A 72,089-nucleotide genomic window follows, 5' to 3' on the forward strand; every position below is an offset into this window, starting at 1 on the left:
TTCTATTTTTGACTCGATTGTCAAGTCTGATGTGAGTAAAAATCAAAAAACTCTAATTCAGACAGAAAAAATCACTCAAGTCTGTGTGTGTAGGGTTTCTTAGCATCAGACACCTCAAAGGTTACAATTGACTCAAGAAAGGGAAAAAGTATATTACAAACTGACTCAGACCTAGTCTACGCAATCTTGAGGTGGTTCTGATTGTCGTTTGATCTTGTGGTCCTAAAATGTCAGTAGGCAAGGCAATTGTAGATAAACATGAATGTTTACTATCATCAAAATCACAATTCATGAAAATAAATTTGCAACACCACATTCTCTCACAAGGCCTTCTGTGGGAGCACCCCTACAAAATCATTAGATGTTAGATTTAGGAACCTAAATAGGTTTGGGTCCCATCTAATAGAATGAATAATGAAATCCATGCTTGTTATGCTATGAATTTTTAACTTTAGGTATCTACACTAAATGTGTTTTATGGTGAATAGTGCATGTATGGGAGATATGTCCTAGCATGTCATAAGAGAAACATCTAACACTAGGAAAAGGGTTAACTACTTGAATTATAGTGTCTCTTCCTAGGTTTGAATGATGCATGTTGATATGCTGAATTATAAAACTCAAGCATTGTGGGTGATTTTTTATTTTCTTTGAAAGCAGTTAATTTAGCTTCTAAGAACTTATTTGCATTTTCAAGAATTAAATTTTCTATTTTTAAAGTATGCTCCTTACTATTTAAATCAGTTGCAAGAGTATCTAAGCCCTTATATGCATTTTATAGCTCAACATATAAACATTCAAGGAATCATGCTCATTTATTAAATCAAGATGCTTTACATTATACAACTCAAATTTATCCAATAAAGTCATATGATTGCTATCCATAGTAGAATGGTCTTTCCTTAGAATTTTATGCTCTTTTTGCAGATTTAAAAATTCAATTTTGAGACTAGCATGTAATTTCTTAAGCTTCCTATATAAACAATGAATTTTTTTTAGAAACTCCAAGTAATTGATTATAAGTAAGCTCACATACCTCTTCTTATTTAGAGTGATCAAAATGTTCATCAACCATTTAAAAAAGTTTTGTTACCACCTCTTTAGCTTTCATTTCAGAGGAGTATGATGCTGAGTCTGCCCAAAAAACCTTTTAGATCCATTTCTTATCCTTCCTAAACATAGGCTTTTCTTCAGCCTTCTCCTTGCTTGGGTGAGCTTTCAGAGTTGGGAAGTTAGACTTTTGATGCACTGGCTTCCTGCATTCAAAACAAATAACATCGTAAGACACTTTAGAATTTTTATTATTCTTACCTTTGTTCAAATTTGGATAATACTTTTGCTTTTTCCTTAAGAATCTCTTGAATTGCCTTGTCATTAAAGCAATATCAGCTTTTTAATAATAAAAAGAGCTAGTCAATCTCAAAATCATTAGATTTCAAGACTATAGTTTTCTCCTTTTTCTTCTTACCTGCATTAAGCTGCCTTTGGTTCACTCCTTGCTCGTAAGCAATAAGTGATCCAAGTAAGTTATCAATTGAATAAACATTCAGATCTTTCAATTCAGTAATGGCAATAATTTTTGCATCATAGGAAGAAGGTAAATATCTCATAATTTTGTTAAATTTTTCATAATTTGTTAGTTCTCTTCCTAAGATATGTAGTGATGTAACAATCTATATAAACCTAGTATACATTTTAGAAATCAATTCAGTAGATTTCATCAAAGAAATTCATAACAATGCAAAAGAATGTATAGCCTAGATTGTTTAACTTCATTTATACCTTCATAAGTTATGCATAAGCAGTCCCAAAATTGTTTTCCAGTAGAACAAGTGGAAACACATAAATAATCTTCAGATTTTAAGGCACAAAAAAATAGTTCAATCATTTAGCATTCAATTGTGCTAGATCTATATCATCAAAAGTCCATTTAGTAAAATGAAGTTCGATTTTTATTCCATCAACATGTTTAAATGGTTTAGAATATCCATCCTTAACAAGCATTCACATGTGATAATCAATTTTTTTTAAAAAGGTGGACATATGAGTTTTCCCAAAATCAAATGGTATATTAACAAAATGAGGTGGTCTAGTGATTAAATAACCTTCTATGGGTGTTTTTATTTCCAATGTTAGCCATGTATAAAAATTCAAAAGTTTTTTAAAGCTTGATTTTATGAATCTCGCTCTGATACCACTTAAAAGTTTGTTAGAGTTGTTAAGCCCTTATGAACTAGTCTAAGGCTAACTAAGAAGGGGTGAATTGGTGGTTTTAAAGAAAATCTTAAACAAAAGAAAAATATTTTTGAAACCTTTTTGAATATTTAAAAATAAGAAAGATCAACCCTTGTTGCAAATGTGATAAATAATGCAAATCAGAGATTTTAACCAAATAATCAACCACAGAAAATTAAAGTGCAGCAATTAAAATTAGAAAAAGTAATAAAAAAGAGCACAAGAGTTATAGTGGTTCAGTTAACTTAACCTATATTTACTCCTAGAAGACACCCTCTCTAGGTATTGCACTAAACCTTTGGTGACTCTCCTTTTGTTTCCACAGCAAGGAGGTGAAGCCCATACAAACTCTTTCCACCATCCCAGTGTGGCAGAGAATAATGAAACCTTTTTCACGACCCTAGCGAAGGTAGATAACTTGGAATCCTTTTACTCCCTCCTATAGTCGGAAGAGAACCTGATCTAATGCTGATGATCGTCTCCCTAGAGCCACCAAGGAACTAAAGATGAAGCTTAAAGAAGATGAACAAATTCTTGCTTGGAGAAACCTTTGTTATTCCCCTCACAAACTTCCCCTCACAAGATTCTCTCTCTCTCTCTCCCAAACTCACCTTCTCCTTCTCTAAGCTACCTTAAGTTAGGATTTTAGTAAAAGATATTATAATAAGCAATTAAGAGAGCTTGAATAGGCATCCTAAAAAAATCCCTAATTTCTTACTTGTCATTAAAGATCATCCTTTATTATTAGTTTAAATCAGCCCTTCTAGCCAGGATGATATGGGTTTCTTATATGATTAGAACACAAATTTTGTTTTGATTATCCAGGACAATGTGTACATGGTCCTGTATGATTAGCACAAACATACAATTTCATCCAGGAAATAGTTCGGAACGTTTAGGAGATAAATAAGGATGATATGTGGAAATATAACATCGTCCAAGATGATGTTGCGATCATCCTATACGATTAAGTCAAAATCAAATATTATCGTCCAGTAAATCATTCGAGACATCTAGGAACCTAAAAGAAAACTAAGTTTTTAGTTATAAATCGTCCAGTATGATTCTACGATTGTCCCAAATGATATGATTGATTAATGTAACCTTAATTATTCTCCTAATCACTTGATCAATTTAGGCATGATTATTACAAATTATGTAGAACGATCAATATCATCTTGTATGATTAGTGCAAATTTAAGTGTTATAAAATCTTACCTAAATGAGTTTGGCAGTTGGTTTTTGTTATTTAAGAATATCATCCAAGAGGATGGGAGTATCATCCAGGAATTTTGGCTTAATCAGGTTAACTTGACCTAGATGCCCTAATTAGGTGTATGAGCAAACAAATCGTCCAGGATAATTAAAAATTGTCCTGTATGATTTGGTCAGAAAAATTAATTTTATCTATCTCCCTTTACCCATTCCCTTGAGTGTGTGTGCAAGGTTACTTAGCTTCAGGATCCATTATATTACAATTGACTCAAGAAAAGGTAAAAAATTTATTTAAATTAAAATTACATACTTGCCTCAGTCCTACTCTATCTGATCTTGAGCTGGCTTGAGAGTGAGCTTGTGAACCTGAAATGTTAATATTCAACAGTGAAAATAAATATAAAATGAACTTTAATTATTAGGAGATAACATAATAAATGAAAATAATAATGTTTGTTATAAAAAAAAAATCATAAAATTTGGGCCTAGATCTGCAACATATTAAACCAACCAGCCTTTAATTTTGAGGTTATGAATCTTTTTGCCTCCACCACTCTCTAGTTTCTTCTTACCTTGGCCTTCTCCTTTAACTCTGAACTTCTACATGAATTATTAGCAAACCTTACAATAAATTTAGTATGCACCACCTTGACTTCATTTGTCTGCAAATGAAATATAGAAATCACTAAAGAAGATCTAGTAGAACACATAAGACTCTCTACCAAAGGACCTTGTCCCAAATCTATGATTTCAGATAAGTTTGAATGGACTTCCATTAATATGCTACTTAGGAATGTGCCCTCAAACCAACACAAATCCCTTGTCCAAACTCTAACTCAAAATGCCCATATTATCCAGCACGTCCTTTGAACATCCATTATATCCAAAGATGGGGATTAAATGAACATAACCCCACTTATGTCTGTGGTCACTTACTTAATCATGTCAGATACCAAATTTGATGAAGCTCAAATGATTCTATACTACATCCATAACATGACCACTATTTGCTATCCAAGTGTCTGACGTAAATATATATATATATGACCTTAGGAAATATTATGCATCCTCCACACAAAATACCAACTCACATTTCCTATTCCACCTGATAATCTTCCTATCTTTTATATTGATACCTCCTTCCATATTCTTTTTCCATCTGGGGCAAGAGCACAATGAGCCAAATTTTGATGAAGAAGGGGATGTTACTCCTGCAGGAGGACCACCGCCACCAATACCACCACCTAAACCTGCATACCCTGCCTACCCTTAAGATGATATTGTTCAGTAGCTCGAGCAACTCAAAACTCGACTGGACTACCACATTGACCACCAACAACGATAGCATTGTTGACCTCTACATATGTGACATGGTGAATGCAAGCAACGAAGACGATGATCGATTATTGTTGGTAAACAAGACATTTTTTAGAATGAATATAGGATTATCTCGATCATAATTAAATGGTTAAAACTTTGTCCAATTACAAAATGGATCATATCGATGCATTCAGGACATCAAATATATTAAATAAAAGTTGTTCGTATGCAACTCGATTGAGCAACACTTTGTTAGTAAGCACGACATTAGCAAAAATTACCCAAAATATTCTCTAACCATTAAATGGGTTGCATCAATCTATTCAGAATATTAATATTAATCAAAAAGGGACACATCAATGTTGCTCGATAGACAACAAGCGAAATGTTGCTCGACGTTGTCGAAATGTTATCCATTGTGAAACAGTCTTCACCAATGCATCCAGAACGTCGAAATATATATATAACATTTTTTAAAATTTTAATGATCTGTCACTTTTAAATTTAAACCATTATAGATTAAAATATAAATATAGCTTTAGATATGGTAGCCTTCCACATGCATTATATAATTTAATTAATCACCAATTTGTACTTTTCTATTTTTTGTATTCTATCAAATTGCCACCTACACACTTATCTAGTTATTCCACTAATGTACGTGCCTTCATGTAATGACTTTTCTGAAATATCTTTGTTATGTTTCCTTACATGCTTGTCCACCGCCTTACCCTGCTAAAAGAAGGAAATATAATATAATAAAACTCATACTCTCTATCTCATTCTCATAATATAACTTTTATTCATGTCTCTCCAGCCAACCGAACACATCCCAGCTTCATCTCTTTTACCCGAATAGGTCACCTCGCGCCTCACTTCATAGTTCCCCATCTCACTGCTTCTTACATCAAACAACTTATAATATCAAGTTTCTCTATCATAGCCAACCTCCTTCTTCCCAAAACTTCACCCAAAACCAGTCTTCTCACCATGCACCTCGCCAAACAGTAGCTTTCTCTCTAGCTTAATCTGTCTATTTCTATTGTTATTATCTTTACTATTATTATTATTAGTGTTAAAAAAACAAGGTATTCTGTGTGTCTGATCTCTCGTGTCTTCTACCTTGTCATCGTCATCTTGCTCGCTCGTCAAGGTATACCATTCGTCAAACTCTAAAATCTGAAATCCCATTCTCGACGCTTGTGGCAAGCCGGCGAACCTCCCTACAAGCTCACGTAGCACGGTGAGAGGAAATCGGGTGGGACGCTCACGACGAGGTGGGTAAACCTCAAATCGCTCATGCAGCATGACGAAGATTGAAGAATTATGGCCGTGGTATCATCCGACACCTACCTTAAGCGCTCATGTAGTATGGAAGGGAAGGTCCAGACTTCTGAAATTTTCCCCTGTGTTGGGGAGACGCCAAAAGTTTAAATAAAATAATTTGATAATTCTTAAGCTCAAATAAAATATTTTGGGAGATTTCTTGGACTTAAATTAAATAATTTATGAAGACACTTGAGCCCAAATTGAATTATTAATATAAAAAAATCAATCAATTGAATATTAAATTATTTTGTATGGCAACATTTATATGCTATGTGTCTCTTCAGAGACATCCGATAAAATTGGAACGATACAGAGAATATTAGCATGGCCCCTGCGCAAGGATGACACGCATAAATCGAGAAATGGTCCAAATAAAATAAATAAATAAATAAATAAATAACATTTATATGCTATGCCTATTGAATCATGGTGGTATGTGGAAAATCTTTGGCAACATTTTTATAAAGATGAAGGGACAGAAGAATTTGATCATAATATGTGGATTTGTGTTTCCAGCAACTTTGATCTATAAAAAATAAAAAATAAATTTGATTGTTGGTTTATTGAAGTCAATATTAAATTGAATTCAATCATAAAAAGGGGTCATTTATTAAAAGGATAAGTTTGATTGGATCCCAATTACACAAATCATTTCTAACGCTTCGAAGCACATGATTTTTAAGGCCCTTGCTTTATCTGTACTCAACATTAGGGAGGATTTTGGATTTGAGTGACATGTCTCTCATGCGAAGTTAGTGTTCTTCAAAGTTGAGGGCATGTAATCACCTTCATTTAAAAGTTTCAAGAGTTGGGAAAAATATTTGGCTTAAAATGAGAAGTCTTATGCCATGGTTTGAGCAATAATTCATTAAAATATTACTATAGAATTCAAAATAAAAGTTTTGCTTAAAGTTGGAGACACTTAATACTTGACATTCTCCTAATGAAAGTGATGGGATTCAAGTGATAAAGAAAGAGAATGGACTTTTACTTTGCTGAATTCTTCCTTAAACAGCCATGGTTGCTATGATAACAATGAAATCAATAGATGACAATAATAAAATTAATTTGAAGTTTATGGCTTAGTCACATAATTAGTAAAATGTTGTTAAGCTCGGCTTTAAATTCAAAATGCACCTTTCTTAATATAGTGCACTATCACTCTGAAACAACATGTCACTAATTGAAAACTTATGATCATACTAAAAATGAGGCATTACTTTGATTAACATGTTATTTCAAAGTTTGATGCTACCTTGATAAGTTGATAAGCATGCAGCGACCTTGAGATTTATGTTATTGATTGCAATAAACATTTTATTTCTAGCTGTGTATCATTCATCAATAAGTGTGTAATCACATTGATACGTGTGAAATCATATCGATAAGCTCATAATCACCTCGATAAGTGAGCAGTCACTTTGATAAATGCACTAATGCTAAAAAAAAGTATAATCTTTGTAAAAGGTTACAAATGCTTAAAGAAATATGAAGCTTCTCAAAAATATAATTATAAAAATTAAAGGAGGCATTTTGCTGCTTCATTAAGCACATTATTGAAAAATCTTTGAAATAAACGCCACCGGATCCGCACCACTTTTACAAGTGGACAAAAGGCATTTAATGCCGCCTCCTGCATTCAATAATAATTTTCTAAATTCCAATATGATGCACCAAGCAAGGTATCGACACCTCAAAAATATGTGTAGTAGCCTTGGGAAGCAAGCGACTGCCCTAAGAAGAGTGCTACCGTCTTGAGATGAAAGTCACCATATATATTAATTTTTAAAATCCTAATATACATGCTACAATAAATCCCTGATGATGGCCGTGTTGATTGTCTATATCAACCAGAGAGGACTCTTCACCTTCAAATTCCTCCAAATGCTTATAAAATACAACTATTTCCAAAGGGTTACAATAACTCCCTGATGATGGCCGTGTTTAATATCTATATCAACTAGAGGAGACTCTTCACCTTTAAATGACTCCAAATGATTATAAAATGAAACTATTTCCAAAGGGTTACAATAACTCTCCGATGATGGCCATGGTGATTGTCTACATCAACTAGAGGGGACTCTACACCTTTAAATGCCGCCAAATGTTTAAGAAATGCAAATGTTTCTTAATGGCTAAGATAAATCCCCGATGATGGTCGTGTTGAATGTTTCTATCAATCGGAGGGAATCAAATATTCAAAGTGCCCTCAAATTTTTATAAAATACAAATATTTTCAATTGACCCTAAAGTCACCCCGATGATGGCCATGTTGAAAGCTAATCTCAACCAGAGGGGATCTCAAACATTTAAAATACCCCCAAATTTCAAAGTTAAATCATGTTTGAAATAATATCTCAATAAATTTATAATATTCAAATGAAATTTACTATTTAAAACTTAAAGAAAAAATCCATCCATCATCCGCAAAACATTTGTCATGGATGATAAATTTTAGAATAACTTCAGCTCACAAAGGAAAAAATATCTAATTAAATGTATCACTATGATTCATTCTCAAATGATTTCTCTCCAGCAGGGATGTGGCATGTGCACTCTAACCGAGTGGTTTTGCTGCAAAAAAATACCACTATATCACAGTTACGGTCAAAGCTCATATGTTCTCAAATGGTTAAAAGCCAATTGAGTAATGAATCATTGGGTGCACTCAATAAGGCATAAAGCTTTATGTTAGCTAAGGTTGACTAAAATTTGTCTCCTTAAACAAGAATCCACCCTAAGTATACAAGGTACCCTTGAACGAAGCAACCCATGGTTTGCGATAAGGATCCTTCTCTCAGGTTCGATCGACTACTTCCTCTAACTAAGTAGACTAGGAACTATGATGGTCCGGGATGATGGAACCATGGAATCTAGATCAGGTCTATCATCCATTCCCCCACCATCAACTTTAAGTGCAAGATGGTGAAATTTTCAATTTTAAATATCAAACTCCCAAATTCTCCAATCAATCCAAATTTTTATTACTGCTACTATATGCTAGATAACAAATATCTCTATGTATTTGATTGACGACTAGCCTTAATCAAAAGTTCTCTCACATTATCGGGAGGAGTAATTAACTATAGGGGCTTGGGCTTATAGGAAACCAGTACGCAGATCATAAAGCCCTCGCAAAATGAGGGAGAAATCTCTAGGTAGTGTCTTATTTGCAAACCCATCTGCCTTCCAAAATTTACCTGAAACTTAATTTTGTTAAAACTCCCTCGCCCCCCGAAAAGAAAAGCAACAACGCGCGGAGGCTGGGGACAAATTATCGAAACCCACAAGCATGAGGAAAGTATACGATGGTTTGGTGAAAATTTTACCTAGATAGATCATCAACTTGCTTTCATCCATTCGTTCTTTCAGCAACCACCACCACCACCTATTAAGGATCCACCTTTCTAGTAGTCATTATTTATTATCTCTTTTTTTCTTGTATTGCTTTATTTCTTTGGTTGTGTGATACTCCTCTTTTTGGTAATGTCAAAAGGGGGAAATGATATATATTTTTGTTGATTGTATGTTATGTTATTTTAAAAATAATCTTGTGGTTATTTTTTTGTATTCTTTTTTTTTCTTCTTAAGCAAAATTAAATTAAAGATTCAGTTTGTAAACTCCCGAATTTTTAAAATTTATCATCTAGTGAAGAAATAACACTTATCTTATCTAACAACTAACATTATTTAACATCATCAAAAAGAAGGATATTGTTGGAATCCAAGATCCCTAGTCTGAAATTTTGATGATGACAAATAATATTGACTGAATTATTACATTCTTCCTAGAATATTTTAGATATTATTGTTTTCTGTGAGTACAAAAATTTCAGGTAAAGTACACACAGCTTAAGACTGTTGAAGGCTCAAGACTAGGTAGAATAAGTTATGAAAGAGTATGTAATTTATGTTTTTTCATTTTTCATTTCTTGAGTCTAGCCATAAAAGAGTCTATGCAAATTGGCTGATCATGCACACATATAGGGGGAGATTTTTTAAAGACAAATTGTACTGTATGATTTTAATTTGTATTGTATGATCTATTATCTGTAAATAGGCTTAACTATTAATTGGAAAATTAGCTTTTATGACCTAATCATACTATATGATTTGTTTTAATCCCCTAGCCACTAGATTAATATAAGTAAGATTTGGAAATTTGATTTTTGAACTATTTATGTTGTACCATGTTAATCGTACTATACGATCATTTAAAATATTGCTAAAATTAACTCCCATTATTATACAATTAAATTATGGTTAATTAATGATTGTTATTCAAATGGTATGATCATTATCATAATATATGAAGAACATATATGAGATTTGATCGTCTTATAAATCATACCATATGAAAGCACAATTTTGTGCTAATCATATAGTATGATATTAATTTTGCACTAAACTAACTAACCATACTAAATGAAGTATACAATTCTGGAGATGATTTTCGGTCATCCCAGGATACATCCCGTATGAACAGAGAAATATAATAAGTCATACTAGATGATCCCTAGATCGTATAGTACGTTGTGTTAAAAAATTTTGAACTATTCATTCTCATTCATACTAGATGGGACTAGTTTTGAACTTATTGTACTGTATAAACTTGGATCATATTGTACGAACAATGAAAACTAACTTGAATTTTTAGGGTTTATTGAAGCCTAGTATAAAAGAAGTTCTTTAACCTTTTTCTATGTAATGTGAATTAAGGAACGTGGCTGAAGAAGGAACTCTAAGAGGGAGCTTTTAAAGAAAATAAAAGTTTATTAGAGGAAAGATAAGGTGAGCTTAAGCATGAGAGAGAAGGAGTGCGACGGGAATCAGGGCTAGTTGCACACTTGCTATTGTTGTGGCCTTGGTGAATCTTGTGGGAGCTCCTTAAGGAGAGAGGCGTCATAGTTGATCCTCAAGGTTCTATGCCGTCTCTAGGAGAGAGAAAAAGGAGTCATGGTTCTCTACCTTTGAAAGGAGTTTTGGTCCTCTATCTCAACAGGTTGGTGAAAAAGAGTTTTGTAAGGGCTTCTCCGCCTTGCTAAGGGAGCAAAAGGAGAGTCACTTTGTGTTAGTGCAATACTCTAAGTGGAGGACTTCAGGGAGGGGACATAGGCCAAGGTTTGATTGACTCACTATAAAATCTGGTGTGTTAGTTCTGATTTTACTTTTTACATTTTACTTTTTGCACTTCATCTTCATTATAACTTCTTGATAAATTTCTAGGATCTATGTTCTATTGTGATAATTAGAATTTCATCATCACTATTTTTCAATAAATATTTATTTAATTAGCTTCAGCATACAAAAATTAAAAATTGCTTGTTTCTAAATGTTTTGAAAATTCTACAAAACTTAGTACACTTGCTTAGGATTATTTTAACACTTAGTAAACTTGCTTGTTTCTAACTTAGTACTCTTACAAAAATTAACCATACTATATGAAGTATACAATTCTGGATGATTAACATAGATGACTTTTGGTTGTCCCTGGATACATCCCGTATGAACAGAGAAATATAATAAGTTATACTAGATGATCCCTAGATTGTATTGTATGATGTGTTAAAAACTTTTGAACTATTTGTTCTCATTCATAATAGATGGGACTAGTTTTGAACTGATTGTACTGTATAAACTTGGATCATATTGTATGAACAATGACAACTAACTTGAATTTTTAGGGTTTATTGAAGCCTAGTATAAAAGAAATTCTTTAACCTTTTTCTATGTAATGTGAATTAAGGAACGTGGCTGAAGAAGAAACTCTAAGAGGGAGCTTTTAAAGAAAATAAAAGTTTATTAGAGGAAAGATAAGGTGAGCTTAAGCATGAGAGAGGAGTGTTAGGGGAATTAGGGCTAGTTGAACACTTGCTATTGTTGTTGCCTTGGTGAATCGTTTGGGATATCCTTAGGGAGTGAGGCTTCATAGTTGGTCCTCAAGGTTCTATGCCTTCTCTAGGAGGGAGAAAAAGGAGCCACGTTCTCTACCTGTGAAAGGAGTTTTGGTCCTCTATCTCACCAAGTTGTTGAAAAAGAGTTTTGTATGGGCTTCTCCGCCTTGCTAAGGGAGAAAAAGGAGTAAATCATTTTGAATAGGCTTGAGAGAGAAAGCTAGAGAGAGAACATCTGGGGAATTTTGAATTCCTTCTTCGCGGGTTTTTTGCTGATCATTGATGGCCATGGAGGATCGCCGGACTGCGAAATCTGGTGCTCCAGTCATCCTCCGACCACCTCCTCCTCCATCATATCGAAAGGTTTTACGTCAAATTGATTCATCTCCTCCGACTTTTTGAGACAATGGTTATGAGAAAGAAGGTAAACTCTGGTTCAATAAGGAACGCCCTCTGGTTATCAAGGAAGGAGGATTATTGGTTAAAAAGAAGAGTCTTGATTGTATTGGTAAGGTTAAGCAAATCTTGATGGAAGAAAATTGTAATTCACAGGCTTTGGATATAAATTTTTCTAACAAGATCATTAATCCAAGAAATTCACTCAATTTTGATAACTGCACGCCAACTTCTTGTAAAATTGGGTCAACTACAAAGGAGACAGATGGAAATGGTGTATTGCAGGAAATCCATATTACTGAAGATCTTGGTAGAACTGGAACAAACGTTTGTGCTAAGGTTCAAGATAGCTTAGATGTTAATCTTCTTAATTCAGACCTCCTAAAGGTTCGTGATTATGAAGCGGGGGAGCTTGGGAACTGCAATATTCAAAAGGAAATTATTGATCGTCCCAAAAATTTAATTGGTAATTTTGATTTGAATTTATGGAAGAAGAAGGCTAATATTAAAGTATCAGATTTAAATTTTCGTGAAAATTTCACAAAGGAAGATGATGTGGTTAAGCTTCATGTTGAGAAGGAAATAGAAAATTCTAATAGACTTCAGAAGGCTCTGGTTATTAAGGTCTTCGGTAATAATGTTCCTTTCAATGTCATTAGCATTGAGCTAAGGAAGCAATGGTCAAGAATTTGAAAGTTTCATTTAACCCGATTGGGGTTAGGCTGGGTGCTTTGTGCTTTTGAAGAATAGGAATCTTTGGAGGAAATCATTGCTTCCGGTCCATGGTATGTCAATGGCAACATAGTAGGCATAGATAGATGGACAGCCTCTTTCTCTCCTACTTCTTTCAAAGGACTCATAGCTCCAATCTAGATACGTATGCCCAATCTTCCTCTTCAATGTTGGGACGAAGTTAATGTGTGCATAATTTCTTCCATGGTGGGTTCTCCTTATTTGATAGATGGAAATATGTTCCAATGGAGTCGAAGAGAATTTGCAAGAGTTTTTGTAAGAGTCAAGCTAGATGAGTAACTTTCTTTGGGAGTATGGGTGGAAGGAGAATTAGGGAAATTCTATCAAAATATAGAATATTAAAGGTTACCTACTTTTTGCTCTAAATGTGGTAAGCTAGGTCATCTAAGGGAAGACTATTTGAAAAAATCGATTCCTATCATTATTAAGCCAGGTGGAGAAGTTTTGGTCAGCAAAGTTGATAAAGTTTCATAACCTACTTCCAAATCTCAAGTGGTTGCTTTAAACATTGAGGTTAATAAAGAGATGTATGGGCCTTGGATTCATGTGGATTACAAAAAAAAAAGAAAGATCTGAGTACAACTTCTAATAAAGGAGAAGACAGATTCTATAAATCAAATTTTGAGGAAGTGTCAAATGCTGTTAACAATAACAGTATTGAAGAAGTTGCTGGAAATAATATGCTGGAGCAAGTCATTACTGAGGGAACAATTCATATTCCTATTGCTAAAGCTGGGAAGAAAGAAGTGCATTCTTAAGAAGGTTGGAGCTGTGCTGAATTGATCAGCCAGAGAAAGACAGAAGAGGTGGCTGCTACTGGAAGGGCTGAAGGAATTCCTTCTTTCAAAAACAAATTTGATGCTTTGGGAACTTTGGCTGAAGAAGGGGATATATTGGTACAAAATATCACTCCAGTAATTCAATTTCAAGAGGGAATTACAACCCATAAGAGTTTGTCGGAAGCTACAGATCCTAATAAGGATGGAACCAGATTAATTGAAGATAGCTCTTCAACTTTTAAAGATCAAAATGTTTTGTTTATCAGGCTGTTAGAAACCAAAATGGTTTCTATTGAGCTTAAAGATGTGGAGTCTCTGATTGGCATTGACTGGGATTTAAGTTATATTCCTTCAGCAGATTGTTCTGGAGGTATTCTAGTGCTTTGGAGGAGGAAGTTGGCTAAATTCAGCAAAATTGACTCTTCTTCTCAATTCATAATTGGTGATTTACATATTCTCAATAAAGAGAAATGGAGGATTGCCACTATCTATGGAAGCAAAGATGTTTACAATAGGAGATCTCTTTGGAATGGGTTGGAACCATATATCACCAATGATTGGCCTATGGTGATTGGAGGAGACTTTAATTGTCTTTTATCCAAAGAAGACAAGAAGGGAGGAAGGAGATTTTCATTTTCTTTGGGTCCTAAAGAGATGAAATCTTTTATGACCTCTAATGATCTTCATGAGCTAGGATTTATTGGTCCTAGGCTAACTTGGAGTAACAACAAAAAGGGAGTTGATCGGATTATGGAAAGGCTAGACAGGAAGTTGGTCAATTCTGTTTCTGTGAATCACAATCAGCATTTAGTAGTTAAGCATCTCCCCAGGATTGCTTCGGATCATTGTCCAATTCTTCTCAAAATTTTAGACTTCTCTTCTAAAGGTATGAAATCTTTCAAATTTGAGGATGTTTGGGCTTCTTACCCGGCATCTTATGCAGTGGTGGAAAAAGCTTTGAAGCGAAGGGACAGTGGAACTGCAACTAAAATTCTCAATTACAAATTGAAAAGATCTCTTAAATCCTTATTCTTTTGGAGTAAGGAAAAACTTAAAGACTTGGACCTTCTCAAAGACTTGCTCGAAGATGAAATTTTAAAGCTTCAAACTAAGGAAGCTGAATTCAGTGGGCTATCTCAAGATGAGTATTTTTTGCTTAAAATTAAAATTAATGAGCTTAATTCTACTTTGGGTCGATTAAACACATGGTGGAGGCAAATATCTAAAGTAAAATGGATAGGAAATGGTGATCAAAACTCTAAGTTTTTTCACTTTATGGCTAGTGCTAGAAAGAATACAAATTTCATCAATTGTATTAAAGATAGTAATGGAATCATAGTGGAGGAGCAAAAGCAAATTGAAGAAGTGTTAATTCAGTTTTTTAAAGATAAATGGCGTGATAGGGGATGCTTGCTTGAAGGTTGGCCGGAGAATCATCACTTTCTGGAAGAATAAGATAGGAGTTATTTAAATAGTAACTTCATGTTAGAAGAAGTTGAAAAAGCTATGAGTGAAACTACGGGCTTCACTTCTCCTGGTGAGGATGGGATATCTTACTCCTTTATTAAATGTTACTGGTCTCTTATTAAAACTGAATTCTGGGAAGCATTGAATTCATTTTTTCAAACAGCTGAGATGGATGTTAATTGGAAAAGAACTTTTATAGTTCTCATTCCAAAAATTAGTAACCCAAATTATGCTCATAATTATAGGCCTATTAGCCTTTGTAACACGGTTTACAAGATTGCTTCGAAGGTTATTCTTAATAGAATGAAAGGTATCATTCCGAAACTCATCACTATAGACCAAGCTGCTTTTGTTAAGGGGAGATCTCTTCAAGACCATGTGTTGATTGCTCAAAAACTTTTCCGTAAATTCAGACTCTCTAAAGCTTCTAAAGGTCTGGTGTCTATTAAATTAGACATGGAACAAGCTTATGATTCTATGGGATGGCCAACTCTTCAAAAGGTTCTTTCTTATTTTGTATTTCATGAATTCTTCTCAAAATTAATAATGGAATGTGTTCAAAACCCCTCTTTCTCTATACTGATCAATGGGAATCCATACAGTTGGATCAAAGCAAGGAGTGGGTTCAGACAAGGTTGTCCCTTGTCACCTTATCTTTTTATACTTTGTTCACAGCTTCTTACTAATGCCATTATGGAGAAGGATGAAATTGGTGTTCGGGTTAGCAAGAATGGTCCAAGAATTTTGCATCTACTTTATGCGAATGATATCGTATTCTTTGCTGAAGCAAAACTTAAGAATGTGAAAGCTATTAAAAGTATTGTTAGCAGGTATTGTGATTGGACTGGCCAAAATGTTAATTCAAATAAATCAAGAATCTTATTTGGTAAAGCAGTCAACAACCGGAAGAAGAGGAAAATTAAAAGGATCATGGGATATAATGAAGTTAAAGAGTTTAATTATCTAGGATCCAAACTGGCATTAAGGAGGCTTTCAAGGATGGATTTCCAATTCTTATTAGATAAGGTCCTAAAGAAGCTGAACAGTTGGGGTTTAAAATTCATTTCACTTGAAGGTAAAATAACTTTGGTTAAGGCTGTCATTCTTGCTCTTCCTTCTTTTCATTCCACGATCTCTTTGGTTCCAAAAGCTGTGCTAGGTGAAATTAAAAAACTCTGCATAAATTTTATTTGGAATAAGTCCAATGAGGGACATGGCTTACATTATATAAGCTAGAATAAACTATGTGATCCTATTGATTCAGGAGGCAGAGGTCTGCACTCTTGTTCCAATAAAATGGGTCCTTTAAGGGACAAACTTTCCTGGAAATACATCAAAGATGAAGAATCATTATTGGGTAAAACTCTGTTTCCTAGATATGGATCTTGTTGGAAGGCTGTGAATAGGAATAATTCCAATTCTTCAGCTTGGAAGATAATTAAAGATGGAAGCAAATTCTTGAAGAAAATTGTGAGATGGAATGTTGCAAATGGTCATTCTATAGATGTATTTGAAGATACATGGATTTTAGATAAATGCCTTAACAGATGGACGACTTTTGTCAATTCCATAGAAGATGTTAATGGAGTTTTAACGGTGGAAAAGTTTATATCTGGAAGTCATTGGAACTTGCAAGAACTTCAAAAGTTTTTCGGTAATGACCTGGTTGAACTCATCTGTCAAATTGAAATTAAAACAGAGCATTCTGAAGATCATTTTGATCTTATTCACATGGAATCTGGTAGAACTATCACTTCTATGGTAGCTGGTGTAAATTCCTCTCCTTATTCTGATAATACATTATGGAAATGGCTCAAAAAATATAAATTGAATGCTAGAGTGGAGAATTTATGCTGGAGACTTTTTAATAATGCATTACCAACCAATTCATTTTTATCATATAGAAGACTTCAAACCAATACTTACTATCCTAGAGGCTGTCATGAAGAAGAGAATATTTGTCATCTAACTTGTAGATGTCAAAAAGTGGCTGAAGTCATTCAAATACTGAACATGTGGGGTTTTCATATCCCGTTATTTAATTATAAGGAGGAGTTGTTTGGTTGGTTGGTTAGACAAAATGCTTTTCTTTCTAGCTTATTTTGTAATGCGGTCTATCTTACTTGGAAGGAGAGAAATGAACTTGTTCATGGAAAGAAAGAAAGGAGTTCTATTTATATAGCTGCTGAGGCAGTCAGCTTTGTAGGAGTTTTTAATACTCCTAATTTCATCAACTCTGGCCGGTTGGGTACTAATCATCTTTTGCTGTTTGAAGATTGTTGGTACCCTCCTCCACCCGATTGGATCAAGGTGAATGTAGATGCAACTTTATTTCCTTCTTATAAAGGTGGAGTTGGAGGTGTAATAAGAGAACACAAAGGAAGACTCATAGCAGCTTATGGAAGACCCGAAATGCATTAGGATATCACTTACTTGGAATTTCTTGCTATTGCTTCTGTTAAAGAAGTTTTCAAAAATCGGATGCATGGATACAAAGGTATAATCCTTAAAAGTGATAATGTCAATATTATCAAATTCATCCACAATAATATAAAAAAGGTGTCAAAGGTATGGATAAATTTTCTTTGGTTGATAGTTTTAATTTTGTTATTTTCAACTGTGTGAAAAGAGATTGTAACAAGTTAGTTGACCTTTGTGCTAACTTTGGTGTTTTTTCTAGCTTTTTTTGTGAAGATATTTTAATTGATAAGATTCCTCCTTTGTTTGTAAACATTTAGAAGGAGGAGTGTTTAGCTTGTACTTAGTTGGGGCTCTTTTTCCCGTTTTTCTTTTTCTAGTAATGCTTATTGCTTTCTTCAAAAAAAAAGGAGAAAAAGGAGAGTCACTTTGTGTTAGTGCAATACTCTAAGTGGAGGACTCAGGGGAGGGGACATAGGCCAAGGTTTGTTTGACTCACTATAAAATTTGGTGTGTTAGTTCTGATATTGCTTTCTACATTTTACCTTTTCCACTTCATCTTCATTATAACTGCTTGATAAATTTCTGATATCTATGTTCTGTTGTGATAATTAGAATTTCATCATCACTATTTTTCAACAAATATTTAATTTGTTAGCTTCCGCAAACAAAAATTAAAATTGCTTGTTTCTAAATGTTTTGAAAAATCTACAAAACTTAGTACTCTTGCTTAGGATTATCTTAAAAGTTTACCACGCCCCCCCCCCCCCCCCCCCTCTCTCAGTAATTCCCGCACTTTCAATAAGAAATAAAATTGAACCCAAAAACTAGATGCAAAATAAAAATTTTGAATCAAAAGTTCCCAACCAGAATCCAACTAGAACTAAAAATTGATAATCCTAAAGGACTTAGGGAGAAAAACAAAACTAATGAAGCAAAGAGTAACCCAAAATAAAAAACAAATTAGAGCCTAACATACGGAAAGCCTGATTTATACAATCTAGTAAAACCAACAAAATGTTTTGGGAGGTTAATACCCATAAAATTCTTGAAACCATTAAGGAAACAATTCATATTATCTAACCAGACAGCATAATTGTTGGCTTCCCTCCACACATGTGATAATTTATAATTACATTTTGTAAGAGCATTGTAATTTTGCTAATAAGATAAAATAGTTTATGATTACATGTAATGGAAACCTTAACTTATAATATTTGAATGTGAAGTAAAGCTTCAACTTCAATCTAGGTACAAACAATATTTAAGGTTAATTAAAGATTAAAAACAAAGTAGCACTGAGCTCAACAACTATAACAACATAATTGAAGAAGCCCATCATAAGCAATAATAACATTCCCCAAATAATTTTTAATGAAGCCACCAAAACCACAAGAGGCCAGTTTAGTAGAACCATCAGAATTAATCTTCACAAATTATTTATTATCTTTGAGCCAATAATTAAGCCTAGAGTTATAAGAAACATCCATTAAAGCAAAAAATTAAACCAAAAATCAAAGCTACTATAGAGAAGCTAATAAAATTTTACTAGTTAGAGGATTGCCATTGAATAAATGGTAGACTTTTTTCTTAATTCTAGAAATCACTCTCCTATGATCCACGCTATGATAATTGTGACTAGAATTATTATGCTCCAGCCATAAAAACCAAAGAATATGAACAGGAATAACATTTTTAATATGCACCTTAGAGTTACAAAACCTGGATCTTAATAAAGAAGAAATATTAGCATCCCCTTTGAAATAGTTAGTGTTAAACAAATCATCATTGTGCATCCATACATTAGCCTCAATAGGAACCGCTACAAAAACATGATTCGTAGTTTCCAAATGAAAATGACATTGTCATTTAGAAGGAAGAGCAAAGCCTTTAGTTTTAAGATTATCATAAGTAGGGATGATCTTTTTCAAGACTCTCTAAATGAAAAAAGTAATAGTGGAACATATAATCTTATGCCAAATCTTAGAAAAAAAATAACATAAATGAATTTCTTATTTCTAAAATGATTCCAATTATCATTCAAGGAAATTTTACTAACAAAAAATATTTTAAATAAAATGCAATCCTCATCCTCTAATTTACAAGAATTTTATAGATTTGATTAACTAAATGGCTAGGCATAGTATCCAAGAGGGCTTAGTAATATTCTAATAATTATGAAAAATAAAATTCTTCACTTTAATCATAGAAGTAGAATGAGAATGTAACAGTGCATCAAAAGAAGAAGAACCCATCTAATGATCTTGTAAAAAGAAAATAATGCCCTAATGGATGAAATTCTTAGCTTCCCACTTAATAATACAAAGCCTTTTACAAACCATGGGGTCACCCTTCTTTAAAAAGTAAGAAGTAGGATGTTTACCCAAGCAGTACTTCTAATTCATGAATTTGGCCCAAAGACTTAGCTTCTATTAAAAACCATACCAATTTTTAATAGAGAAGGCATGAGCTAAGTACAACATTATTTTACAACCCAAACCACATTTACCCAGCATACCATAGCACTTGCTCCAAGATTTCCAGTGAATTTTAGAATTGTTAAGGAATAACCCCAAAAAACTTATTGGAAATTCTTTCAATACGAGTACACACAACATTAGTTTGATAAATGGTTTGAATCTCATAAATGATAAGGAACATAAAACACTTTTAATAAGGACAAGTACACCATCAAAATAAAGAAAATTAAATTTCCAAGGCAAAAGCTTCTTGTGGATACCAGTGATAGTATCAAAAAAAATAAACAAGCTTTTCTTACCTTTATAAGAGGTATGCCAAGATATTTAATATGAAGATTACTATGCAAAAACCAAGTTCTATTCTTAATGTCATTAATAAGATTGGAACTAATATTCTTAGCAGTAATGAATCCATTTTTATTGATGTTAATGAATAAACCACTATTCTCCTCAAAACTACGAAAAAAATTCATAAGAAGGGTGTCCATCTCAATGGAACCATTAGTAAATATAATAAAGTCACCAGCTAAGCATAAATGAGAAATAGTTAAGCCCCTATTATAATGGAAATACATAAATTAATGGTTCATAAACATGTCATCAATGCCATTAGATTAATATTCCACAATAATAATGGAAAGAGAAGGGAAAAGAGGATACCCTTATCTAAGGCCTGTGAAGCTTTGAAAAAAATCTTTACTCTTACCATTAATAATAATGAAAAAATTTATATTCTCATTGGAGTTTCTTATAATTTTAAAAATTTTGAAAATCAAATTCAAAAGAGATCATGTTATTATAAGGAAATTCACAACAAATATAATCATAAGCTTTGGCAATATCATGCTTAAAAATGATGTTCCCACCATTCACTTTAGCATTAATCTCATGGATTATTTCTTGAGTAAGAAGAATAATTTCAGATATAGCCAAACCCTTAATAAAAACTATTTGAGATAAAAACCTTAGGAATGAACAAAGAAAGTCTACCCATCACAATCTTTGAAATAAGCTTATTGAAAAAAGTACAGAGGCTAATATGCCTAAATGAAATTTCAAGTGAGATGGTTAAACCTTATTGAACTGCCCTAGGAATACCAAGAGCATGGTGAATTATTTATTTAAAATTTTCTCAAAGTAACCTTTTTAAATATTTAAACCTATTATAAACGCGGGTGGAAGAACTTAATAAAGATAATGCATGTAATTATTTGCACCTTCAGTTTTCATAACCAAAATAATCAAAACAACTAAAGCTTGATAATCAAAACATAGATTTATAGGAATAATAAATGTGTAAGAACTTAAAATGCTAGAAAATAAGTATGAAAAATAAAGTAGAAAGATCACACTAGATTTTATAGTGGTTTGGTCTAAATATGACCTACGTCCACTACCTAGATTCCACTCTACGTATTGCTCCAAAAATTTAGTGTCTCTTCTTTAGCCCTCACAGTAAGGTGAAGAAGGCCTTACACAATTTCTTTCACTAAACAAGTGTGAAAGATTACTAGAAGCACATTTACGCTCCTAGTGAAGGCAGAGTACTTGAATTTTTTTCACCCTCCTGGGGAAGGCAACAAACCTGGAATCTTTTTTCACCCTCTTCGTGGAAATAGAGAACCTAAATCTTCAACCTTGAAGCATTTCTTCCAAGAGCTTCCCAAGAGATCAACAAATACACCAAGACGATTCAAGGTAGAAGCTTTCCTGGAGTAATCGTGTGAACCCCCTCACACTACTTCTCCCTCTCACATAAATTTTCCTTCTCCCTCTCCAAGCTAGTAGACTTCACAAATCTCTTTCATAAAATTCCTTCAACAGCCAAAAACTCCTTAAGAGTCTAATAAAAAAGTTTTTATATAAGGTTTCAAAAAACCCTAAAATTTCAATTCAGTTGAAATTATTCTTACACTGCGATCGAGGATTGTCCAGTATAATTAGTTCATAAATCAATTTTTTCTAGTACATTTTGAATGGCTTTAGTATAATCTATTTAAATTCTTCATAACAATCATACAGTATGATCCAAAGAATGTATGATATTATTAATTTAAAGTTCTTCAAATCGTATAGGATGAACTCTGGGATGATTGAAAATCATCTCAACCATTCATCCAGTATAATTTATATCATACTATATGATTAGTTCAAAAATCAAGTTTTATACAAGATGATCATTGGGATGATTGAAAATTATCTCTGCCAATCATCCAGTATGATTGATATTGTACAGTATAATTTATAAAATAAATTAAAACTTGATTTGATTTATTAATTATAGTGATTTTTTTTTTTTGAAAGATGCATTAAAGAAAAAATAAACCAATATACAAACTAATGTGAAACAGCTATACTATCACATTCTTCTTTTACTAAATCAATAAAAGAAGATGGAAGATTGCTCTCACCAAAAAAGTCCCAAATAAAATCATAAGAACAAGCTAAGTTAGCACAATAATCGGCTAACTTATTACAATTACGATTAACCCAATGAAAGAAAACATTATTGAACTCACCAAGGAAAGATAAGTCTTTAATCAATGGAAAAATTGAAAGGACGTGAGAAGTAGAGAGAGAAGCTCCACAAATTAAGGAAGGATTTGGAAGAAGATTTTGAAGATTTCGTGTGGCTTTGTTGGAGATGGAAGATGGTGGTCGGTCATCCAAGGATGACCGGAACACCAAAAATTCGCTATCTACCGCGAGTCCAATCATGTTGGATTCAAAAGGTAGATTCTCCTTTAAACGAATCTCTTCTTTTAAGATTTTGAAATCCCGTCTAGTCATAAAAGAGGGAGGCTTAAATGCTAAGGAAAAACCTTTGCCGATTTCAGACAAAGGTAAGGAAATAATTTCTTTTTTAAATGATAAGCCTAATCCTTTGGAGGCTATCATTGATGGAGCAAATGATAAGGAAACATCTTCTTCAAGAGGAAGTTTTGCTGAAATTTTGAAGAAGGACATGGGTATTCCAATTACTTCTCCAAAATTGGATATTCCAAATGTGTGGACTAAAAAACCTCACATTAAAATAAAATTAAGTGAAATACATGATGATATGGGAGATGAAAATATTGTCATTCTTGACAAGGAAAAGGAATTATCTAATGTTCAAATCTTGAATAATTCCTTGGTTGTTAAAATTTTTAGAAAAAATTATCCTTTTTCTAAGTGTTCATTTGAATTAAGAAAGCAATGGTCGAAATTTGGAGGATTTCATATTACATTGCTTGGTCTAGATTGGCTCCTTTGTTCATTTCAATCTCATGAAGCCAAGTAAGAAGTTCTTAATGGAGGTCCTTGGTTTGTAGGGAGTTTTTTGGTAGGCTTAGACAATTGGTCTCCTACCTTGTCTCCTTATTCTTTGAATGGAATTTCTTCTCCAATTTGGGTTCGTCTTCCTCATTTTCCACTTCACTGTTGGGATGAATCCAATATCACTAGAATTATTTCTAGAATTGGTACTCCAATTTTATTGGATGGTAACATGTTTAGATGGGGGAGAAGGGAATTTGCTAAAGCTTGCATTCGAGTAAATTTAAATTCCAAACTCCCCTCTGGAATTTGGGTGGAAGGGGTTCATGGTAAATTTTTTCAAAAATTTTAGTATGAAAATTTATCAGCTTTTTGCTTCAAGTGTGGAATAATCGGCCATAATGATTCTGTGTGTCCTAATTCTACACATAATCAAAATCCTTTTGTTAAAGAGGTTCCTTCCAGTTCTTTGCAATCTGAGAATTATAATTTTGGGCCTTGGATGCATGTGAAGTTCAAGAACAAAAAAAGGTTTAATCATGAGAAAAAGTTGTTTAAAGTTGTCTCAACCATGGATAAATCAAAGGATGTTTGTGTTAATATCAAAAATGCTGCCTTAGAAGATGTTGAAGGAGACGGAATTGCTGGTGCAGATGTTGCTGAAGATCATTTGACAGCTATGGAGGTTGCTAAATTAAGGAAGAAGAAGATAAGATTGTTAGACGAGAAGCTGAAATCCCCAACGTTCTTCCTATAATTGCTGAATCTGTTGAACCAATGCAGCGAATTCAAAAATTAAATTCAGCAATTCGTTTGACAGATCCCGTGGATGTGGTAGGCAATATGTTGTATCTCAACAGCAATTTGAATTCAAATTCTGAATTTAGAATTCCTGAAATTAAGGAAGATACTAAGGAAGGTGTTAATGCTGCCGATTCAACTCATGGTGCTGAAATTCAGGGAGCTAACAAACCTTTGTTTGAATTCAAAATTGCAGATTTTCAAGAGGTAAGTGCAACTCCTTTAACAGAATTGGCGGCTAAGTCTATCATTAATGCTGATCCAATTATTAAATCAGCTAATGATCCTGAATTCAAAAACGGTCTTTGCTTATCATGAGATACCTCTCCTCCTCCGGATATCTCTTTAAATTTTAAAAAAACTGCTCTTAAAAAAGACAATAGTCTTTTTAAGAAGAGTAATTCCCCAGGTTCTAAACACTCTTTGTTCAAAGAACTTCAAGCATTAGGGCCGATGAAAGATCTTCCTAGAAGAAGGATGGCTGAAATCAAAGTGAAGAACGGCATGAGAGGTTCTTTTTCTCTTTTATCTCAATAAAATGCAAGATGGTATTCCCATTGACATCAACATAGAGAGAAGATACTTGAAGATGGAGCTTATTATCAAAGATATTGGATTAATGATATCATTTAATGCCGACTTTGGAGATTGGTTAAAGCTTATGGAATATCTTTCAATGATATTCTTAAGTGATTTTTGGGATTTTTTGTTAAATTGTACTTTCCTTTTTAGCTTCGTTTTTTATCTTATTTGTTATTTTAAACTTTTTTTAAGTGATTATGGAATCTTTACTAAGTCATATTCTCTAACTGGATGGGAACTCTGGGATACTAATCAACCTTCGGGTTGTTTATTACTTTGATATCCTCTGCATCTCAATAGTTTCAAAATACGATATAGTGGGTTTCATATCATTTATGATAAGTTTAAACTAACAAATTTTTTTCCAATAAGGTCCCTTTTTCTTGTTGAAAGAGGAATCATTAGTTTCATTTTCCTAGTTTGTAAAAGGTTGTCTTTTCTTTTATAATTAATGCATTTCTGCATTTCTTCAAAAAAAAAAGGAAAGATAAGTCTTCTTCTTCCAAGCTCCAATCCTTCATTCTTCGGTTTGCTATACAGTTTATGAAGAAAAATGATGACATTCTTATTATCACCTTCCACAATAATTCCTTTGACATCTAGCAGCCTACCGTGCAATACTTCTTTGATAGCTGAGAAAGCCAAGAGCTCAAGTTGAGCAATTCCCAATGAACCTTTCCTTTACCAAAAGCTAAGATAAATCTTCCTTTACAATCTCTTACAATACCACCAATGCCTGCTATATAATTATCTTTTAAGGAAGCATCAAAGTTTATTTTCATCCACTCGGGAGGAGGAGGTTGCCATTTGTCTGTACACAGTCCAATGGACTGTGGGCTCCGAAAATTTGGCCCCGGCCTCCGCTCGCTTTTCTTTTTATTCGGATAGGGAGTTTTAACTGAATAAGTACCGGGGTAAATTTTGGAAGGCAGATGGGTTTGTAGATAAGACACTACCCAGAGATTTCGCCCTCATTTTGTGAGGACTTTATGATCTGAGTTCTGGTTTCCTATAGGCGCAACCCCCTATAGTTAATTACCCCTCCCGATCACGAGAGAGAGCTTTCGATTAAGGCTAGTTGTCAATCAGATACATAGTAAATACGTGTTATCTGGCATATAGTAGCAGCATCAGGTTTGAAAATTGGAAATTTGGAATATTTGATATTTAAAATAGAAATTGCACAATCTTGCACTTAAAGCGGATGGTGGGGGAATGGATGATAGACCCGATCAAGATCCCATGGTTCCGTCATCCCGAGCCATCGTGGTCCCTGGTCTACTTAGTCAGAGGAGGTAGTCGACCCAACCTGACAGAAGGATCCTTGTCGGCAGCCATGGGTTGCTTCGTCCAAGGGGACCTTATAAACCTGGGTTGGATATTTGCCTAAGGAGACAAATTTGAATTCATCTTAGCTAACAGAGGGCTTTGTGCCCTATCAATCATATCCTATTGATTCATATCTCAAGGATTTGATGCCAATAAGGAACGTAACGGCGATGGTCATAACCGGTATTTTGTGGTGCCATTTGGCGGCAAAACCACTCGGTTTAGAGGGCCCCAGGTCATAACCGTTTATCCTGCGGTGCCATTTGGTGGCAGACCGCCGGTCAGAGGACACGTACCACGTCCTTATCGGCAGGAGACTGTTTGAGAATGGATCCTAGTGATATTTTCGACCAGGCATTAGCTCTTTGTGAGAGTAAGTAAACTTTAATTTATCCACCTCGACAAACTGTTGCAGAGGGTGGATGGATTTTGCTTTAAGCGTTGAGATAGATAGTTTCATTTTTAAATATTTTGGGTTTTGGGGATTTTGTGGAGTTTTTGGATATTTTGAGAGGCATTTGAAAATATTTGGAAACCCCTCCGGTTGAGATCTGCATTCAACACAGCCATCATCGGGGTGTTCGGGGTCATTTCTCTTTTGTTGATTGAATCTTATCGACTCTATCGAATTATCGATAGAGGATCGGATTTCGTATGTTTTATGCCCTTATTAGTGAATTCGTATTGTTATAGGCTTTGAAGGCCTAATATGAATGTATTAAGACAAATATAACAATCGTCACAACGGTATATTTGTTTGTTGGTTCGAACCCTGTCGACTTCTATTGACCAGTATAGAAGGATTGGTTTCGAACTTGAATTCACTTGTCAACCCACGCAGCATCACTAGACGTTACGAGTGTACCAATAACACGCTCGCCGGGGCCCATGCGGGTTTGGGGGCATTTTATAATTAAACCCTGTCAACTCCTTTTTACCTGCTAAGGAGGATCGGGTTTAAAATTTGATAACCTGCATAGCATCCCTAGACGTCACGTATGTACCAATAACACGCTCGCTGGAGCCTATGCTGGTTTTGATTACAATTACCCCTTTTAGTGTACCTATGTGTATATAAGCTACAGTGCACGTGCAGGGGTATTTTGAAAGTATTTGTAGACGCCTTCTATCCGCTTGTATGAATGTTGCGAATCCGGTGGCGTGGAGTAGCAGCTTCTGGATCAGTTGTTTGCTACTTTGTATAGGTAGACTGTCATGCACTATTTGTTGATTTTTGTAGGCGGATCATAGTGCACTAACTAATCTCCTGCCTTTGTTCGTAGGAGCTTGCACTTTTTTTGAATCTCTTCTGTATTTTTCTTGTGGATAGTTTGTTGTGTATGACGGGTCTCCTATGAAGGCCCATACGTATTTGCATTTTGCTATGTGTCATCTGTTTTTGTTTGTAGATGGCATCTGGTGATATGACGGTTCTTTTACAAGGACCCGTAAGTATCTCCCTTTGCTATGATCTTCCACATTTTTCCTTCTAGCAGTTTATCTCCCATGTATTTGTAAAATATTCATCGTCGTTGCCCCATATCTATTCCACCTCACGTCGAATCTTCTTGTTGTACTAACATGCTTATTGTGGTGTGGGTCTCTTATAACATATCTATCTTTCTTATTGAAAGTAGACTGTTATGTGCTCGCTTACATACTAGTCCGTATTGATAGCAAAGGATCCACTCCTCTCCCTTACTTTGTTTGTGGACATATCACTACAAGATCCTTGTTACTGCTCATGCATATTTCATTGAGTGTGTTGTTATTGACATGCATACTACTCTTGCATTTTATTGTTCATTGCATACAAGCCTTTTTATTTACTCATTAGCATTTGATCTCATTCGTGATTGTATCTTCTTGGAATTTAATTGTTGTTAATGAGAGATACGACATTGCATTCCTTGTAGCTCCTTCGATGTTGCTTGTAGTATGTTATGGGCACTCCTATATTTATAATGAACCATAATGACCCACCAAATCTCTTTGTTTACAAGGGGAGTTGAATTTGCTTGAACGACGATGTGGATATCACTCGTTCTCGTTTGCAAGTTGATTTTTCTTGAATATATCAAGCCATTCTATCATTCATCATTTGTATGCCTTGAAAATTCATTCAACATTCTTTATGAGTTCTAGCTTGTATAGCTACAAAAGTCTTGTTGTTTGGAATCAGCCTTGGCTTATTCCATCTTGGTTTAACCTTGATTTCATATGATTTGTTAAAGTCCAAGTCCTTTGTTCAAGTTCAAATATCCAAAAGTTTGAGTTCAATGTCAAAGTTCTCATTTTGCTCGAGTCCAAATTAAGTCCACACGGCCGTTGTCAACTTGTTCAAGTCCTTGTTCAAATTCAATTGAAGTTCAAGCCCTTCTATAGTCCAACCCAAGTCTTTTCTTGAGTTCAAATGTTCAAGTCATATCAAAGTTCATGTCCTTTGCAGTTTGTTCAAGTCCTCTGAGTCCTCAAGTTCAAAATTGATTTTAGTTCAATTTCATTTTTACTTGGGTTCAATTCTTTATTAACTCATTTAGATTTTGTTCAAAAATTCAAGTACAAGTCCTTCGAAGTTCTTCTGAGTTCAATCAAGTCCAAACTCCAAATTATTCCAAGTACGATTTTATGTTTACTCGAAATTTCGGCAGCCTTCCAGCGTCTCCTCCATTTAGGGGAAACCTACGGAAAACTGTGCCTCCCGCCACGCTGGAGAAAAGCGTGCACGGTAAGTGTCCTCGAAAGAGGACACCGCGGCCGTAATAATTTTTATTCCCCACCACGCCAAAGAAAGGCGTGCATGGGTTGCATCACCAGTTTAAAATAAGTAATTTTATATTTGACCCCACCTCGCCGTAGGCGTCGCACCGGGTTCCCTTCCCACCACGCTAGAGAAAGCGTGCATGAGTTGGTTTTCCGGTCCGACACTAACGCCGAAAATGGGGTTTTGATTACCCGCCCCGTCGCAAGCATCGCAACGAATTCCCTTCTCACCACGTTAGAGAAAAGCGTGCATGAGTTGGTCGTTCGCAGCATTGCAAGCGCCGGGAATGGGTTTTCAAACTTTTAGAGTTTAGGAGTGTTATACCTTAGCTTTCGTTGGTGTCGGCACGATGATCGAGGGAGAGAGAGCGCATCATTTTTTTTTCTTAACTTATTATTTATTATTATTATTATTATATTTTTAAATTATTATTATTATTAGCTAATTAGAATTAATTATAATTTAATCTTAATTAATTAAAATTAATATACAATTAATCATTATAATTATAATTAAACATAATTAATCTTATTTAATCATGATTAATTAAATACTAATTATAATTAGCATAATTTAATTGTAATTAATTATTATTAATTTATAACTATATTAGTTAATTAATGATAAATAATAATTTAAATAATAAATAATAATAATAAAAGTAAATAATCCCCTTCCCTCTCTGGTTCGACTTCTTCACGGTGGTTGGCCGAGAACGCGTGAAAGGTAGTCGGTTACCTTCATAGCCAACGAGCTCTTGCTGTGCTTCCGATCAAAATGTTTTAACTTTCGATGCAACTGAAGGAGCCGAAGGAGCAAGGCAAAAAGGAGAGGCGGTTTCGGCTCCAGGTAGGGAGATGAGATCCCTTCTCTCTCTCTCTCTCTCTCTCTCTCTCTCTCGGCCAGAGGAGGTCGGAGATCGACAGAGGCAGAGGAGATCGGACAAGATCGGCTCAATGGATAGGGAAGAGAGGTCGGCCAAGGTCTTTAGATTTGGCTGGCTTTGCGTGAGGAAGGGAGATCGGGGCTGTGATTTGAGGTGGAGGTGTTGGTTTGGTCGTGGGAAGGAGGGGTCTGGTTCAGTCTCTGTGGAGTTCCGAACAGGAGTTCGGTTGGAGGAGACGGATGCGGGAGAGAGAGCTCTGGTTCGCAGCTTGTGCGTGGAGAGCGAATGGAAGAAGTTAAACCGAAGGCTGCATTTGCTCGAGTATTTAACGATGAGAATGGGTCCTTCTCGAGCGAAGTTTGAGTAGGAATCACGGAGACAAGACTGGAGCGGCGCCGATCTGCACGAGGTAAGCAGGATTTCTGGCAATATTCGTGGACCCGATGGATTCAACAGGTATACATTTCATTTTTATTCTTCTTTGGGTATTATATGGAGGTCAACATGGACTGATTAACAACCCAGTGATCTGAAAGTGGAGAGCTTAGTTTAGCAGATCCAAGAAAACCAAGAGTTGTAGCAGCGATCAAGATGTTACTGTCACCGGATTTGCCATGCTTAACCTTGTTTCTATTATTCCAAACAAACCAAAGCAGCGTCAGGTAGATCCTGACTAACATAATATTTGAATTCTTTAATCTCATAAGACAAAGCAAGCAATCATCCCAATTCCTAAAAATTGGAATCTGGAATCCCCAGCTCCTTAAAACTTTAAATACCTTCAATAGTTTAGAACAAGTAGAAGAAACATGGTTCACATCTTCAATTTCACCACAGCCCCATGGACACAAGCTAGAACCCGATAATCTCCTTTTGAATAAAAATAGTTCTGTTGGAATAGCATCTCTGTGTAGCCTCCAAATGAAGAATTCCACCCGGGCATTCAATTTCACTTTATATAACCAAGAAGCTAGATCATCATTCTGATAGCCTTTAAAGCCATCCTCCACTAGTAATGCTGTAATGGATTTCCCTGTCAATTGAAGCTTCAGTTCCATACAGTCAAATTAAGAATTCTGGGCAATTTGAATATTGCAAATCATCTTCAACAAATCTCCACCAAAGTGCAAGCTCAATTAATCAAAGTCCCAACTACCCTCATGAATGAAGTAGTCAAGGGTTGTATTCTCATCAACCAATACCCCAACAAACGTAGGCCATTTGTTTAAACTCAAATCCAAAATCCAAGCATCCTTTAACACATTGATCTCGGATCCATCACCCACCTTCCATCTAACAAAATTTCTAAGAGCTTTCCATCCATTATGAATAATCTTCCAAGAAGTAGAAGAGTTACTTCTATAGTTCACATTATCCCACCAATTATTTCCCTACTTAGCAAATTTCTGGCCATCAAAGAATTTGGATTATCAATAAGTCTCCAAGCAAACTTTGCCCTCAAAGTGTCTCTTCTAGCAATTGCAGAATTCAGTCCCCAACCACCAATCTGCTTTGGTTTACAAATGGACTCCCAAGCTACATAATGAATCCCATGGCTTCCATCACTTCTATTCCAAATGAAGTCTCTACACAATTTCTCAAATTCTTTCAAAATTCTCAATGGAACAAGAGAATATGACATAAGAAAAACGGGAAGAGAAAGGTACACAGTTTTTATCAAAACCAATCTACCCGCTAGAGAGATATATCTATTACCCCAAGCATTAAGCTTCTTAATACATTTATCCAGTAATGGTTGGAAGTCTGAATACTTTAATCTTCTCAATGCCATCTTGATTCCCAAGTAGTCAAATTCAGTCACCAATTTGATTCCCAGCATTTTAGAAAATAGTTTACTCCTCATACAACAGAGCTGCTGCACAACAAGGAAGATTTCAGAAAATTAATTTTCTGACTGGTCCAAGAGCAGTAATTTTCAACAATATCTTTAACCTTCTTAACACTTTTTATCTTGGCTTCAGCAAAAACCAAGATGTCATCTGCAAAAAGGAGATGAGAAATTCTTTGTGATCTAGAAAAAATATTCAATCCCACCTCTGAACCTTTCTCAGAAAAACAATTGGATAGAAGTTGTGAACACAAAATAAAAAGGAATGGAGAGAGTGGACACCCTTGCCTGAATCCACTTCTCCCTTCAATCCAATTGGAATTTGATCCACTAATCATAATGGAAAATCTAGGATCTGAAATGCACTCCATCACCAATTTGACAAACTTGAAAGGAAATCCCAAGTCTAACATCATTTTCTGAAGAGTTGCCCAACTCATACTATCATATGCCTGTTCCATGTCAACTTTGATGGCTACAAACCCACTGCTTGCTTTAGAATGCCTTAACTTGTGAAATACTTCTTGAGCCAAAAGGATGTGATCTGAAATTGACCTTACCTTCACAAAAGCCACTTGCTCTTCAGATACAATTTTTGGAATGATCTCCACCATTCTATTCAACAAAATTATAGCTACAATTTTGTATATAGAATTACACAAACTGATAGGATGAAAAGCTGCTGGAGTAATCGGGTTTGAAGATTTGGGAATCAAAACAATCATTGTGTCTTTCCAATCCTTGCACAAAATACCTATAGAAAAGAAAAGATTAATGGCTCTAATGACATCATCACCAATGATACGCCAATAAGCTTTGAAGGAGTTTTTCTATAGAAGTAACTCTGGTTTTCTAGAGAGAGAATATTCGTGTAATTTGAATTTTTTGTTCCCGGCTTTTGCTCCTACGCCGGAGGTTCTGACGTTGAAGATGGTGGAGGGCCGCCGTCCGTCTCTGGCGGCGGCTACGAAGTGTTTTGCGAATGGAGGTATGGTTAATCTAAATATAGGAGTCAATCGACGGAATGGTGATTTGAAAATTTTGAATTTGGAGTCTGCGTTCAAAACTGCTGGAGGACCGTTGTTGATCAAAGAGAATGTAGAAGTTGTCCCGAAGAAGAAAGTGTATGTGGAAGGCAAAGGAAAGGGATTGTTGGAGAGGTATGTTCGATTACGCCTCAACTGTTGAAAAAAGCTTTGAAACGTGATATGGTAGATCATTCGGCTTTGTCGTCTGGTATGAAATTATATGTTAATAGGTTTGGTAATTCAAATGCAATCTCAGGAGATGTCCTTGGGATAAATGCGAATTCCAATTCTCCTGTTATCACAAAATTTCATTTCGATGGATGCTCGGCTCAGAAGGACTTTGTGGTAGTAGAGCAGGTTAATGTGGATATGCCTGTTAGAGCTGTGAAGGAAAACAAAAAATCTAATAATGCACTGGTCGAGACTACCTTGTGACAAATCGAAAACAAAAAATCTAATAGTGCACTGGTCGAGCTTTTTCTTTAATCAAATTATGATATCTCATCCATTGCAAAATGACCTCATTCAATTTGAATGCCCTCATCTAGTCTAAGGATTGGATAATTTGTGGATCTAATCTCTCTAATGATAAGAAGAGTATTATAGGTGAAACTTGAAACTACCGAGACATTAGCATCGAAGACATGAAATGTTGTTCGCCATATATTATTCCATAATGCTATAACGGCCAATGATCTGTAAATGTTGCATGACAACGCTATTATTCACCTATAAGCAGAAGCAGAGAATTTGTGGTAAAAACTATGGGCCACTGGTAGAATGAGGTAGTAAACTTGCAAATGCAAGCTGTCATACAAAATAATCAGCTTACTTGCAAGCAATAGGTAGAAGGCTATCGACACACCACGCAACTCATTTGCAGGCTAAAGTATACTCCTATGGGCTGAATACTGAAGAAAATGATAACATGCAGAAGACAAAATGAGCTAAACTGCACCACCTATACACGACAAATGAAATTCAATTTGCTGCTAAACAACGCCACTAGATTCGCAATATCAGTACAAGGAAACTGAAGGCATTCACCAGCTCTTCAAGGAAAATACTGCATCTTTCAAATAATCATTATTTGCTAACAAGGATTTAGTGTTGTACAACAATCTACCTACAATAAGCAATGGGCAACCCATAGCACAGTGCCACAACACTAGATCCACAACATTCGTACAAGCAGACATAATGTGTCTACATGCTTTTAAATAAAATGTTGCGCACACTCAAATGACAACCATTCACTCAGCTGATTATTGTCAAACACTTTAAAATGCCCTTCCACATGCATTACAATAAGCAGAATGTGTTATTCAACCATGTCATTCAGCATTGCAAGAAGAATTATGCTACAATAGTGCATTGCATTTACACGCAAATGTATTACACATACATGCATTACAACATGCATAACACATTATGCAAGCATATTACCCAGCATGCAAAATACGCCACACTGCAACGACACATCGCATTAATATGCAAAACACATCATCCATGCATACGCACCAACGTAAAAAATGTACTATGCAAGTGTATCACACAAGCATGTTATAACTGCATATAGTTAGGAATGAGTAGATATATTGCGGGTATCCTCACCTAACATATAAATATACCACATGCATATATATTAATACATGCAAAATATACATTGCAATATGCAACATGCATCATGCCAATACATCATGCAAGATGCAAATACACATGCCAACATACATGCAAACATCCAACTGTCGCATTAGCTCATTATGCAAAATAAATACAAAGGCATATACCCGCATGAGCCCCAACGAGCATGTTATAGGTGCACACGTGACGTATGAGGATGCCACATAGGTTAAAAAATAAACTTAAGTTCGAGCCCGATCCTTAATAGGATTCAACACGACTCAAACTATCAAATCAATATACGGTCGTGGCATCGGCCGGGATCTTTATTTTATACATTAATATTAGGGCTTAAAGGTCTATAACAAGGAATATTCACTAATAAAGGCATACAACAGAGGATGAACCCAATCATCTGTCGACAAGTGGACAGAGTCGACAATGTTTGACCAATAAAAAAAATTGCCAATAAGCACCCAAATGATGTCCGTGTTGACAGAAAATCTCAACCGGAGGGGACCACAAATATTTGAAAATGCATCTCAAATTACTATGAATATTCAAAACTCAAAAGTCACGGAAACCTAAATATTTAAAATTGAAATAAAAACATAAAAAAAAACTTAAAGCTAAATCCACCCGCCATCTGCGACGGTTTGTTGAGCTAGACAAGTTTGGAAATATACTTCAGCTCATAAAGAGCAAATGTCTGGTCGAGAATATCACTAGGATTCATTCTCAATCTGCCTCTTGCTAGTAAGGATGTGGCACGTATCTTCTAACCAGAAATTTTGCCGCCAAATGGCACCACAGGTAAATGGTTTAATCGGGACCCTATGACAGAATGACTTTGCAACTAAATGACACCATTAAATTATGGTCATTGTCAGAGCTAAGGTGAATTCAAATTTATCCCCTTAGAAAAATATTTACCCCATGTATACAAGGTACCCTTGGACGAAGCAACCCATGGATGCCAACAAGGATTCTTCTATCAGGTTGAGTCAACTATCTCCTCTAGTTTTGTAAACTAGGGACTACAATAACCTAGGATGACGGAATCATGGGATCTTGACCGAGTCTATCATCACTCTCCTCACCAGTTGCTTTTAACTACAAGGTGGCGAATTTTTTATTTTAAATATTAAAGTTCTAAATAACTAAACTCTGTTGTTACTATATGTTGAATACTACATATCTGTTTAACGACTAGCCTTATTCAAAAGTTTTCTCTCATTATCGGGATGGGTAATTAACTATAGGGGCCGACATCTATAGGAAACTTGAACTCAGATCAAAAAGTTCTCATAATATGAGGGTGAAATCATTGGGAAATATCTTACCCAAAACCCAATATGCCTTCTGAAAATTTGCCTCAGAACCTACTTCTTAAAGCTCTCCTCGACGACCAGAAGAAAGAGAAAGGGACTACAGAGAAGCCGGGGACGAATATTCGAAGCCCAAAAAAAATTAGAAAGTTAGGATGTTAAAAAGAAGCAGAACTCTTTGCTATGTTTTCTTAGATTGTGAGATAATTAAAGAATCTTAAATCATTTATTAAATGAATGTTCTTTTGTTTTATTTTACAGTTATCAATGCCACATTTTTATCTAAAATGTTATGTCCCACCATGCGTCCGGCCTATAATTGCAATACCACCACTTCATCCTAATTTTTTGTATTCACCAGAGGAATATATAGGCATGCAACGGCTCAGTATTAGATAGGGTAGTGATCTAAATAATAAAAACGTTATAAATGTATATTTGGTACGGTATTGTCTCTAGAAAATTACATTCGAAGATATGCTAACCCTAGAGACATTTTGCAATGAGAATATTTACGTGAGCCTCTAAACTCTAATTTGTTTCACAATTTCCTTGTTCATATCGTGTGGTTGGAAATTTGTAGGTCCAATGCAATAGAGCAAGATGTTTAATGAGAAAAATATACATGAGCTTTACTAATAAAAGCTCTTTCGCAACCATAAGAAGAATATATTATAGCATCTTATCTATGAAATATCTTTTCTTAAATTTATAGGGAGGTTCTTTTCCATAAATAGGAAATTGTGATCTGTCTAAAAAACTTAAAAGATTTAACATGTTTTATTTACTTAAGATAATACAACTGACAGTAATTTGACAGGCAACGAGTTGGAGATTGTGTCATGTGTGGCTTATGAAATAACCATATCATTTAACGACTGTGTCATGCTCCGTGTGTTGCAAGTCAAGCATGAAGATAACAACCAAATAACGTGGCACACACGGATAAAGGCAAAAGGGCACTGGAGTACACAAATAAATGATGATCAAGAAGACATACAAGGAGCAAACTTTAACTTTGATTTTCACAAAAATAACAAGATACATTTAAAATTATTTTAACAAAAAAAGTAGCATTCTTTAAAACGTGAAAATAGACCCAGTCAGAGAAAAAAATTTCAAAACTATCGCTATTTTGTTTGGTTGAAAATTAACAAACGAGAAGCAGAGGTTCATACATAAAAGTTGTTATCCTACCTTGCGATATGGCCACCTTACAATGCCATTTTCACGGCAGATTCTCTTCAAAACGCTGTCAGAAACTCCTGCAAGGAGCCCTTATAATTAGTCAGGTGACAAAACATTTTGGTGCAAATATGTGGATAACTCAATGGAACAAAAAAGCCCTAGCCATCAAGTTGTCGAATGCATTAGACTGCAATATCAAACCTGAAGACTCATACTAAAAGGCAAGTGGTTTATAGGCTTTGTCGTAAAAAGAAACAGATTAATGAAAATTTGTCATTTCTTTTCACAAAATGAATGAATTTCAAAGCATAACGAAATCCCCAACTCTATCGTCATTGGTTGGGCATAGTTCCCCATAAATAAATAAATAACAAAAGCTAAGATGCAGGGAAAAAGTTAAGCATGCAACAAAAATATTTAAAAAAAAAACATAAATAGCTCATTTGATTAGACTGAACTGAAACAAATGAGAAAGCACCTAAGAACTTGAAAAAAGTTAAGCAGCATTTCCTATTTTCTGACGACGAAAGTTGCATTTCCTATTTTCTATTATAAATGGCATAGTGAATGTGATTATTCATGTTGAAAAACTCTGATGATCAGGTGTACACATAATTATACCAACTGAGGAGCAAGCATCGAAGTAGTAAAAAGAGGCATGGACAATGAATTCATATCATTGATGTACTTGAAAAGCTATGAATAAGATATACCAAAGAACATAACAACATTCTTGACTAGAAGTTAACATATGTTGATGTCATGTTACTATAATTGTTTTCAATAGACTTCGCTAGATGCCTCAGGTAGGCCCCCATTAGTTGATAAAGGTCATGAGTTTCCGGATGTCCATGATGGTTAAAAAAAGGAAGATATATTGAGGAAAGAATTAACATTTCATTTGCACGAGCGCATGCGGGGGGTGGAGGGGCCTTCATACATAGAAATGCATGTTGACTAAACTTCAAAAGGAACGAAAATATTATGTGCCAAATAACAATCTTTGAATATCCAACAACAACAACAACAACAACAACATCAAGCCTTTATCCCACTACGTGGGGTCGGCTACATGAATCCTTTTTCTCCATTATGTCCTATTAAAAGTCAAATTCTCGTTTAAATCTAATAAAGAAAGGTCATTCCTAATATTTTCTAACAATCTTTGAATATCCAAAAAAGAGTAATAGGATAAGTGGTCGTCTTAAACCTACAACATTCATGTCCTTCACACAATCGGCAAAATTAAAGTTTACCAAGCCAACACAAAGATTTGGTCCCATTGAAGATCCTCCAACACTCAACTCAATAGCAGAGCTTTAAGCAAACAAGAGTACAAAATAATTCAACAGAGATTCTCTGTTAGGCTAAAGAACGAAAGCGTAGAGGAGAGCCCTCCTTCCACTTGTTAGAGAAGTGAGAGTGAAAGGAAATTTAGTAATTTATTGCGATTGATGGAGGTAGAAAGAAAACTTCATCTTCAAGATCCTTGTTGGATGAAAATACCCTTGGCTAAAGGGTATTTTTCTTTTCGATCAATCAAAGTGTTGATAATCAAGATACCTCATCTCAAATTTCTAATTTAAAGAATTTTGCTCTCGAGGTGATGGATGGTCAAATGAGATCTTCAAAGTTTGGAATTAGCTTATAAGGTGGCTCTCAAATTAGTGTCAAGTGTAAACAATGTTAGACCATCATATATTGGTTGATGCCTCGAGATTTATGCTTGATTTTATGGATACAATGAACACACACATCTTGTAGCAATTCAATGGTTGATATTTGAAAGTGTCTTCATTCTATCACATCCCTATTGCATGTAGATTGCATAAAGATAAATCTTGTCTCTTTTTTTTCTATGACCAAGAATAATTAGTACTTATACTTTTATAAGAATATAACTGATGAAAATAATTTATCTTTAGGCATTTTAAGTGCATATGTAATATTCTTGATAAGAGAACAATTGTATTGTTTCTTAGTATCCAAAGCTCATTATAAAGCACCATGCAGTGCTTTCTACCAATTGTAGCTTAAATCATTTCTAATTTCTTACCTAATGATCCTTAATAAAATAAATTATGATAACACTATAGTGTAGATGCAATTAATATTTAGTTACAAGACTTTTAATCTTTTCATAATATTCAAAATAACACAATCCCCTTATTTAGAATTCTTTAATTTACATCAATTTAGACCATATATTTATTGAAAGAAAAATATAATCATTTAAGTTTATGTCTCATGTCACCACATGTAGATTTTATTCACTTGCAACACATTGCCAAAATAATTGATCATCCCACATTAATTTTCATTTATCAAACTGAACTATTCAGAAATAAAATAGATTATAACATTCAAAGAAATATAATTTGAAAATTCCTTATGATTATACATCCAACTGAATGTAGAAATATAATTTCTAAACTAAAGATAATCACATTGCAGGTATCTAAGACAATGACTTACCAAAATTGTTTAAATTGCATCATATGATTATTTTGTTGATTGAAACAATAATTATCTCCGACTTACATTGGCATAATGATGCAACCTAGCTTTGATATTAAATCAAATAGGATTTAAGGCTTCCTAAGACAGATCTAAGATAATATAGATACAAAAAAATTGTAATTCCTGAACCACCAATTTAAACAAGCATTTATCATTTTTGATAAAAACTAGAAATATGTAATTTTCACCACAACTAATGATTTAATAGTCACCAAAATAGCAATTTAGCAAAGAAATTCAATATCAATGAAAATTATAAAAGGATCAGAAATCAAATAACAATTAGAAAAACTAGCTCGTACAAGTTTCGCCATATCCAAGCACACAAGTAAACCAACAATTAAAATTATAGAATATAACTGAGTAAGAAAAAAATAACTTTATTAAAAAATTCAAGCCTCATGCCTAATAGAAGGAGATGACTTCTCTCATAATTTGATAGCAACCACTTGCACCACACTAAATGTTTGCATATATCCAGCATTCAAGAACAATGAGGTAACAAAATACTCAAAATAATATTATCGAAAACTATTGCGTACATGCCTTAGGTGACCAATATTTATAGTCATAAAATTTTCCCCCAAATATTTTTAGACATAGTCGACAATCAACCACATCCTTCCCATAACAAACATGATCCATAACTCATAAAATGCGCAAAAAAATCATAATGAACACTAGTAGAAATCCCACAACTACATAAATGAATAAAAGGATACTGGACAAGGACCACAATTAGCAATTTAGAAAGAACTAAGCTTGTGGGCTTCGAAAATTCAAGCTCAGCTTTACGAAGAGAGTTAGAGGTCCAAGTGAAATTTTTAGAAGTTTATTTGGATTATAAGTAAGAAACTACCTAAAAATTTTGCACACATTTTGCAGAAGGTTTAAGATAAGATTCCAAGTTTTCCGTAGGTGCAAACTCGTATCGTTAATTATCTCTCTTGGTGATGATGGAGAACTGTGATTAAACCTAATCAATATATAGCACTAAATCATTAGCATATAGTTATAATAATTTTTGCTTAAAAAATGAGAGAGATTTACCACTGTAAAATTAAAATAGATAATGGGAGAAATGATGAAGAACTCGATCAATATCTCATGATTTCATAGTCCTGAGTTATCAAGACCATAGTCTACTAAGCTAGCAAAGATAGTCAACTTAGCCTAACAAACACATATTTTTTGTAGATATGTATTGCATCATCCACGAGGAACATATAAAATTAGGATTTGAATCACCATAAGAAAACAGAGAAAGTTATGTCCCATCAACTAAACCCTATGATTGACTTCTATTTGAACTCCTGTTTGAGCTAGTGAGAGAAACTCTAGTTTGCTAGTGAGAGAAACTCCCTTTTTTTCAAATTTCTTGCACTCTATCTTTTTGGCACACTTTTCGCTGATGTCAGAGGCAACGGCAGCGCCCTCTGACTTTCGCCGGACTTCTTCCATCCGTCTTAATGGCTCTTCCAGATCCCCTGAGGGATCAGATGATCGAAGAAAGTCTGCTAAATCAATCGCATTGGTTATTAGGGAACCTATCCCAGAAGCTATTTTGAAAGTATCTCCTATTATTGGTAAAGGAAAAGGTGTTGATGCTGCTTCTCCTCAACCCTCCTTCGATTTTGGTTTTATGAATGATTATGAGGCATCCTCTTCTGCTGGTTTGAAACACTTCATTAATAGATTTGGAAACGTCAAAGCGGACTCAATAAAGAAAATTTCTCCTTCAGTTAAGCCTTATAATGTTTGTGGCAATGCTCAAGAGAGAGTTTTAAATGTTAATTCTGCTGAGGAACTACTTGTAGACAAGGTAGCTGGAAATCCATGGGCGAAGAGACCCAATATTAAAATTAATTTTTCAAAGGATAAATCTTTCCTATCTGAAGATGGTATAGATGTTAAGATGTTTGAGCCTGGAGTGATGGCGAATTCAAAGAAACTCCAATATTCTAAGAATGAGGATCATCCAGGTTCCAAGGTGGATATTGTCAATGATGCTGTGACGGTTCAGGTTATTGGTAATTCTGATTCCCTCAAAGTTGATAATATGTTTAAAATTCTTGAATCTTGTTGTGAAGATGAAGCCTCCAAGACTGATGATATTGCTTGTTCCTTGGTACCGGCTGATGAAATAGAAGAAGGGGACGTTGTTGAAGATGGAAGTAAGTCTTCTATTTCAGGAAGAAGTAAGATTGTTGATAATAATGTTGGTGAGAAAGTTAAGTTTCAAAAGGAGCTAAGGTCATTGGGAAAATCTAATATCCTTCAACACAGTAGGAAAGGAGATATGTCGTTAAGAGGTAAGAAAGGGAGCAATCCCAATTCTTATCATTAATGTCTTCCATTGCCTTTTGGAATTGTAAGGGGGCTAGGAAAAGTGAAGCCTCCCACCATTTGAAGGAGTTTGTAAAAGAATATGATGTATTTTTTGTCGGGCTTGTAGAAACTAAGATTTCTACGATGGATAGGTTTGAGTGCAACAAACTAATTGTATGCAATTGAGACTTCTTTCTTTTTCCTTCAGAAGGCTTATTTGGCAGAATTATGGTCTGCTGGAGGAATGATATGGCTTTTTTTTCTGTTTTATAAGCATCTTCTTAAGTTGTTACAGGTGAATTACAAATTGTCAATAAAGGAGTGTGGATTATCTCATCTGTTTATGCTAATAGAGATTCTTATAAAAGAAGGATCTTATGGAGCAAACTAGAAGAGCTTTCGAAGTGTAATCTTCCTTCTATTCTTGGAGGGGATTTTAATTGCATATTATCTCAAGAAGAGAAAAGACGGGGGGAAAAGTTTACTTTCTCTCAATGAGCACATGATATGAGTATGTTTATGAACTTATGTGACTTTCACGACTTAGGAGTAATTGGTCCTAAATATACATGGTGCAACAATAAGAAAGGTGGAGCTCGTATTTTGGAAAGGTTGGATCATTGCCTTGTAAATACGGCTGCTTTGGAGATACTTCAAATGTCTTGTGTTCTTCATCTTGAAAGGATAGCTTCGGACCATTGCCGAATTATAATCAAGCTATTCTCTACTGGTTTTCGGAGGAATAAATTTCTTAGATTTGAAGAAGTTTGGTCTTCATTCCCTGCTTCGGTAGCTATTGTCTCTGACTCTTGGAGGAAGGAAGTACAATGTAATGATGCTATTGCTCTCAATTTAAAATTTAAAAGAGCTTTGAGGGCACTTTTTTTCTGAAGCAAATCAAAACACTAAAATCTTTCATATTTGAAAGATATCTTGAAGAAGGAAATTTATGAGCTTCAAAAGGAAGAAGCTGATAGTGGCGGGTTATCAGAAGATAAACTACTTTTGTTGAAGGCTAAAGTGCATGAGATGAATTGTATACTTGGTCGTCTTAACACCTAGTGGAGACAAAGGGCTAAGGCGAAGTGGATTTTGGATGGGGATTCCAACTCAAAGTTTTTTCATGCATTTGCTACGGGTAGAAGAAATAGTAATAGGATTAATCAGATAAAAGACAATAATGGGGAGTGGGTTGAAGATCCAAATCTAGTTGAAGACATTTTCTTTGATTTCTTCAAAGAAAAATGGAAGGATAGAAAGTGTAAGCTTAAAGAGTGGTCAGCCCCTTATCAAGTGTTGAATGATAATGATAGAAAGTTCTTGTTAGCTGAGTTCACAAAGGAGGACTTTGAAAGAGTTATAGTTACACTGGAAGCAAACATCTCACCAGGTATTGATGGTATTTCTTACTCCATTAAAACTTATTGGTCTATCATCAAAGAAGACTAGTGGAAGGCTATTAATTCATTTTTTATGAATGGCTTCATGTGTCCTAATTGGAAGGAAACTTTAGTGGTTCTTATCCCTAAAGAAAAAAAATCCGGTTTACCCTTCTAACTTTAGGCTTATTAGCCTTTGCTTGTCAATATACAAGATTGCGGCTAAGATGCTATAAATAGACTTATTGGTTTTATTTCTAAAATAATTTATGATCGAAGAACAAGTGGCTTTTGTGAAAGGGCGTTCAATTTTTTATCATGTTTTACTTGCACAAGAATTGTTCAACAAGTTCAGATTTTCTAAGTCTTCTAAAGGGCTAATGGCTATCAAGATTGATATGGAAAAAGCTTATGATAGCATGGGGTGGTCTACTCTCAAGCAAATTTTAGAAGTTGTGGTTTTCCAAGTAAATTTTCTAATCTCCTCCTTCAAAATGTGTTTATGATCCGAAATTCTCAATTTTAATTAATGGGAATAATTCAAATTGGATTGAGGCTAAGAGCGGATTTAGACAAGGTTGTCCCTTGTCTCCATATCTCTTCATTTTATGCTCTCAGTTGTTTTCTGATGCATTTGCTCATAGAGGGTCAAATATTGGCATTAAAATAGCTCCAAATGCAGAAAGATTATCTCATTTATTATATGCAGACGACATCATTATCTTTTCAGAGGCTAAACATAACAGTGCAAAAAAAATCAGCAAACTTTTGAAAGATTATAGAGGTTGGTCAGGTCAGAAGGTTAATCTTCAAAAGTCTTCAGTTCTTTTTGCTAAATCAGTTAAAAGATCAAGAAGGAAAAGCTTTGTAATCGTAGAAGATTGGGTGGTCAAGGTGTCCATTCGGTGGATAACAAAGTTGGCCCACTAAGAGCTAAATTTGTTTGGAATCTCATATCAAAGTTGTCTTCTCTTCTCAATAGAATGCTTATTGCTAAGTATGGTAAACACATGTGGAGAAATGATGCTAAAAAAAAACTGCTCTCTGACGTGGAAGATTATTGTTTTAGGATTCAAATATATTTCTCTGATATTAAGATGAAAAGTCTCCACGAGATGTGAAATCAATACCTTAGAGGATGCTTGGATTTTTGATAAACCAATTAAAGAATGGCCCACGTTTACTGCGGTTCTTAATGAAGATGCAAAATTTCTGGATAGTTTTATATGGGATGGAGAATGGGATGAAATTCAGTTGCTGCAGTTCTTTGGGCGTCATCTGGTAGACGTTATCAAGAAGGTTCCAATATGTCCAGAATTAGAAGGAGATCAAATGGAGTTTATTTCCAAATGCTCAGGTAAATCGATTTCAGCATTAATATCTCAGAAATTATGTGGAAACGGTGATGAGGATCCACATTGGCAGTGGTGAAGGAAACTTAAGTTAAGGCCTCGGGTTGATCTTTTCTAGTGGCGTTTAACCATCAATGCACTTCCCTTAAATGAATTCTTATTACATCGAAGGTTGTTGGATTACAATGAGTTTCCAAGAGGATGTATGGTGACAGAAAATTCAGAGCACATTGTTTTTAAATGTATGAAAATAACTGAAGCTCTTAATTCGCTTAGAAAATGGGGATTTCAGATCCCGGTATTCTGTTCCATTGAGGAATTTTATTTAGGGATGGAATCATATGCATAATTCAATCCATTCATTGGCAACATGTATTGTTCTGTGGTCTTTTTCTGCTGAAATGAAGATAGTTTGAATGTTATTGCAGCTAACGCCTTAAGCTTTGCTATTGCTTCATTTAGTCTTAATCATATTTCCTATCACTGGGATTCCAATCAGATTTTACAGCTGTCTTTTTTTGGCAACCCCCTCCACCCGAATGGATTAAGTTAAACATTAATGCTTCCCTAGAGAGAAATTATAAAGCAGGTGTCGGAGGGATCTTTAGAGATCATAAAGGCAGATTCTTATGTGCTTTTGGAGTTAACTCTCTTCATAGGGACTCAACACAATTTGAATTATTTTCTATCTTGTTGGTTAAGAAGATTATTCAATATTGGATGCTTGAATATAAGGGTATCATTATAGAGGGAGACAATCTAAATGTTATCAATCATGTTCAAAGGCTTTTTAATAAGGAGGATGTCAAGAAGAATGCACCAAAGCTTGAAGATTTTTCTTTCGTGTTTGATTTTAATCAAGTTTTATTTCAATTTGCAAATAGAAATTGTAATAAGTTAGCTGATTTTGTGCTAACTATGCTCGTTCATTAGATTTTTTTTTTTGATGACTTTAGTAGTAATAAGAATCCTCCTCTCTTTATTTCTATGTTAAAGGAGGAATGTGATTGTAGATCAATCACTTAGTTTTGTATCTTTCTTCATTAATAAAATTGCTCTATGCATTTCTTCAAAAAAAAAAAAACTAAACCCTATGATTACAACTTAAGGGTTTTTAAGTTATTGGAGTTTTATGGTGAAATCACTCGGTTAGAGAGTCTTAATCATAATCATTTACTCGCGGCATCATTTGGTTACAAAACCACAAATTAGAGGAAACCTGTCACATTTTTACTAGCAAAAAATTGATTGAGATCCAACATAGCGATATGCTTGATAAGATATTTATTTTACGAAGTTGAGATTAATTTAAATTTATCACTCTTAACAAACAATTGTGGAGGATTGATAGATTGTTATTTTTAGTTTAGGGAGATAAATTGTAATAATCCGTATTTTGATCCAGGAAAATATACATAAATTTTGTTTGAACTACTTTTTAGATTTTTTTAAATATTTAATTTTTTATTTTTTATTAAAACGTAAGTCATGAATGATTAGCTTTCGAATTTGAGGGTGCTTTGAAAATAAAATTCCCTCAAGTTGATATTCTCTTTCAACATGACCATCGTCAAGGTAACTATTTGAAATATTTGGATTTTATAATTTGAATATTTTGATTATACAAGTGAACCCCTTCGGTTATATTACACAATGAGCATGGCTATCATAGGGGGTTTTGAGCGCTTTTATTTTATTATTTTTAACCTTATCAACCATTTTACTTGGAGAGAATCGAATTAGTGATTAGAATAGAACATCTTATCATTTAAGATTTGTTATGTAGACATTTATCATGCGGTTCAAGTTTTGCCAACTTCAGTCCTTTTGATGACAATGTGCAAATAGGTACTGGTGATAATGCAGTTGAGATAGACATTGATGAATTAAATGATGTTGATAACTCTAATGTTGATGGGAAGGTATTGGAGGGGGCGCAAACCCTCAAGAAAAGAAGAAAAATTAGTTCAACAGTTTGGGGTTATTATGAATGTTAACCCTTCCTAATGATGACAAGCAAAGATATAAGTGTAGAAAATGTGGGGCCATATACCATCAATATTGCCATCCAAGGCTACAATTTGTGTTTGCTTAATTAGCATATGTTCAATTATTAGTATCTACTCAATTAAAGATAACACAAATGCCACATAGTTGTAAATGATTTCCTTTTCGAGGATTTAATCATTATTGCCCAGCCATTTCAAAAAAAAAAATCAAGAAACAGAACAATGGAACGGGCCAACAGTTCCACATAATAATACCCACAATTGCAGTAAACATCAGTTCCAAATGAACTGAATACACTAATCCACCACAACTGGCAGCTACTACCTACCAAGTAATCATGCAAGCAAGTCAAAAAAACTAATATAGCAGCCACAGGAGATCCCCCACTCTGAGTATTGCACTAATACTAGTGACTCTCATTTTGCCCCCATAACAAGGCGGAGAAGCCATTGCCAATCTCTTCCAACTCCTCAGTGCGACAGAATAACCGAATCCTCTTCACCTTTCCAATGTGGTGGAGTAACTAAATCCCTTTCACTTTCCCAGTGCAGCGAAGTAGCCAAATCCCTTTCACCTCCTTAGTGCGGTAGAGAAACCAGATCCTTTCCACTTAGAGACTTGCTGGAGTTTCCCTCAAGAGAAGACACTGGCCTTGGAGGAAGGTGTAAGATCACCGAGCAATAATGTGTAGAAACCATTCTCACACACTCTCTTGTTCCCACAAGAATCTTCTCCCTCAATACCTCACATCTCTCTCTTTCTCTCCAAAGTAATTCTCTATCTTCAAACCCTTCTTACTGATGCTCTCCCTCAGGAAAAGTGACTAAGATACCTTAAGACGAATTAGAGATGATATTTAAACAAAAGATCAAATTAATTCTAAAATTCAAGTTAGCCGACTTTGTTCATACAATACGATCTAGGATCGTACAGTACGATTAGTTTAAGAAATCCCAGTTCATTTAGTACGACAAATGACTCATAATATAATCTGTTCAAATACAATATATTGATCGTACAATATGATACTTGGATCGTACGATACGATTAGTTCATTCTTCTTAAGATTGCACAGGACGAACTCCGAGACAATCAAATATCATCTATGTCAATCGTCCAGTACAATCAACATTGTATTATATGATCTATCATATTAATTAAACATTAATTAGATTAACTAATTACAAGGATTAATTTAGGTAATATTTTAAATATCGTACAATATGAATAGGTTCGTATAGTACAATCAATTCAAAATTTAAAAATTAAAATACTTATCTAAATCTGATTGTCGACTAGGGTTTTGTTTTGAACTTATCGTCATGTACGATATAATTCGTACAGTACGCTTAGTTCAGAAATATTGATCATTTATTTAGCCGTTAACTGATCTTACAGAAGGAATATGGATCGTACAGTACAAACTTCAAAAAATCTAAAATTCATTTTCTCATAACCCCGTGAGTGTGTGTGCACGGTCGCTAAGTTAGCATACACATTTACATTACTTTGACTCAAGAAACATAAAAATAAAGAAATGAAAATTATAGCTCTTGAAAACATCATCCTATTATACTCAATTCTTGAGCCCTAAATCTTTATTGCACGGAATATGATGTACCTGAAATGTCTGTACACACAAAAGCAAATATGCAATATAAGTACTAGAAGAAATAAAGAGACAATCAATATTATTTATTATCATCTATGATGCACTAACACTTCGTTTTAAGAGGGTATGCAGTATCGAACACGTGTCCAACAGGGCAAGGACACGTGTCCGACAGGACAAGGACACGTGTCGGACACATCACTAGTGTGTCCCATTTAAAAAAAATAAAAAATTAAACCAGACACATATGTTGGCTATTATATAATTAAATAAATAAATAAAACCCTTATCCCGCTATTTCATATTAGCCGGTTCACGCCTGGGTCTTCATCTTCTCCTTAACTCTGTATTCATATTCGTATTCGTGGTCTTCCTGAGCGATTGAGGCGAGCAGCGGTCGGCTGGAGATCGCACCCTTGGTCTTCCCTTTCGGCCGTAAGCAACAAGCCATCCTCCTTAGTTTCTGGGTGTAGCCAAGGGAAGCCGACGCCAAACCGTAGAAAATATTTCAAACTTGTAAGTTGATTTCGTCATTTGTTTCTCCATTCGTCATTTCTCTTCATTTATCAATGATTTTATATATTAGTGATCATAAGAGAATATTTTTTAAAAGTATTTTATTTGTTTTGGATTAAATTATTCTTACAATAAAAATTTATTTATTTAATGCGCTTTAACTGTGCTTTTGTTGTGCTTTCACTGCGTTTTTATTGCGCTTTCACTACACTTTCACTCTTACAGTTAAAAATTTTTTTGGGGGCGCTACCCCGGAAACCTCCATAGGGCCGCTGCCCCTTGACCTCGCGACCTGACCGAGCAGGCCAAACCCTGCGAAGGGGCAACGCCCCCTTGAACCCCCGACATAGTTGCAAATTTTTAATTGTTTTTTAAGGTGATAGTCATAGCGCATGATGCAATAGTTCTTTAATTATTTTTTAACTTTGTTTGGCAATTTTTAATTATTTTATAATAAGTCTTTATTTCTTCTGCTTCACTAGTAAATTTAAAAGCAAAATGAGCTCTAGTGCTGGTGAGAGTGGTTCAAAAGAGTCATCTGTAGAAATTGATAAACTATTATGGATTCATGTTACAAAGTTAGAAAAAACTTTTAAAGAAGGAGGGAATGTGTCATTCAAATGCAATTATTGTGGTGGCACCTACAAAAGATCTTATTTTAGGGTGAAAGCACATCTACTTAAGATTTTTTGCCATGGAATTAAAATGTATCCTAAGATTACTACGTCATAACTGATTGAATTGAATAGACAAATTGATGAAGCTGAATCTAGGATCAAAAGAGCACTTCCTAAAGAAATATCTTTGTCATCTACCCATGGTTCATCCCACACTTCATCCTCATCTATTAGAGTTAATCATTCATTATCATGTAGGAACAAAAGATATGATTCAAAGAAAAGAAAAAGAGTTACCAATAGTGCTTTAGAAAAGGCTTTTAACATGCAGCACCAAGAGGAATTGGATGGTGAAATTGCAATGATGTTTTTTTCAGTTGGACTTCTTTTCAACCTTGCAAGAAATCTTCATTACAAAAATGCATTCACTTTTGCATGTAATAACAACCTTGCAGGTTATGTTCCACCTTGCTACAATGCAATAAGATCAAAATTATTAGAAAGGAAAAGAGCACATATTGAAATATTGCTTGAACCAACAAAAGGTGTATGGAAAGAAAAATGAGTCACTTTGATGTGTGATGGTTGGATTGATCCTCAAAGAAGACCACTCATTAATTCCATGCCGTTATAGAGAATTACCCAATATTTATTAAAGCTGTGAATTGAAGGAGAATACAAAGATAAATATTTCATTGTCAATTTGATTAAAGAGGAGATAGTCATTATTGGGCCTTCAAATATTATGCGGGTTATAACAAATAATACACCGGTGTGTAGAGCTGCAGTATTGTTGGTGGAGCAAACTTGTCCTTATATATTCTGGACTCCATGTGTTGTGCACACTTTAAATCTTGTTCTAAAAAATATTTGTGCAGCAAAGAACACATAGACAAATGAAATCATCTATGTTGAATGTCATTGGATAATAGTAATTGCAGATGATGCTGTTTTGATAAGAAATTTCATTATGAACCACTCAATGAGACTTTCAATATTTAATAATTTCTCACATTTGAGAATGTTAACTGTTGCTGAAACTCGTTTTGCCTTTATAATAATCATGTTGAGAAGATTCAAACAAATAAAAAATGTCCTTCAATCTATGGTGATTAGTGAGAAGTCTTGCTTTCGAGAAGATGATGTGGGAAAGCAAGATATGTGAAAGAAAATGTCTTAGATGATTTGTGGTGGAATGATATAGATTACATTTTGGCTTTCACTGATCCGATTTATGACATGTTGAGAGAGGCTGACACAGATAAATCATGCCTACATTTGATTTATGAGATGTGGGACTTTATGTTAACAAAAGTGAAAGAAATTATATACAGACATGAAAGAAAGTTACATAATGAAGACTCAAGTTTTTGGAGCATTGTCTATACCATTCTTGAGGATAGGTGGATTAAAAGCAACACATCTCTGCATTTTTTGGCCCATTCATTAAATCCAAGGTACATTTGTATTCATCTTTTAAATTAATTTTAAATTTTCTTGGTAAATGATTAAATAATTTTATATGCTTTGTATTATTTGAAGGTATTCAAGTAAAGAATGACTTCAAAAAGATCCTCAATGCGTCTCACCAAAAAAAGACTTAGAAGTGTCAAATATGAGAAAGATGTGCTTGAAATGATATTTCCCAAATAAGGAGAGAAGAAAAATTAATATAGAACTTACAAAGTTTTTTGGATATTTGGAGGATTTTGATGATCAAGAATCTTTGGTTGATAGATAGAGGATGGATCCAAAAATATGGTGGTTGATTCATGAAGCTTCAGCATCGCTTCTTCAAACCAAAGCAATAAAACTTCCTGTTGTGAGAGAAATTGGAGCACATACTCATTTATGCAATCAATGAAGATAAATAAAATAACTCCACAACGTGCTGAAGATTTAGTTTATGTGCATATAAATTTTCGTCTTCTATCAAGAAAAACCCCACTTTATATGACAGGTGATAACAAGATATGGGATGTTGCTGGAGATGGGTTTGAGTGGCTTCATGATATGGGGTTATTGGAGGTTACAAATCTTTCTCTAGATGAACCAGAGTTGGAAGCAATGATATTCAATGATGATGATATGAAGGTCAAAGACCAACATCTGAATCTAGTTCTATCATTCCCTCTATTGAGTTGTTGGACATTCATGTTATATTAAATAGTTTTTTGCTTATATTTTTGTGGTTCTATTAGACATTTTTATATTAAATATCTTTATTTTATAAGCTAAACAAGTTATTATAATTTTGATTTATTATTGCTTGCCATTTTTAATATAATGTTACCTTAATTTTAATATATTATATTAAAAAATTATTATGTCGTGTCCATGCCGCACCCGTGTCCTATATTTTTAAAAAATGTCGTGTTCGTGTCGTGTCGTGTCCATGTCACCGTATCTGTGTCGATGCATCATAGGTTATCATCAAAATCACAAGCTAGGATCCCAGATTACAACATAAATAAACCTAGAATATATGAATCTCGTGGCAAACTTTGTGAACCAATCCATGTAAACTTGCTACAAAATATAACGAGGACTTCCAGTGAGGTTCTTCTTTTGGTGGAAACCTTGTGTGAACTAAATGTAATTTTCGACTTCCAGCTCATAACATAGAAATGTGAAATTAACATCAGATTGTCCCATCTACCAATCTTTAGAACATGATATAGTCAATAGATAGTGCAATACTTACAAATTTTACAACAACAACATCATCATCATCAAGCCTTTATCCGGCTACATGAATCCTTTTCCTCCATTGTGGCTGCTAAGAGTCTAACTATTTTACAATCGATTCAAAACATTATGACAGTCAAGCTCCTTGACTTAAGAGAACCCATTGTGACAAAGTGTGCCCTGCACAACCCAATGTTGCCATCTACAAACCTTTATTTTGAAACATGTTTTCACTCAATGGGTTTCTTCCATCGTAGCAATATTTCAATACTAGACGTTATTCTCCTCTCAATCCTCAATTTCCTAAGCCAATGGCATCTTTTAATTCATTATCTTTGCAACTAGAAGCAAAATTCAGAGCCCAATCTTATAATATAAGGGCATTGCAAAAAGATTTGTGCAACATCATTCATAAAGTATGAAAACTTTGATTGTGTTTGGACCTTACTTGAAATGGACAAAAAGAGGAATGACAAGGGAGGTATTTAAGCTTGATTACACTAAATCTTGAAGATGGATTGTTGGACTTCGATTCATGGTCAGTTGCATTTTCAGAATTGTCTCATTACTAATTTTGAGCATACTCTCCTAATTCATAATGACCTCCTATTCTAACTTCAGCTCTCTAAGATTGTCCATTGCGAGGCCCTTATAATCCATCATGCAATTAAATTGATAGCAATTTCTTTGGAACATTGGCAATTTGGCCTAAGCTTCCTTGTGGAGTGTGGCAACTAAAATAACAAGAGGTTCTTAATTAGAGCATATTATGGGCCTCATTTTTGCACCAAATCATAGAAGAGGAATCATTAGAGCATTTCTATTTCCTTCATTAGGTTCCATGGAGAATAGGATTTTCTTACATGAAACACCATGTCACTTAAACAAAGTCTGTCCTAGTATTGAGATAAAAAAATTTCAACTTTCATAGCAGTTAAATGAAAATTTATTTCTCAATACTCTCATGAAACTTGTCTGCAATACTTGATGTTTTATGAGCTTGTTATCAAAAAATTTGAATGTGACTGCATCATAGTATTCATCCAAACACGTTCTAATCTGGTGTTTTAACAAATAAAACATGTGGAAGTGTACTATTTCAAATTACATAATGTTAACATGCTCTCCCCAAAATTTAAGGGGCAATCCTTCTTCAAGCTTATAGTCCGTGCAACATTTAAACAATGTTGATACTTGTGTTGGACTCTCCTATTTTTGTTGTGAGACCAAAAGTTAGGTTTATTATTACATTATTACAACATAATTATTGAATTTGATATTAAGAAACCCCCTCTAATCCCACATAAAATTTGGTAATTAATGACCAACTCGGAGCACATACATGTGTATTTTGTAAGCCCATATGAAGCCAATTTAGGCTCTCTTTACAAAGATTGAAAAAGCATCTCTCTTACAAAAATAAATATGAATGTTTCATATGTCCTCTTCCAAGCTGAGGTAAGATAATATTCTGCATGGTTCTCTCCAAGAATGACCAAGCAGTGGTGCACATGATTAACATAAGATTTCTAACACGAATAATTAGCACATAAGTCACATAGACATCCAATATTTTGTTGATAACCATTTTTGTTTTTCGGTTTTGTCCATCTTGTATTTATGTTATTACAACTCAGCATTGTCTCCTATAAATCATTTTAGCAGTGTAACCTGATGATATACAACAGTGATATAAAATTATGCCTAACTTCCTAAACATTTAAGCTAGAACTATATACCTTTAACTTGCACACAATTTTTCAATATTTAATATTCGGATTAAGTAATGTTTACACCATTAGCCGCATGACTACGATCTAACGCAAGAAGCTTTAGGCAACTACAAATGCTTTTTATCAATGAACCCGAAGTTCAGCTTGTAAAGAGGTAACTCTAGGCTACCTAAGGTTGACAATACAGTACGTAATCATCACTGCTACACATTTGCAATGAATACAGTAAATAATTATGCATCCTCCCTTCATTGCAACAAGACCACGAAGCGTCCCCAAAAAATCTCCAAAACAAGGTGGTTTCTCAGCCATTGTCTATGTTTTCAAGCAAGAAAGAAGTTTATCAATTTATAACTCATGTCATTTGTTGCTCCGAATCATGAACAACGCATATCCGAATCAACCTTACGCTTTCCACAATCATCCAAGCAGCAAAAAAAGACAAACAAATAGAGCTCAAATGCAAGAAATACTTCGAGAAGCAAAAGAATTTAAAAAGCTAGGCGGGCAAGAAGGGATCACCAAGTATGGAAGCGGCCTCGGCGATGGGGAGAGAAAAGAATTTTGTAATGTCGTTAATTGTGAGCTTCCCGCTCCTCGTCGGTGGCGGCCGCAGCGAGGGATGATTCGCTCCCGGCAAGGAAACGGCTTTTCCCCCGCTCTCCGGGTTTTCTGGTAGTCGGGTTTGATGGCTCGAGGGTTCAGCTCCTGACGTGAAGTACATAATTATACGATCATAATCTCGTAGATTAGCTAGTACGCATGTCTAATCCAATCCAATCCAATCCAACGTGTAGACGAGGCAGCAGCATCGATTCGAACGTTGGATCCTTCTTTTAAGCCCGAGGCGGTCGGAACTCAGAAAGCTCGAAGCTGGACTCGTTTGAGTGGAACAACACGTCGACACTCGTCGGTTCTAGGGCTTGGTTTGCTATTTTGCCCATTTCATGCGAAACCACATATTTTGCTGTTTATTCCCTTCCTTAATTTTGTTTCTTTTTTTTTTAATCCTCAAGTTCTATGACTTTTACTTTCGTAAAATTATTGAATTCAACCTATTTTTTGTTAATATCTGAACTTTTTTTTATTGCACTGTTAATGTCTGAACTTAAGATAACATTAATTCTCTAATTTTACATATATTTATTCTCTAATTACCATTTCTCTTCCACAAACTAAGAAGAATTATGAATTAAATACCTAGAAATTCATATTTATTAGTCTCAATTACAATATGTCATTTGTACTTTAATTTGACTAGTCAAGTTTATTATTACTCATTTACTTTTTTTTTTTGGGAAAGATGCAATAGCATTAGCATTAAAAAAGAAGGCATAATACAAGCTACCAATACAATCACATTCCTCCTTTAACAACTGAAGAAAATTACTACTAAAAGCAAAGTCAGCACAAACATCAGCTAACTTATTACATTCCCTATATACACAATTAAAAATAACATGATGAAAATCTTTAACGAAGGCAAATTCTTCCATTCGGCCTTATTACCATTCATTGTCTTTAAACCATGCTAAAGAAACCTGATGACATTAACAGTATCTCCTTCAATTATATTCCCTTTATAATGTAACATCCATTCTTTCACAATCGATCAAAAGGAACGAACAGCTAACATCTCCAATCGATATACATCCCAATGTACACCACTGAATCCAAATGCCAATAAAAACCTTCATTTGTGATCACGGAATACACCCCCAACTCCAGCCTTATATGAAGACAGTAAGTAAGCATCTACATAAACTTTAATCCAGTCCAGAGGAGGAGGGTGCCAACATTTCTTGAACAACCAACCCTGCAGATTAGCACCCTAGATACCCGACTTTAATAGACCACATCCGACCGAAGATGAAAATGAAGCAAATTACTCATTTTCATTTGAATATTTGATAAGTAGAAAAAAATGTATATTTCAAATTACACATATTGCTATAAAGTGCTAGTTAAATTTATATTTTGATACCAAAAATAGGTTAAAATTATCAAAAACGGCCTAGCACTATAGATCTAGCACTACAACGCTACAACTTCTCTCAGCACCATAGCACCACAAGACCGCAGCGGTTGAAGTCCCGGATGAATGTTTGAGACCTTAGCATCGTGGCAATACTAGAGAGCGTCGCAATGCCAAATCAATCGTGTAGGGCCAAATCACCTCAACACTACTGCGGAAGATAGTTAGATATAGTTGAATTGGCGAACCAATACGATGAATAGTGAACTGACATTACGGTTCAACGACACTACCCAGCAACACCAAGATGATAATTCATTTATTTTTTATTTTAATAAATAGGAAGCCTATGTCACATGTAATGGTGGTTGTTGTTGTGGGTTGGAAAAGGGGAGAGACGCTAGGGGGGGGGTGTATATGAGTGTGTGAGGTTGCTTTTAGTGGAGGTTAGCCCTTGTGTTTCTATTGAGTTTTGTACTTGTGTGGAGAGATGAAAAGAGTGAAAGGAGTGTGTACTATTGAGCCTAGTCATTTTTATCCTTCCTTTTTATGTTATACTTTTTATTTTGTTCAGTAAAAAGAAAATATTTATTGTGTTTAATGGTATCTCTATGATTGGTTAAATTGGATTTTCTAAGCTTAAAATGATTTAGGAATCATGTATTGCATAGAATAAATTTGTGATTTCATAAATTTGTTTAATGTTATTCTTAATCCTCCATGCTTCATTTATTTTGTGCATAGGTCAAGCATAAACTTAAAATCTAATGTGATCTATAACCTCAACGAAAGAGTAGAAGAATAAATAAGGATTTAAAATATAATCTCGCCATTCATAAATATATGATGTTTAGGATTATGGGATCTTAAGGAGATAATAAAGTTGTAACAGGGAGGAATCCTAGTTAATAATTCAATGAGCTTGACAAAGACGATGAGTACATGTTCTCTAATTTATAGCAACCTTAGAAATATATCAATTACAAACATGTGTTTTTAAATTTCCTATGTTCAAAGTCTTAAAAATTATTGGATTTATGTTTTGCAACTATAGTTTTCTACTTTTCATTGCATCTTCTTTTATAATTGACTGATAAGTTAAATATAGTAGTTTTATTAAGCAGTACTAGAGTGAGCTTAGGATAATTTAGAACCCTCTTGGGAAAAATATTCATCTCATCACTTTATGACTTGCATTACATATGCACTTTTGTATAACATGAGTTACACCTTAGCATATAAACAATAGTTAATAAACCAACTAGTGTGTGGAATTTCCTGTCAAGTTTTTAGTTTCAATATTGAGCTAAAATAACTAGAAGAAGTGATTAGGAATGAGGTTAAAATTGTAGATGAAATTTTACAGGAAGCCCCATTAGAACCCACTAAGTCCGAGGAACTATCTCAGCCTAGTAAGGAAATGGAAAAACCTATTATGAAGGTAGTTGAGAGATCACCAGCACCTTTTTCTCAGAGATTATTAAAGCAAAATTTTAGATAGATAGTCTCTAAATTTTTAGAGATTTTTTAAAAAATAACAATTAATATACTCTTTGTGGAATCCTTCAAACAAATGCCTAAATATGCAAAATTTATGAAATATATTTTATTAAAAAGAGAAAAATAGGAGAATTTGAAGCAATAGCCCTTATTGAGGAATATAGTAGCATTCAAAAGAAACCCACAAAAGCTTTAAAACAATTTCATGTTAAATATAAATTATGTACTATTTAATGTATTTATATTCAGCAAAAATGTGTTATTTTAATTGTGTTTGTGCATAAATTTTTTAGAAAATGGTAAAACTTTTAAGTGTTGAGCTGCGCCGCGATGCCAACTTATATTATGCAATAACGCCTACATCATCCACATCGAAACACTAATTTCAGATGTTGCAACACTAACTTCATTATTATTTTGCACTGTGGAGACACAAAGGTCAACGTCGTAATTGCTTAAAGCACTTATATGCCTGAAATTCAGCACCATAGTATTGGAGCTTCAAGAAAATTCACACCAGAGCATCATGCCTTTCAGCGCCTTAGTGCCAGAATCCCAATTTGAACATCGCAGTGCTCAAATTTTGGAGCACCAAGGTGGAGAAATTTCCAAAGCGAGGAGTCACACTAGTTCAGTAAAAAGATGAATAATTTCAATCCTAAATTGTGTTAGGTATGGCTTAGTAAAAAGATGAATCATTTCAATCATAAATTGTGCTAGGTCAGCCAACGCCACAACGGACCAAACATTACAACATCGAGGGCTTAATTCATTTTTCACCACCACGACGGCACCTTATCCAGTGTTATAGTGCCTGAACCCATCCATGTACTTATTGTTGAAACTCGTTCACTATAAATTTGGTTGTTAAACCTAAGCTTATGTCCCAACGGCTAACTAAGAGGGCGGTGAGTTGGTAATTAAAAAAATTAATCTCTCTTTTTTTATTTTTAAACCGAAAAATAAACTTTAATGAGTTTTGTAGAAAACGTTTTTCAATCACAGTTTTAAAAGTAAAAACACAAAAATAAAAAGACAGCGAAAAAATAAAGACACGATGTTTATAATGGTTCGGTCAAAATCAGACCTACATCCACACCCCGGAGGCACCCTCCGAGTATTGCACTAATACCAATAGTGACTCTCCTTTTGCACCCACAGCAAGGCGGAGAAGCCTTTACAAACACTCTTTCAACAACTACCCGGTGTGGCAGAGAACCGTCGTTCTTTTACACTATCCCCAGTATTGGTAGAGAACCTTCGTCCTTTTACACTATCCCCATTGTTGGCAGAGAACCGTCATCCTTTTACACTCTCCCGGTGTAGGCAGAGAACCCTTCGGCTGTTCACACTCTCGAAGTGTGGGCAAAGAACCCTTCGGCTGTTCACACTCTCCAAGTGTCGGCAGAGAACCGGATCTCCTTGACAGATCTTCTCAAAAGAATTCTAGAAGGAAGAGAGAAAAGAGTGAAGTAATCACAAACCAAGAGTAAACACTCTTACCTTTGAGTACCAAGTGAAACCTTCACGCTCCAATGGCAAGAAATCTCCTTCAAACACTCTCTCACACTCTCTCTTTCACTCTTCTTTTAATAGGCACGAAGATCAGTAGGCAAAAAGATTATGTGGTAGTTTATTTTGGACTATTTATAGGAAAGACACAAAAAACCGTCCAAAAACTGCAAATTTTCATGTCAATACGAATTGGATAGTCTCATATGATTGTGGATTATCCTTGACGATTTTACTTAAATGTGTTGAAAATGAACCTAATGTATATGGATACGAAATGACTTCATACACACACATCATCCCGTACGAACTAAGTTCGTCCGGTACGAACGGTTATTCCATAGGTCGGTTCCCAAAAACTGCAAAACGATACTTAATTTTTAGAGTCGGTTCACTTCATCCTGGGATGAAGTTAAGATTCATCCGGACGAAAGTTTTACTTAGAGTAAATCATCCTGGGATGAATACACTTCGTCCTGGACGATAGTACTCCTGAGAGCAACTCGTCCTAGAACGAATACACTTCATTTTTGAATGAAATTTTTCCAGAGAATATTTCGTCCTGGAACGAATACACTTCGTCCTAGGCGATCACACAAGAGTAAAAACAACTCTTCCAAAAAGTATTAGGAGATAACTATACATAAAATAATAATATTTAAAATCATCAAAACTATACAAGTTGCAAAAATATAAAATATGCAAATAGCAACTCTCTTAATAATCTCCCCCTTTTTTATGATGGCAAAATAATTATTATTTGTATAATTTTCAAATTCAAAAAATCTCCTAAACTCCCCTGAATTGATGAACATATGTAAATAATGAGGTATTTTTAGAAAAATACAGATAAAACAAACACACATAACTTATACAATAAACACAAAATACAAAACAAAAAAACAAAAATAGATCAAACAAAATCAAAAAATACGATACAAATAATTTCTCTCCCTTTTTGACAACAGCAAAAAGTAAAGAAGAAAAAAAGACTTGAAATGTAAGCAGATATATAAAAATCATTTGATAATTAAATCTTAAAAGTGATTAAAATATGTTAAGAAAATAAAATTAAAATATTAGGCAAATCATATTTATTCATAGAATTTAAGAAGAGATATAACATTGATAATAGAAAGAATATATCAAAAGCATGAGTCAATTTAGACACTAAGATAAAGAAAATTATTGCAAAAAGGATGAATAAAAAATTTTGTATATTTTAAATTTTTTTTTAATACAGAATATAAATGTACAATATATCAATTTGAATTAAGAGATTAAAAGATAATTGAAATAAATAATTACCACATGTGGCGCTTTGCCGTATCTTTTTCAAATTATTGGCACATTTTTGTGCATCTTTTTATTTTTGGGCTTATTTTGTGCCTCTTTTTCTACTTGCGAACCATTGCACATTTCTTTTAATTTTTATATATTTGTACATTTTTTTAAGAGTAATTTTGATCTTTCCAAAATCTATTAATAAAAAATTTTAAATTTTTCTAAGTGCATAAATATTTATTGATAAGTGAAATATAAAATAAGAAAATATCATAGTTGCAATAATAATATTAGAATTAATGTAGTCTAAATAAGATATATGAAATTGACTGAGAAGGGCCCTGATCTGGTCGAGGAGGAGGAGGTGCAGCACCAAAGATGTTAAAGTAAGTACTCATCATAAGCACATTGGTACTGATATCATTCATCTGATCCCTCATAAAATTCATATCATGCTGATATTGTGCGGCCTGCTGCTGAAGATGAGTCTCAATTTGATCAAAGCGTTAATCAAAATAAGTCTCTAAGCGATCAAATCTTTGAACCAAATCCTGATAATTTGGTTCATTGGCGGGTGCAGGTGCAGCTTCTAGTTCTTCCTCTGTATCACTAATGATATGAGTTTTACTTGATTCTTCTTTGAAGATTGCTCTAAATGATCCATCGTTGTAGTAGAGTGGTTCTTCAAACTCTTGATAAGGATGAACCAAATTGTATTTCTTCTCCAGAATGTAGGCAACAAGATGTTCCAAGGTGATGTTCTTCTTTCTCTTATGCTCTACATATCCAATTTTATACAGCCCATAAAGATAGTTAAGGATAAGTTGGGTTTCATCTATAGGATATTTAGTCATGATCAAGAAGGTCACCATAGAAAGAAGGGAAAATTATTGGGTCAGGTGATCGAACCCATCTCCGTGTTCGGATGTTAATAGAAAAATGACATCTGACAGCAATTTTTTTTAATTTAATATCTTTGCTTTATGTCTTGTCAGCCTGATCGACTCGACCCAGTAACCTAGTTTATTTGAATTCCGGAATAAAAGAATGGAAATGCCGCATTTTTTTCATTTCAAGCGACATTTTCACTGATACACCAGCTCTGGTAAGCGCTCTTAGACTCCTCCAATACCTTTAGTTCTGCAATATCTTCTTCCCGCCGGCAGTAGACGATGACATTGGAGAAGATCATCATTCAGAAATAGGTATGGTTGCGCCTAACTTGCGCTTTACTTGCGCTTTTGTTGCGTTTAAGTTATATGTTAAATTTTAGGGTTTAGTAATAATTTTATACATAGCATTGTTTGTTCAATCTAATGTTCAAATGTTTATTTTTTGAATTTCAACCATTTTCGTAAATGGATTAAACAAATGATACGAAAGGTTTACGCATTATACTAAATTTTAGGTTTTAGTAATAATTGTATACATAGCATTTTTGTTCAATGTGATGTTCAATTTTTTTTTTTGTGAATTTCAACATTCTTCGTAAATGGAAGAGACAAATGAAGCAAAATGTTTGCAAAATGTATACTTGTGCTATACTTGCGCTATACTTGCGCTTTATTTGCGCTATACTTGCGCTTTTATCTGAATTTTTTTTTTACAGATGAAGATGCAGTATCAAAGGCCAGTAACTTCTAAATGGTATGTTACCACTTTTCAAAAATATTGTGATGCTTTTGTCGAGATTATTGATGATGAACTTGAGCAGACATTAAAGAATATGAACATTCATCACTTTTTGAAGTTCCCCGCATTCCAACAGTGTATACCACTTCTTTTTGAGGTTCTAAAATTTTGGAGTCCTGCTGATGAAGTCTTTATTATCCTTGGTCAATTACTGAAATTCACTTCTAACAAAGTTGCCTTGTTGATAGGTAATATTTTGAATAAGAAATTATTTATACGGATATATTTTTTTAACTTTAAATGTAACATGTTCAAAAATTTTCTAAAAGGTATGCTTAACAGAGGCATTGATATCAAATGAAGGATTGATCCTCTAATTGGACCTCTAACTACTGAAGTTAAATAGAAATATCAAAATTAGACAGATTAATTGATAATGCTATAAAATTAAAGACCTTTATATTGTTTTGATTATCTAATCTTTTCTTTCCACTAAACAACCATAAAACTCCTAGAAGGCTCACATCTGTTGCAAATAATTTAAGTGAGTTCACTTCTATTAATTGGGCTTCATGCATAAGGAACTTTATGGTTGATGAATTCAACACAATTTTTTAGAAGTTTCAATTGCAAAGACCATTCGGTTACATCAATGATTTTTTTTCCTCTTCTACTGGTAAATTTTCAATCCTACTGGTTATTGTCCATCCATAAAGCTTTTGAATGTTAAATTTTAATATTTTATGTTTGGCATTATAAAGATTTGGTTTTTGGAACACTTTTCTTTGAATAAATCATCCGATTCAGAATTAAGACCGCATTTTCTGAGATGGGAGGGGTATACTAAATTATACTTTACTCAAGAGAATGTTGTAAAATTATTTAAATTTTTTAAGAAAAATGAGGTAATTTTTTAAGTTTAAATTATGCAAAATTATTTATATTTATAGTTGCGCTATGGTTGCGCTATGGTTGCGCTATTGTTGTGCTATAGTTGCGATATTGTTGCGCTATGGTTGTGCTATGGTTGCGCTTTGGTTGCGCTTTCTGAAAATAATACATTTTTATTTTTTGCAGATTTATTTTTTTCTTGAGAATGTTACTAATGAAGAAGCAGAAAAATACGGGGCTGACATTATTGCTATACAAAACCAGGAAACCCGGCTAGGGCATCAACCCCAGAAAATTCAGTCACCCACAAGGAAAAACATTCACACCACCCCGCCTCCCTCTCCTGATTATCCTTATAAAGAACCACCTGAAAGTTCACCTCCGCCGCTAACTCAACCTTCTACACGTCTACCTATTGAAAAAATTCACACCACTCAATATTCTGCTGAACAACCACCCATTGAAAGAACTGTAGATTTAGAGGCTGTTCAAAAAAAATGTTTTGAAGTATTTCAGAAAATGTTGAATAAAATTGAACATAATTTGGGTGCTAGATTGGATCGTCTTGAGGATATTATGGAGAAACTTCAAGCAGATCTAAATTCCCTGAAGTACAAATTCATTCAATTTCAAATGAATTGTGATCATAATCCAGAAAAGCTGTCTATATCTAGTTCTTACTCATGCCTCCAATCAGTGAAAACTACAGCTGTTCAACCTTCAGAACCACCCAAAGAATATGTTATTCCACAATCTCTAAAAGATGTTCTTCCACAACCACCCATACAAGGTATTCTTCCACTACCACCCAAAGAAGATCTTCTTCCACAACCACCCATACAAGATGTTCTTCCACCTCCATCATTGGCCAAAAAAGATGTGCCACCACAAACAGAGAGTTCATCAAAGCACATCATTCAAAAAAGAAAAAGAGAAGATGATAAAAAAGCTGAAATACCAGATGTAATAAAGAAGAACAAAGCGGCTATCTTGGTTTATAATATACAAATTGAGCCTCGACCTGTAATGCAATTTATGGATTATACAAGGAAGCCTTTCCTAACAGAGTAGCAACAAAATTTTATGAATGAATGTTTCAAAAAATTTGATAAAAAATAAGTTTACTTGCGCTTTACTTATGCTATTCATGCGCTATACTTTCGCTTTACTTACGCTATACTTTCTCTTTACTTGCGCTTTAACATTTTAATTTTTTTTATTTTTGTAGGGATGACGTAATATTTATATCTGGTAACATAGAAATAAAAAGGGCAGATATTGACTTTCTGCTCACAAATGATTGGTTAGCAGATAATCATGTTGATGCTTTTACTTATTTTTTATTAGAGTAGAGTAGGGTAATGCCAGACAAATTTTAACGTTACTTGTACATTTTTCCATTGTATAGGGTAAGTATAAATATTATTTTAATCCTAATTTCACTTTTTTTTCTTATATTACTGAATTATTATAGGTATACAAGTTATACAAACAGAATTATCAAATTTTTCTCCAACACGTTAATCCTGTTTCTGTTAAAGAATGCAAACTTATTGTTCAACCCATAATTTTTTAGAAGCATTGGGTTCTTCTTATAGGAAAATTGAAGGAGAAAGTTTGGAAAATGTATGATTCCTTACGAAATCCTGAACACAAGAATGTATGTCATACAGTTGTAAGTGAAATCCATATTTTAAGTTAAATCCAAATAACTATGTTTCCATACCTAATATACTTATAAAAGGTTTTATTTGTTGAGATAAATTATTTGCATGAGAACACCGAAGGATGATTTTTAACTGATATAACAAAATGGAACTTACAAGTGATTCGTGGACTTCCAACTCATTCAAATGATTACGATTGTGGAATGTTCATTTGTAAATACATGAAAAAAGTCGTGCAACGAAAGAAAGTAGACTAGACTGCTCATAAAGATTTGCAAATATATATGCCAAAATTTATGAAAGAGTTAGCATATTTTCTTTTTCTTACAACAAAGAAGTAAATATACTGTAACTTATTGCAAGTATTATCCATGAATTCTAAACGTACATTTTATTATGTTAATATATAGTTTTTAATTGTTGTGTAACATGCATAAATTTGTTTGTTGTGTAACTTCTACCAAAGAGTAAGTATAGCGCAACCATAGCGCAACAATAGCATAAGTAAAGTGCAAGAAAGCGCAAGTAAAGCACAAGTAAAGCGTAAATATAGCGTAAGTTAAGCGCAAGTATAGAACAGATTTTTAAATTTACAAGTAATCAAAGCATGATTCATATAAAAAATTTTAATACAACCAATAAATGAAATCATCAACTCCAAATAAATATTATTATAATGCAAATTCATTAAATTCCAACTCTGAAGAAATGAAATTCATCATCAATTTGGTGTATTCAGCTCCAGGTTGGCTTGATGGTAGGTTGGTTATAAATTCCTCACTGAAACATTCCGGTATGCTTGAAAAGTTCATCTGTGTTAAAGAAGGTTCATCCATTGGGTTATCCCCCACCAAAGGTTTCTTATCTGTTAGAAACTAGAGATTTAGTCTTAGGTAAGGAATTAAATAATTAACATGTTATTAAAAACTTACTTTTAGGCCGTTTCTTCTTTTCCCAATGGTTTTTCAGTCTTGCATTTGATATGCCTTTAGTTCAACGCTTTAGAGGATCTTTCAAATTAGCACTTCCACCTTGGGAACTAGCAACATTCTTCTGATTTCTTTTCTTACCACCAAGAATTAAGTATAATTTTTGAGACATGTCTTGCATTGAGAAAAGAATAAACTCATCTGCCTCCTCATTCCCTTGAGCTTCTGTGCTCATTTGATATGCAAACCTGCTCACTTGATTTCTGAATATGAATCCCCTACCACTTTAGAAATTATTACTTCTTTGAGAATTAAGCAAGTAACTTGAATAAAAAACTTATCGAGCCCTTGTTGACCAACGAAGTAATAAGTACTTCTCAGGGAATTTAGCCATATCCAACTGTTTAAAACCCCTCAAACAGTGAGAACACAACAATTATATGGTTTCATACTTCTTACAACTGTATTGAATGTTACCTTCTATTGCATCAAAGTGAACAACCCAAGGATGGTGTTGATTCTTTTTCTCTATATAGTTGACTATAAACTTTGAAGAATCAGTCAAGATTAAATCTATACTCATTTCTCCCACAGCCTTTATAAATTCTTCCTAAAAAATTGAATATATTTTTCTTGAGTAAAATCTAGCAGCTTATTTTAATATTGAGCTGTTCTTTATCACGAGAACAATTTCAAACTGACTGCATTTGTAATCCTCATCCTGCTCATTTCGCCGCCAATTCATCAAAACCTTTTCCAACCCAAGAAAACAATCAGTTAATGAACTTGTTGGCTTAGAAATGCCATGACACACATTATTAGTACACTCGCTATGCTGTGTTAATAAAATGCCCATGCAAAAACAATCATTGTTGAAAGCAGTTGACCACTTTCTCCTTATCTTATAAAGATCATGCAACCATTCATGATTATGAAGATTTCCTTCCTTGATCATTTCATCCCATGCTTCCTCAAATAATTCCTCAGAATCACACCACCTCATACACTTATAGAAGAGTTCTTTAACTTTATTATTGCTATTGTAGATAGAAACTTTTGATGGAACCTTTTTAAAGATGTGCCATTGGCATAATCTATAATGAGTGTGAGGTAATGCAACATATATGGCCCTGGCCATAGCCTTGTCCTGATTAGTGAATATTATTGTTGGATATTTATTACCCATTATTCGTACAAATATTTTAAACAACCATGTAAAACTTTTAATTATTTCTTCTGACAAAAAAACAACCCCTAACAAAATATTCTGCCAATAATTATTAACACCAACAAATGACGCACAAACAAAATTATACTTGTTCAGCCTGTAACTAGTATCAAAAATCAATACATCTCCAAAACATTCATAATCTATCCTGCTTCTGCCATCAACCCAGAAAGAATTTAATAATATATTATAATCATCTTATTGAACATCCCATACGAACATGTGGTCCTCAACTTATCGATCTTTAAATAATTGAATCAAAGAATTAGTGTCACCAATTTCAATCCTTGCTCTTTTCTCCTTCTAAATAAAATTGTAGACATCCCTCTTAGAGAATCCGACATTCTCACATCCTCCAACTTCCTCTGCAAGGTAGGCATATGCATCAATGGTTCTAATCCCTGCATCTGTTATTGGTTTTATGACGGAAGCTTTTTCCTTAACAATATTCCTACATTATCTCAAAAGATGTCAGTCGACTGGGCTAGCTAATTCATGGTTATGAGATTTAATAAATATTTTGACATGCCAGTAATCATCTTCATATGTGAAAAACCTCACCATGGATAGACAACCAGTTCTAACATCTGGTCTAGTGAATCTCTTTCTTGAATTAAGATCAATACTTTTCTTGAAACCAGCTTTTGAACAAACAAAGTCCTTCGATTTTATTTTTCTAGAATTTGGCCAAAAACTGTGATGATCCTTTCGGACGCTAAAGCCATTATCGTGGGCATAAGTGCAAAAATATTCATATACTTCTTTCTCATCTTTATAAATAGCCTGAAATGATAAAAAAATAATAACGAAAAGCGCAAGTAAAGCGCAAGTAAAGCGTAAGTAAAGCATAAGTAAAGCACAAGTAAAGCACATGTAAAGCGCAAGTAAAGCGGAAGTAAAGCACAATTAAAGCACAAGTATAGTGTAAGTATAGCAAAAATATAGCACAAGTATAGCGCAAGCAGAGCACGAGTATAGTGCAGGTATAGCGCAAGTATAGTGCAAACAAGTTCTATTTTTTTATCATCTTCATCCTAAAAACAATAATGAAAGCTAAACAACAACATTAGAGGTTTTTTTACTTTTCCGAAAAAAAAAAATTATTCTTCCTAAAAATCGTAACATCTAAGATCCTAAGACTCTAATGAGCTGAAACCTACGCCTTTTTCTACGATGATGAGATTAAAACTGAATGTTTATAACTTTCTAACTCATTTTTCCAACTTGCGATGAGATCGAAACTTACCGATATGTTGAAACCAGAGGAATTTCCAGCTAAGTTAGCTTCCGATTCCGATTCATGCACCAGCCCTTCCGATTCATGCATCCTTTCCGATTCTTGCACTCCCTCTTCCATGCCCTCTTCCACCTCCCTCTTCGCTGAGCATTTCATTGCTTCTCTACAATTTTCTAGCTCATCTTTTCTTCTAAAGTAATAGATATTTACGTCTTTCATGGGTTTCAAATTGCAAAAAAAGGGCGGCAAATGCTTAAAATTCAATAAACTGTGTTACTAGGTCAGGTCGTTCGGGCTGACAAGACATAAAGCAACGATATTAAATTAAAAAATTCTCTGCCAGATGTCATCTTTCTATTGGCGTCCGAACGCGGAGATGGGTTCAGTCACCTGAACCAATAATTTGCTAGAAAGAAGAGGGGTAATATTGATCCTATCACTAGCTTTAGGAATTATAGAAGTTCTAAGGACATGCTGGATGATTCGTGCATTACAAACTAGACCAGATACTCTAGCCACATGTTCATTCACATTGTTTCCTCTAATCACATTATTAAGTTCATACCATGCAAAATCATGAGTGTTGATCAAGTGATGGGCTCTGGCTCCCTCTGTCCTTAAATTCAAAAAGGCTCCTAAGTCATGCTTGGTGATTTCAACTTTTTGTTTGAATATAAAGGAATGGATTATAGAGTGGTCAGAATTAAAGGACATGTTGGCAAGGAAATAGTGGAAGGTTTCCTTATTGTAGAGATAGATGTGTGTAAGGATAAAACCAAACTATATTGAGACAAATAAGTTAATTACCTGAAAGGTAAGTTGTTCTTGGATTAGGATTCGGGAGGGTGTGATCTTCGCTGAGGAAAACCTAGGAAAATATTCCTCATTTGCTTTGGAAAGGAAGTTTTTCAGAGGAATTTCTATGTGGTTTCTTTGCCAGAATCTTTTGTCTCTTACTTGAACTCGCCATTTGGAAGAAGATCTAGAGACGAAAGAGATTAAAAGTGAAGTTTTGAGTGTGACTGTTGAGTTCAAAAGCCCTTCTATTTATTGAAAACGATACGTTCGTATCAGACGAAAACATTTCGTCCCTTACGAAATTTTAATTCATCCTGTACAAAAATATTACGTATGGACGATCCAATGCGTCAAAATGAAATGGCTTTTCGTAATCAACACAACTTACGAAGCATCCTTTCGTACAGACTTTTGACCAGACTGGTCGTACAGACGAACACGTATTTGTCCTAGGACGATCAAAACTTATTTCATTTTAATGGCAGTTGAAAATGTCCCCTACATCGAACCGACATGTGTTCGTCCGGACGAACCAAAGGACGCTTTGTATTAAAAACTACCTTATCCATTCAACCGATTTATTCATTCATCCCGTTGTTTGAAAACATTTCATCCCAGATGATCATGATGATCGTACAAATGAAGTGATACTAAAACATTGAAAAATTGAACTCAAACGGTTCAAAATCCGATAGTTTGTCACACTATACGAATCATCCCGTACGAAAACATTTCGTCCCGGACGATTGTCACTCAAAATTTTCAAATTTTTGTACTCAATAAAAAATTAAACACAAACACACTAAAAATACAAAAAATGAAAAAACACAAACTCTAAATAAAGAAAATCACACATGCAAGTTCATAAACATTTAAAAACACACAAACACATTAACTTAGTAAACAAACATCGATGTTGCAAAAATATTTTTATTTAAGCATTCAAATCAATCACACCAAGCCATATTCTTAATGCACTGAAAGTATCAAAGGCTAAAGGTTTTGTAAAAATGTCTGCAAGTTGATTTTCAGTAGAAACATGAGTGAGTTTAATTTCTCCTTTGGATACATGATCCCTTATGAAATGATGCCTTATGTCTATATGTTTGGTTATTGAATGTTGAATAGGATTTTTAGAAATACAAATAGCACTGGTGTTATCACAATAAATTAGAATAGTGCCTATAGTTAATCCTAAATTAATCAATTGTTGTTTCAACTAAAGTACTTGAGCCACACAACTTCATAATGCAATGTGTTCAGCTTCTGCAGTTGATAGGGCTACTGAATTTTGTTTTCTACTGGATCAAGAGACTAGAGAATTTCCAATAAATTGACATGTTCCATAAGTGCTCTTTCTATCCACTCTACAACCTGCAAAGTCAGATTCTGAATAACCAATTATTTCAAATGAAGAGCTAAACTTAGGATACTATATTCCTAAGTTCTGAGTTCCTAACAGATATGTTAAAATCCTTTTCACTGCTGTCAAATGTGATTCTTTTGGATCTAATTGAAATCTAGCACATAAGCAAACACTAAACATGATATCGGGTCGGCTAGCAGTCATGTAAAGTAAAGATCTAATTATCCCTCTAAATTTCTTTTGATCAACAGATTTTTCCTTAGGGTCCTTATCGAACTGAACTGAGGAACTCATTGGTGTACTAACAGGTTTAGCATTGTCCATTTCATACTTTTTGAGGATGTCCTTAATATACTTTGATTGACTAAGAATTGTACCTTCCTCAAATTGCTTAATGCTAAATCTTAGAAAGTAACTCAAATCTCTCATTAGACTCATCTCAAATTCACTACTCATTATTTTAGAAAAATTATCATACAGATTTTTATTTGAAGATCCAAAAATGATATCATCCACATAAGTTTGAACAATGAGTATATCCTTTCCACATTTCTTTAAAAAGAGAGTTGTATCCACACTTCCTTTTTCAAAAGATCTTTCAAGTAACAAGGTGCTCAATCTCTCATACCAAGCCCTAGGTGCCTGTTTCAATCCATATAATACCTTTTTCAACTTGAAAATATGATTTGGGTATTTAGAATTTTCAAAGCCTAGTGGTTGTTCTACAAAAACATATTCTTGAATTACCCTATTTAAAAATGCACTTTTTACATCCATTTGATATAATTTGAATCCTCTAAAATAGGCAAAAGCTAGAAAAATCCTAATTGCTTCAAGTCTAGCTACAGAGGCAAAAGTCTCCTCAAAATTAATCCCTTCAATTTGATTATTCCCCTTAATAACTAATCTAGCCTTATTTCTAATGACTACTCCTGAGTCATTCATTTTGTTTTTGAATACCCACTCAGTTTCAACTACACTTTAATCCTTTGGCCTTGTAGTTAATTCCCAAACTTTATTTCTTACAAATTGATTCAACTCTTCTTGCATGGCCAAAATCCAAAATCATTCGAAAGTGCTTGATCAATATTTATGGGTTCTATAGTTGAAATGAAGGCAGAATGATTGACTTCTTTGTTTATTCCACGCCTTATCCTTACACCCTCACTTGGTTCACTTATAATCAATTCTCTTGGGTGGTTTTAGAAAATCTCAAATCTCTAGGCAAAGGGTTTTCTATCTCCAAATTTTCTTCCAAATTTATTTTATCAATCTTTTGGGAGTTAATCTCAATCTCATCTTCTACAACATTTGGCTCTTCCATATTTCCAGATTCATGAAATACACATATGTGGTCTCCTCAATTATTAAAGTTCTTTTATTTAATACTCTATAAGATTTTCCAACACTTGAGTATCCAACAAAAATTCTTTCATCAGATTTTGGATCAAATTTTCCTAAATCAAATTTTCCATTGTTATGAATGAACACCTTGCAACCAAAAACATGCAAATGAGAAAAATTAGGTGTTCTTCTTTTTAGCAACTCATAGGGTGTTTTATTTAGTTTAGATCTCACATTCACCCTACTCAGAACATAACATGCAGTGCTAACCGCCTCAGCCAAAAAATATTTAGGAAGTGAGTATTCTGCCAACATTGCTCGGGTGGCTTCTATTAATTTCTATTTTTTTTCGAATACCCCATTCTGCTGAGAGGTTCTAGGTGCAGAAAAATTGTGATCAATTCTTTTTTCTTTACAAAATTTCTAATTTTCAAATTCTCCTCCATAATCACTTTGTATAGAAATAATTTCACACCCAAGTTTTCTTTGAATTTAAGTTTTAAAAGTTTCTAAATTTCTCAAATGATTCACTCTTATGAAATAAAAATCTAACCCATGTGAATCTTAAGTAATCATCCACAATTAAAAATTCGTATACCTTTCCTCCTAGACTCACAGTTCCAATTGGTCCAAAAAGATCCATATGCAAAATCTTTAATGGTTTACTAGTTCTAAGATCTTTATTAGACTGAAAAGAGGACTTCACTTGCTTTCCTAATTGACATGCATCACAAAGGTGGTCCTTAATAAAGTCTAGTTTTGGTATACCTCTCACTAAGTTCTTTTGGGTAATCCTTCTAAGATTTTTCATGCTAGAGTGACAAAGTCTCTTATGCTAAAGCCATGACTCATCAGATATAATTTTTAAACAAAAAACAGTATGAGATTGAATATAATTCAAGTCTAGCATATTAATATTATTTGCCCTTTTACCATTCAAAACATCTTTACCATTTAGGCTTAATATGCAGCTAGTAGGAAAAAATTTCACGCATTATCCTTTATCACATAGCTTGCTTATACTTAATAGGTTATGCTTTAAGCCTTCT

At 34.1% G+C, this 72,089-nt stretch overlaps 1 protein-coding gene and 1 non-coding gene across 2 annotated transcripts; one reads left to right on the top strand and one right to left on the bottom strand.

Annotated features, from left to right (window-relative positions):
• The first annotated feature begins 6,373 nt into the window (after window positions 1–6,373).
• Window positions 6,374–6,476, top strand: LOC114580224. The gene has a single exon (XR_003701546.1). It is a non-coding gene; the product is annotated as a U6 spliceosomal RNA (small nuclear RNA).
• A 30,436-nt stretch (window positions 6,477–36,912) lies between these two features.
• On the bottom strand, window positions 36,913–54,590 carry LOC114580200 (protein RKD4-like). Its single transcript, XM_028696900.1, has 2 exons — window positions 54,200–54,590; window positions 36,913–36,999 (listed from the first exon to the last, which is right to left on the bottom strand). The coding sequence occupies exons 1-2, from the start codon at window positions 54,399–54,401 to the stop codon at window positions 36,923–36,925; spliced, it is 279 nt and encodes a 92-aa protein (XP_028552733.1). The 5' UTR covers window positions 54,402–54,590; the 3' UTR covers window positions 36,913–36,922.
• Between the last annotated feature and the right edge of the window lie 17,499 nt (window positions 54,591–72,089).

Source organism: Dendrobium catenatum, unplaced genomic scaffold (assembly GCF_001605985.2).
Source record: "Dendrobium catenatum unplaced genomic scaffold, ASM160598v2 fragScaff_scaffold_853, whole genome shotgun sequence".
NCBI lineage: Eukaryota > Viridiplantae > Streptophyta > Magnoliopsida > Asparagales > Orchidaceae > Dendrobium > Dendrobium catenatum.

Excerpts from the sequence above, each read along its gene's own strand:
- LOC114580200 (XM_028696900.1), bottom strand. The coding sequence starts at position 54,401 with ATGTACTTCACGTCAGGAGCTGAACCCTCGAGCCATCAAACCCGACTA. Across the intron at positions 37,000-54,199 it reads CGAGGCCGCTTCCATACTTG|GAGTTTCTGACAGCGTTTTG; the intron begins GTGATCCCTTCT and ends GGCTCCTTGCAG.